General features: G+C 40.0%; 3 protein-coding genes and 1 pseudogene across 3 annotated transcripts in view; 3 read left to right on the plus strand and 1 right to left on the minus strand.

The window, feature by feature from the left end:
• The first annotated feature begins 4,498 nt into the window (after positions 1 to 4,498).
• LOC139922657 (5S ribosomal RNA) lies at positions 4,499 to 4,617 on the plus strand (annotated as a pseudogene).
• Positions 4,618 to 8,555: 3,938 nt separating this feature from the next.
• atg3 (autophagy related 3) lies at positions 8,556 to 29,017 on the plus strand. Its single transcript, XM_071913188.2, has 12 exons — positions 8,556 to 8,737; positions 9,051 to 9,092; positions 9,242 to 9,291; positions 11,942 to 12,012; positions 12,918 to 13,025; positions 18,985 to 19,034; positions 19,996 to 20,089; positions 20,929 to 20,963; positions 21,066 to 21,218; positions 22,809 to 22,936; positions 24,495 to 24,563; positions 26,570 to 29,017. The coding sequence occupies exons 1-12, from the start codon at positions 8,666 to 8,668 to the stop codon at positions 26,649 to 26,651; spliced, it is 954 nt and encodes a 317-aa protein (XP_071769289.1). The 5' UTR covers positions 8,556 to 8,665; the 3' UTR covers positions 26,652 to 29,017.
• Positions 29,018 to 30,016: 999 nt separating this feature from the next.
• Positions 30,017 to 41,063, plus strand: slc19a2 (solute carrier family 19 member 2). Its single transcript, XM_071913190.2, has 6 exons — positions 30,017 to 30,163; positions 30,745 to 31,305; positions 31,827 to 32,073; positions 32,908 to 33,100; positions 37,120 to 37,261; positions 40,590 to 41,063. Exons 1-6 carry the CDS (start codon positions 30,020 to 30,022, stop codon positions 40,743 to 40,745), a joined length of 1,443 nt encoding a protein of 480 aa, XP_071769291.1. The 5' UTR covers positions 30,017 to 30,019; the 3' UTR covers positions 40,746 to 41,063.
• A 28,345-nt stretch (positions 41,064 to 69,408) lies between these two features.
• Positions 69,409 to 72,089, minus strand: part of LOC139914729 (DDB1- and CUL4-associated factor 6-like) — an 8,940-nt gene continuing 6,259 nt past the window's right edge. The window contains exons 2-4 of the mRNA XM_071903113.1: positions 69,935 to 70,023; positions 69,618 to 69,718; positions 69,409 to 69,536 (exon numbers count right to left, since the gene is read on the minus strand). Of these exons, the coding sequence (XP_071759214.1) occupies position 69,536; positions 69,618 to 69,718; positions 69,935 to 70,023 (191 nt within the window). The 3' untranslated portion in view covers positions 69,409 to 69,535. The remainder of the gene's footprint in view (positions 69,537 to 69,617; positions 69,719 to 69,934; positions 70,024 to 72,089) is intronic.

Consider the following 72,089-nt stretch of genomic DNA (forward strand, 5'->3'; position numbering starts at 1 on the left):
ACTTATTTTGAGAGGATAGGTAGAATTTACCCAGAGTTCAACCCTCTGCCTGATCCTCTCAAACTGCCCTACCTGTGTGGGGAGAAAAGTCAGTGTGCAGCATTAGCTGCTAAATTTGTAGATTGCTGTCACACTTTAAGGGAAAAGGGACACACAGGTGAATGAGAAATGTGAAGAATAATATATGAATGTATGTGAAAAGTTCTGTTTTTAATTGGCTAAGGTGATATTTTGCAGGTTTATGTTTCCTCAGAAACACAAGTGACATAAACACAGAAACAATGATAGTCAGTAGACAGTGGAGGCACAGCAACACACACGCACACACACACACACACACACACACACACACACACACACACACAATAATACATGGGAGGGGATGGAATTATTTTTCTGTTACTTAATTTTTTTTGTTATTTAATAATTTAATTGATGATTAATCTCTTGTTACATGCCTTGGCAATATTGTTTGTTTGTGAACTGTCATGCCAATAAAGCACCTTGAATTGAATTGAGAGAGAGAGAAAGAGAGAGAGACAGAAGTGGTAGAAGAGAGAGAGAGAGAGAAGTGGTAGAAGAGAGAGAGAGAGAGAGAGAGAGAGAGAGAGAGAGATGGTAGAAGAGAGAGAGACAGAAGTGGTAGAAGAGAGAGAGACAGAAGTGGTAGAAGAGAGAGAGAGACAGAAGTGGTAGAAGAGAGAGAGACAGAAGTGGTAGGAGAGAGAGAAGTAGAGAGAGAGAAGTAGAGAAGTAGATAAGTAGAGAGAGGTAGAGAAGTAGAGAGAGAGAGAGAGAGAGAGAGAGAGAGAAAGAGAGAGACAGAAGTGGTAGAAGAGAGAGAGAGACAGAAGTGGTAGAAGAGAGAGAGGAGAGAGAGAGAGAGAGAGACAGAAGTGGTAGAAGAGAGAGAGAGACAGAAGTGGTAGAAGAGAGAGAGAAAGAGAGAAGTGGTAGAAGAGAGAGAGAAGTAGAGAGAGAGAGAAGTAGAGAGAGAGAGAGAGAGAGAGAGAGAGAAGACAGGCTGTGTCAGCTCTGTCCACAGAGAGAGGTGGAGACAGAGCAACACTTCCTGCTACAATGCAGCACATATGATCACATTAGAACAAAGTTTTTTACAAAAATTAAATGTAAATTCCAAGATTTTGATACACTCTCTGACCAGAGTAAAATGCAATATCTACTTGGAGAAAATAGTGTCAGCGCCATAGAAGCAGCAAGATATGTCAGAGCATGTCACAGCCTGAGAGACGACCAGCACAACAACACATGACAGCTGTAGTTAGTCTCCTCACAGCTCACACTCTGCCTTTTGATTTTACTTCTCCACTTCTTGTGTTTTTTTTTGTTTTGTTTTTTTGTTTGTTTTTTTTACATTTGACACGATTTTTTATTTTTTTATTATTAATATATTGCTGTTAATTGTTTCTTTATTGATCCTAAACAAACATTAATTGCTTTTATATACAGTAGACCTATGATACACACACACACACACATACACACACACACACACACACACACACACACACACATATATACAGAGTGGTCTAAGGACTAATTGGAAAGTTAGATCGGCCTGGCCAATCTTCAGTCATCAAACAATCTTTCACAAACACACACACACAAGCACGCATACACACACACACGCATACACTTAGCAGAGAAGTTGAACCAGGCTGTGCAGACATGGGGACTAGCTGGCAAAGTCTCAGCATGTGTCCACGACAACGCAAGGACTATAGTGGGAGCCAACAATCCCATTCGAGTTGACTGGCACTCGGTTCTGTGCTTCGTGCACACGTTGAATCTGACCATCAACGATGGCTTTGCACTTTATGTGCACCGGGTCATCATTGCAGCTGGGAAGCTGGTGAGCCACTTCAATCATAGCACCACTGCTACCAAGGCACTGGAGACCAAGCAGCAACAACTGAGACTACCAGCTCACCGACTAATACAGTCATGTAAAACCAGATGAAACTCAGTCTGTGAGATGTTTGACAAGCTCATGGAGCAGCGGTGGGCCGTGACCACTGTACTATCTGATCGCACAGTAACCAAACTCCAAGATGCCAGGGTTCTTGAGCTGCAGGATGAATACTGGCAGCTCATGGAGGATACGGCGCCTGTCTTGGCAGCACTGAAGTGTGCCACCACGATTATGTCTGCCGAGAAAGTGGTCTCAATCTCCAACACCTACCCAATCACCTTTAGTCTGACTAATTCTCATCTAATGAGAAGAGAAGCAGCAGCGGAGTCATCGAGTTCAAGCCCAAAGTGCGGGCCTCGCTTGGCCTACAAATGAAGGTAATTATACCCCCAAAATCGATATTATCATAATCCAAAAGCCATGCTGAGACTTGGAGTAGCCTGGCCTATCACTGTAACAGTAGGGCTATATTACACAGTCATTACCAAAACAATGTTTTATTTTTAGCCAACTTTTCTTTTATTTTAAATTGTAGGCTGTTCTTTTATTACTGATCTTTAACGCTTTGTTAGGCTAAACTATATTGTATGAAATATGTATGAAAAAAACATTGATTTAATATGCACTTAACTACACAAGGGGGTTACTTATTATTTACACAGGTTCAGTCCATTGACTTGCTGTCAACACCACCATTGATCGCATCGATGCTGGACCCTCGTCACAAGCACCTTGCATTTCTGCCACCAGAAAGGAGACTGATTGCAAATGCTAAACTGCTGGAACTGGCAGCAGCAGTGGATACCACCACCACAGATGAACCGAGCCATGCCACCGCCAGCGGAGACAAAGGAGGGGTACTGCCCAGTGATGCAGTCCAGGGAGCCGTGCACCAGCCAGCGAAAGGCACAGCTGCTGCTATGGTCCTACTCCTTGGAGACCAGTACTTTACCAAAACTTCCAGTGACGCCAAAGGAGAAGTCAAAAACTTTCTCAGTGACATACCGCCACCTCTGGATGTAAATCCCACAGACTGGTGGAAAGGGAATGCAGGGAGATTCCCTAGGCCGGCAAAGTTGGCGCAGCAATATTTATGCATCCCCGGGACATCTGTTCCATCGGAGCGAGTGTTTTCAGCGGCTGGACTCACTGTCAACAGGCTGTGCACTCGACTCACCCCTGACCACGTAGATATGCTCTTATTCTTAAAAAAAAACGAGTAGATTAAAATCCCGTCAGGAGTCGGGATTTTATTGTTCAAGTTGCAATAAGCCTCAGCTGTTGGACAGCCCTTTTCATTTTGTTTGCATGTTTAGTTTGCATGTTTTGCCTCAGGTTTAGTGGCATAAATTCCACAGAATTATTAAGATTAATCTATTCAATCTTGTTTGGTTGATAACTTGGTTAACTTGTTGAGTAGGCCTAAAGACAGGCAGAGCAGGAGCAGCAACGGCAGCGACGGTACCTTGGCAGTATTTCATTATTTTATTATGTTATTTTTGTCACAACCTCTGTCTCCTGTGGTCACTCTGACTCCACACCTGGCCCTGCTTCAGTTTCCCTCTCATCAGTCCCTTAGTCTGCCTTGTTTGGGGTTTTCCAGCAGATGGCGTCCCAGTATTTCCCACATGCCGTTCAGTGCCTCACCAGCTGTCCCTTGTTAGTTAATTTGCTAGTCCAGTATTTAAGTTCTCAGCCACCCACCTTTCTCTGTTTGTTTGTCAGGCAAAGAATACAGAACATAGGTCTAGACTCTAGACCTATGTTCTGTATTCTTTGCCTGCTGAGACTACCAGTAAAGCTTTTGTTGATTCTCAAGCCTGTCTCCTGCCTTGCTGTTCTGCTTTTGGGTCCACCTGATCTGCACATCTCTGACAATTTTACCTGGTATTAAAATACATATTGGGCATCATAATTCTGTTTTGTTGTGCTGTCAAAATAACATGAATGTTTAAGTAAAGCTTTCATTGAGGAAAAAATGCATTTTGTATTTTCTATGTCAAAAGCTGTTTTGCATATATATTGATTAATCGATTAATTGGTCATTAATGTGGCTGACTATCGATTAAGGAAATTCCTTAAAATGTACATCCCTAATACTTACCTGATATAGCTGTGAAAACAAAATCAGTACACACTTACCGGAGCTACTTACCTGATATAGTTATGAAAACAAAATCAGTACACACTTACCTGATACACTTACCTGATATAGCTGTGAAAACAAAATCAGTTTACACTTATCTGACACACTTACCTGATATAACTGTGAAAACAAAATCAGTATCCACTTACCTGACATACTTACCTGATATAGCTGTGAAAACAAAATCAGTTTACACTTATCTGACACACTTACCTGATATACCGGTAACTGTGAAAAAAACAGGACACGCTTACCTGACATACTTACCTGATATAGCTGTGAAAAAAGTAATCAGTTTACACTTAAGCTAACCCTAACCGGTTAGGGTTTCACCTTTCTAGGTTTTTGTTCACCTTTCTGCTTTTTGTTAAAGGTTGGTCTTGCCATCTATAAAAAGCCCTTCTGTTAGACATTCTGTTGCTTATGGCCACACCAACCTGTGCGTGCCTGACCTCATCAGATCTCAGAAGCTAAGCAAGTTTGGGCCTTGTTAGCACTTGGATGGGAGACCGCCTGAGAATACCAGGTGCTGTAAGCTTTTTCACCTTTCTAGGCACCGGGGGGGGGGGGGGGGGGGGGTGGCGCTACTTTTTCATCAATGGAGACAGGGCTTCAGATTGCAGAGCTGACAAGCGACAGCGCTTGTTAGCTGCAAGTTGTGGCAAGATGTTGCCTCCACTTGTTGTTTGGAAGCCTGGCCTTGCCTATGACATCAACATTCTAGTTAAATTGTGATGTGTTGTAGCTGCAACAGGCTCTGGCTGGTGAAGCTGACACAGAGCTCTGGGTTAGGGTTAGGGTTAGGGAAAGTTGGGCTTTATGGACAAATTTTGAATGGGAACCTATTGCCATTGCACCCAAAGTAGTCTCAATGGCATTGAGACGAAAAAAAGTGTACACTTCCAATAGTGATGTATGGGCAAGTGGACGCCGCTTGTGCCGACCTCACTTTTTCACTAGGGACCGCTAGCGATGCGTCAGGGTGTCCACTAGCCCTACCCTTGTCCACTTGTAATACCCTTAATGTTAATTTCACTTTACATTGTTGTGTATGGGGAAATTATACTGTAAGTGGGTGTATGTGTTTTTTTCTTCCCAAATCACCATTTTTTTCATGGAAACTCGCCAAATTTGGCCCAAAGGACCTAAATAAGACACTTTTGGTGGGGACATGGTCCAAAGGGGTCAAGATGACTTTTTTTTTTTTTTACTCATCCTATCGAGCTGATATTTGGGGGGCAGCATGGCGGACCTAAGGACAATCGCTGGTGTAAATTTCCAGCCAATCAGAGGGGTCAAAATTTTCCTTTTGTCCAATCGTCACCACCTCTGCTGACCTTAGAGGAAACCATTGTGCGCATGAAATCCTCTTCCTGCTCACTTGACATTATCCCTACTAGGTTCTTGAAAGAAGTATTCAAGACTGTCGGCCCTAATATTCTTTCGATTGTCAACAGCTCACTATCCACTGGCTCTTTCCCCTCCAGCCTGAAACATGCAGTAGTTCAGCCCTTACTAAAGAAATCATCCTTGGACCCTCTTGTTTTAAAAAAATTTAGACCAATTTCTAAGTTACCCTTTCTATCAAAAATTATTGAAAAGATTGTTTCCTCACAATTGATTACTTTTATGAATAAAAATGTCATTTTTAAGGAATTTCAATCAGGCTTCCGGGCCCTTCACAGCATAGAAACAGCTCTTGTAAAGGTCACTAATGACCTATTGCTTGCTGCTGATTCAGGTGCCTGTTCAGTTTTAATCCTCCTTGATTTGAGCTCGGCTTTTGATACGGTTGACCATAACATCTTACTCAACCGTTTAGAAAAATGGGTTGGCATTAGGGACTCGGCTCTGGATTGGCTTGGAAGTTTATCTTCCAACATTAAACATACCGCCAGTAATTTGGGAGTGCTTTTGGATTCTGACCTTTCCTTTGATGGTCAAGTGACGAGAGTTGTGCAATCATGTTTCCTTCAGCTGAGAAACATCGCTAAAATTAGATCATTTTTATCATACTCAGACCTTGAAAAGGTCATCCACGCTTTTATTTCTTCTCGGCTTGACTACTGTAATGCCCTTTACTCCGGGATTACCCAGAAAGCCATCTCTCGCCTCCAGCTAATACAGAATGCAGCTGCGAGGCTTTTAACCAATTCCAAAAGACGAGACCATATTACTCCCATCCTTGCCTCGCTTCACTGGTTGCCTGTGAGTTTTACAATTGATTTTAAGATTTTGCTGATAACTTTTAAAGCATTACGGGGCCTGGCTCCAAGCTACATCTCTGACTTGTTAGCCCCCTATGTGCCCGAACGCAGCCTGCGATCCTCAGGTATGGCCCTCCTCAGTGTTCCAAAGTCCTGCTTCATTACAAAAGGTGACCGAGCTTTTGCTGTCAGGGCCCCTCGATTGTGAAATTCCCTGCCTGAGGATCTCAGGCTAGCAAAGTCAGTATCATCTTTTAAATCTCTCCTTAAATCCTACTTTATGTAAAGGCTTTTTTTTTAGTGTGGCTGTTATCCCTTCTCTTTACTATTACTATTACTATTTACTATTTTATATCTTGTTTTATTATTTTATTTTCCCTTTTATCCCTGTCTTATACTTTCACTTCCTTTAAGCTGACTTTTTGGAGTTTGGAGCCATTGAGAGGTTTTAAGGTTTTTTGTTTTGGTTTTTTTGCTTTTGTCCGCCTGGGTGGCATTGAATTGGTCGGGAGGTGCAGCTGGGGCGTTGATGGTGTTGCGGACTGCTGTCTCTGTTTCGGATGGCTGTTCCGGATGGCTGTTCTGTTCTTCGGACTTTCTGTTCATCGGGGAGTCCTCCGTGTGCGGCGGTGGTGGCTTTGCGGACCTTGGGCGTTCTGGCTTTCGGGTTCTTGGGATGTTCGGGTGGGGGTTTGCCCCGTGCCTCCTGTGGTGCTTGCCGTGGGTGTGGTTGGCTTGTGGGGTGCTTCTCGCGGGCCTTGCAGTCGGGCTGTTCCCCCGGGTGCTCAATGGAGGTCGGATTGGATGGTTGGGCTGGCCGTCAGGTGCTGCAGGGGACATGGGGTGGGGCTTCGCCTGGATGTCTTGGGGGCTTGGCGGCTGGAGTGCCTGGGGTCTGCAGGGCTGTCATTGTTGTGCGGAGTGGAGTGGAGTGGAGCAGTTGTTTGGAGTGGAGGCAGTGGTTTGTGGCATTGTCGGTGTCTTGGCTGTGCCTTTTTTGATCGGTTTGGTGCTGCCTTGGCGGGCGGAGGCATCGGTTTCTTTCAGGGGCATGGGGATTTCTCAGGGGCTCCAATCTTTTGAACTTTTGAATGGCAGTGTACTTGAAGCCTATCTCCTTTTTAGCGTTTATTTTGTAATTGTGTTTGTTATTCATTACTTTTTTCACTCACTTTCTCTTATTAGTTGTAATGTAAGGACAATTTGTTTTGTCTGGGCTTTCATGTGGCTCGGCACACACTTTTATCTGTTTGCATCTGTTTTTAGTTGTTCGTTTTCTAGTTGTATCCATTTATCTCCTGTATTACCTTTTATTCCTATTTTTTGTTATTTTTTATTTATTTTATTATTCAACTGTTTTATTTATTTGATTGTGGTACTTCTTCATCATTGTCTCTGGGTTTTTATTGTATGTAAAGCACTTTGTAAACATTGCTTTTAGAAAAGTGCTATACAAATAAAGTTATTATGTAAATAAATAGAATCCATTGGATTTGTTAACTATTTATTTAAATTAAGTCTTTTATTCTGAATTTCCCCAATGGGATTAATAAAGTGCTGTCTTATTTTATGAAAGGTCAAATTTCAGTAAAAAAGTTATTTCCAGCCATGCAGGGACCATTTTAAATATTTTCTAAAATGCTGCAGTGAAAATGGAGGATTATTAGTGGAAGATTATTATTGTTAAAGACTTTATTGTTTTAATTATGTTCTTTTATAGGCTATAGCCTATATAGCCTATATGGTCATGGTATCAGATTGTGGTTTTCAAGCAAGCAAACAAGGAAGTAAGCGATATTTAACTGATTTAAAAATAATAATAATAATATATTCAGTCACGCTAATTAGGCTGTTTTAAAACCACAATCAAATGACATGCGATTTATAATCAGCTCTTATGAGCGGAGCCGCGAAGCTCCGCTCAGTTTGCCCCAAACGCTTTGTCAATAAAGTTATTTTGACTCGAGGCTGGGCGGGTTACCGTAAAGACGCCACTGAACGCGCAACAGAATACAAAGTGCGGCTGGCTAGACCGTGGTGTTTCAAGAGACGGCTCACTTGACCGCAGTTCTATATCCTGTGCAACGAATTGCACAAACCCGCTATGTTCCCACATGTGTGATTTCTTTGCTGCAAAATATCGACATAGTTTGCACACATAGCAACATAGATGGTGGATTCAAAATTAAAAGTCTCTGATGGCAACTTTATTTCTGCGCGATCACCTCGACTGTTCTCGTGAGAATTCGATACCGGAAGTATTGGTCGTCTGACATATCATGTGACTTGCTCTTGTGACACTGCATGAGTATGACAAAATAATTATAATTTTAGAAGTACGTGCGAGCCTTACACTTTATCCAGCTAGAGCTCTGCAAGATGCAGAACGTCATAAACTCAGTGAAAGGCACGGCCCTTGGAGTGGCCGAGTTTCTCACTCCAGTTTTGAAGGTAAACTACATTAGCTTGCTGATACGTTGTTAGCATTTAATGCTATAACTTAAACACAAACATGTTGATGTCGATGGTATATTGTAGCTAACGGTATAGCATTAATCGTCGCACGTAATTTCTTGTCGGTGTTAACTATAGCCCTAGATATTGAGTGATGAAGATCTTATGGAATGTCGTGACTTAATGAATACATTTGCACGTCTCCGTTAAAGCTCGAATTTAACTCTGTTAAAGTACCATCTGTAAAAATCATTTACAGATGGTATGATGTCCCTCTGAGATACTATGTTGCTTTTCTTATTGATTACAGGAATCGAAATTCAAAGAGACTGGAGTAATTACACCAGAAGAGGTGAGAACAATACCTGGCAAAAGTCCATCTACAAAAGTTGGGCTATGTTATTTTCAGCCTGCTTTATCATTAGCATAGCCATTCTCCATCCAGTAGCCTATTCTCAGAATTATCGCTCATTATTATCCCTGTCTTTTGTTTAATATTAGTTTGTAGCTGCTGGTGATCACTTGGTTCACCACTGCCCCACATGGAAATGGTGAGTACCTGCTTTGAGCTGTATCACAGATATTCCTCAGGTGTGTATCACAGATATTCCTCATTGTGATAGGATTCACAGCTGTCTGCAGTACCATTAGTGTTTCAGAGAGTGGTCAAATGAAGAAAGAGTTCACAGCTCAAAAATACTTTAAATTAGACCAGGGTCAACAGTACTCGCAAACAATGGGAAGTGTGTGTTTTAACCTATATGAAGTACCAGATAGGTGGGATTTACTCCATCAGGGTAGGGCTCTAGGTAAAATGGCCAAAAATGTTATTACAATAAAATTTTTGATATCGATAATTATCACAAAATACATCAACTTACTTACTTGGGCAATTTGTGCTATTACTCATTATGTCTGATAGTGGTCAAGCGTTACATCGGCTTGGCAGATATATCGGGCCGATATTTGCATTTCGTATCATATCAGAAAGTTTTATTTTTATTTTTACGCTTACTCTGGTCAAGCGTTACATCGGCTTGGCAGATATATCGGGCCGATATTTGCATTTCGTCTCGTATCACAAAGTTTTCTTTTTCTTTTTACGCCACTCTAGTGTCCACATATGGCTTCAGAAGACCTCTCTCTACAACAGGGATAGGTAACCATGTGCCGTGGCGGGCCGAGAGTCTGCAGGTTTTCATTCCAAACAAAGACGACACCAGCTGTTTCTGTTCCTCTGGTTGAAAGTGTGCTAATCAGTGAAATCCCCTAGTTGGAATGAAAACCTGCAGAATATTAACTTCCTGTAAATATGAAACTTGTATCGGCATCCACAACGCATCCTGGCAGCCTGCTAAGAGAGAGATGTTAGGCTAACCTAGTTACGGTTACCTCAGAACATGCTCCAAAACATAGCAAATAACCTCACCGCTGCTAAATGAATGTAGGGGAACAGTGTTTCCCACAGGTTGACAGTTTACATGTGGCGGTGGGTTGGGTTAGGGTTAGGGTTAGGGTTTAGGATAGGGTTACGGTTAGGGTTAGGTGGTTGTGTAGGATTAATGACTTGTCCTTACCGACAATGAGAGTGCGGTGTCCAATGGAACCCAACTGGTGATCAGACCAGGGCAATATACAATTAAGTCTCTGCACTGCACTGATGTTAACTTTCTGAGTCTTGACTGTGAGTTATAAATCTGTTGTAAAATATGTTGAGTGTTTTTATAAATATCCGATTAAAAAGTATCAAGTTACTGTTTACAAATATCGTTACTAACACATGCAAGTTTGGAGCAAATTGTGGAATTTTAAGTTTCACTTTCGTTTTCACAACGGGAGGATCTGTCAGATTGAGTACAATGCTGCTGGTCTACTGGTCTGTGCATCGCCAAATGACAAACATGACGTGATGTGCACATTAGGCACAGCATTAGTGATCGATTTAGATCAATTTCTATACATTGACCAACTTTTTATTTTGTGGCAGCTGTGCCGATATTGTGGCAGTGCACCACAGATGAGCCTATTATATGGGAAAAGCTGGGGGAAACACTGAATTTGGTGTAGAAACTTACTTCAAATTTTATCTTGCAGCAGCCAGGCCTGTGATCAGTACTGTGGTTACTGCTGGTAGTAATGTTAGTTGGTACTATGATTATTGCTAGTAGTAATGTTATTTGGTTGTATGGTAATCTCACGTAGCCAGACCTCCAGAGGAGAAATTCAAGCTGTCATCATGCTTCAAAGCACTTTAAACCGCTTCAAATTTTCTGTTGTCTTCACTACTAGCAACTAGTCCCGAAGACAACAGAACATTCCCCACTCCTTATATTTGTGTCTTTATATGCAGTGTCAGTCCCTTTGGCCTTTAGAATGACTATCTGTTCCACCATTATTGACATGAGAGGACAGACTGCTAAAACTATAGATTTCCCTCTCCCATGTATGCATCACAGCCTGTCGGTCAGGTTTGATAAATCTAACTTTTACCATAGCCTATTGGTAAACATGCTATTACATTCCTGTTTTGGGGCAGAGGCTAAAAGCTAAGAGACTGTAAAGGCTTCATCGACTCAATATGTCATCAAGAGCATACTTCTGACAAAAACAAAGCAAGTCTCAGAAGTTTCCATCCATTTTTATTGTTAGCATAGCTAAATTAAAAAAGGGAAATTGTTTCTACCCGGACAGAAAGACAAACCAGAGGTGCCGTTTCTGTGGTGTGTGTTTTCAAACTCGGAGCCAATTGAATGGCTGCCTCTGGCTCCCCAAGGTTTCCTTATCCAGCATTTCCTGACAAAAAGTTCTCCAGACCTCTGTGAGTTTGAGACAGAGGTGTGGCTACGTTGAGTAGTACTTACATTCATCATCCTGTCAAGGATGATGCTGTGTCAAATGATGAAATGGCTTCATAGTATTACCTGACTCTATGTGGATCTTCAACATGCTCTACAATGCACACTTCTCTGTTTCTTGTCGGATTTGATAATAACACAATATTCCACTCAACCAAAATGTATTTGTAAATACTAATTGACCCTGGTTGAGTTTCAATTAAGAAAGTTTTGGTTAAGTGATTGATTAATTTGTTTTGATTAAACTGATTAATTAAAAAAAAAAAAAAAAAAAAAAAAAAAAAAAAAAACTTAAGAGACAATGTAAAGTAATATGGCCTATGTTTCACATCCCTTCTCCCTTTAGGGCATCTGGGGAAGAGGCCAAGGTGAAGCCATATTTGCCCCAGGATAAACAGTTTCTCCTAACACGCAATGGTATGAGGTGGATTTATGTGTATAGCTTTTCATTTTATTTTGTTGTTTTCTCCAAATAGTTTTACTCACTGAGGATTGCAGATGGAAGCTGACTGAAATTGCTGTTACAGACCACTTAGTTTAATCACAGTTTACCAATTTGTATTTGTTATTCCTATGGTCTAGGACAGTCCCATTACTATTCGTGAACATAAACACCTCAAGCTCGAAACTACTATAGATAACAAAAGACTTGAACCTGTGATGTCTTCAAGATGTAAAATCTGGGTATGCTCCATAGAAAATGAGTTTGAGATGAATGGGAGAGCACCCAGGGGATCTTCTGGAGATAAAGGTACCTTCCGTGGTTCAGAGCTTACAGCACTACCGTAGAATAAAGCTTCTAGGTATAAAACATTCTGTGGGGCCACAAAATGAGTTTCCCATTAATTGTCTATGGAGCTCTAGATTTTACATCTCGGTGACACTGGAGATTTGTGTCTTAGTTCTCTGGTTTCTGGCTTTGGGAGAGAGTTGTTGGTGTTCGTGAACATTTATGCGACTGTCCTAGACCAGAGTAGTAATAACATACATACAATATTCTTAGTTTATGGTACTCTCTGTTGAATTGTATTGATGCACATGGGCCATCAGGGTACTTGTGGGGTGTAGTTATCTTGTAAGCAATGCTACCAGTTTCTTTATGCCTGTTAACATTACATCTTAACTGTTACCCTTTCATTTTATGCTCTGTTGATATACAGTATATAGGCTAACAAAAGTACAATGTAGCTGCTGAGATTTGGGTCATCAATGGATGAAATCTATGAGTATGCAAGTTTTTTTCCTTCCTGTTTTTTCTGCTTAGCCCAGCCTCTTTGTTGGTGTATCTGTGTTGACTTTCTGTTTTTGGTCCCTGCTTGCAGTTCCCTGTTACAAGCGCTGTAAACAGATGGAGTATTCAGATGAGCTGGAAGCCATCATAGAGGAGGATGATGGAGACGGGGGCTGGGTGGACACCTACCACAACTCAGGTTGGACACAGTGTTTCAGTATACAACAGTCTGCATAGATTTTGCATTGCTGTCCAGTGTGAATGGAACCCCCAACCCTTGCAGTGTTTATAGTGCCCCACTACCCATTGAGCTACACAGGACCACATATCTGCACGTATATGGAGTAATGAAACTCTAATTAACAGATACTTGTGCTTTCACCAGATCCTACTAATTGCCACAAAGTACCACAAACTACCATACAGAGCCACATAGAACCACAGATTACCACAAAGAACCACAAACTATCATACGGAGCCACAAAGAACCACAAACTACCATACAGAGCCACAAAGAACCACAAACTACCATACAGAACCACAAAGAACCACAAACTACCATACGGAGCCACCAAGAACCACAAACTATCATACAGAGCCACAAAGTAGGCTACCGCAAAGAAACAAAAACTACCATACAGAGCCACAAAGAACCACAGAGTATCGCAAAGAACCACAAAGTACCATCCAGAGCCACAAACTGCCACACTACATATTAGTATCCTATATGTTACATTTAAGTTCCTCACGGTACAACTCGATATATAGTATAGTAGTGTGTATATACACTCACCGGCCACTTCATTAGGTACATCTGTTCAACTGCTTGTTAACATAAATATCTAATCAGCCAATCACGTGGCAGCAACTCAATGCATTTAGGCATGTAGACATGGTCAAGACGATCTGCTGAAGTTCAAACCAAGCATCAGAATGGGGAAGAAAGGTGATTTAAGTGACTTTGAACGTGGCATGGTTGTTGGTGCCAGGCGGGCTGGTTTGAGTAATTCAGAAACTGCTGATCTACAGGGATTTTCACGCACAACCATCTCTAGGGTTTACAGAGAATGGTCCGAAAAAGAGAAAATATCCAGTTCTCTGGGCGAAAATGCCTTGTTGATGGCAGAGGTCAGAGGAGAATGGCCAGACTGGTTCGAGCTGATAGAAAGGCAACAGTAACTCAGATAACCTCTTTACAACTGTGGTGAGCAGAAAAGCGTCTCAGAATGCAACACGTCGAACCTTGAGGCAGATGTCACTTTGGTAGTCTGTTGACACTGAGCTGAAAGTTGATACCTACCCAGTATTAGTAAGGTGTACCTAATGAAGTGGCTGGTGAGTGTATATAACATATAATATATACCGTATATATAGTAATGTAAAGTGTATATATAAAAAGCCACTAGAAGTCGCCAGATAACATCATACGCTACTTTGCATATCAATATAACCTACAGTCCCCGCTCTCAGCGGAGGGAGGGCTACCTGTGTGTGGGAAGCGCTGTGATCATCAGATCTCTCTGGATTAGACAAGCGAGCAAACCGGCGTCAGCCGTACCAATTAATAGCCAAATGCTTTGGGATTCAACACATTAACATTGTTCCCCATGGTCAGAAAAAATCGCCAGATTTGTCACTAGTATAAAAGCCTTATTTTATATTTTAATTAATTTATCACGGTATCCACGGTATTGCAAAATCCATATCATGGCAGAACGTCATACCAGTGTTGACTATAACACTGGTTTACCGCCCACCCCTACCACAAACTAGGTAGGCTGCTTTATGGCATGTTTTGTGGTACTTGGTGGCATGCTTTGTGGGTTCTTTGTGGCATTCTTTGTGGTACTTTGTGACCTGCTTTGTGGGTTCTGTGTGGCATGCTTTGTGGTACTTTGTGGTAGTTTATGGAGATTAGTAGGACTCCACTCACTGTTATCGAAGAGCATTTGTAGAAGCGTTGTAGTTGGATATTGAATTATGCATTTCAGTGGGCATTAATCACCACCAAAATGTGTTAATTTATATTAGTAATCTCAAGACTATCAAACAACATTAGATATTTATCAGCAAATCCTGAGGTCATTCACAATTTGTGAGTTGTTTCTATATAGTTGAAATGTAGTGAGTTGAAATCTAAATCATCTTTTAGATTTCAAGGTCCCAAAACATCTACCTTGTATACCATTACATGGTCCCCATACACCTGCATTGTGGTCATAGAAGTATCCCACAGCTAGAGGTTATGGTCCAAATGTCACTGTAAACCCAGAAAGATAGATTCACCCTGTAGGTTGTCAGTTGACCATCACTGATGTACAATATCACAGCTGGTAGGTAACACATTATTGGGACTTTTTGGTAATTTCATGACTTACCAACTGACGATTAACTAGGTATGTCCTATGGTGGTAATTTTATTAGCTCCACTCCCCATTTCAGGTTTACCAACTCACCATGTTGTAGTTACAATCTCTGATAGTAAATACCCGACGTTATCAGTCGGTCATCAAATTACCATCTGGCGACATAGGCTAGGTGCTTAGGTTAACTAAAAATTATGAACAAATGCAATGAAACTGCAAAATATGGTATAATGGCAATCATTTTTTCATATGTTCTTGATTTACTAATTTACCTACTGTAGAAGAAGATGCAGATCACAATAGTTTTAATTTCCTAGTTAAAAATGTATGACTGGGCACCTGACTCGGTATTGTTTTTATTGTGGTTTTTAGCATTGTAGTAGACCTCCCAGGGTGGATTAGTGAATTACCTGTACTGTCACACCAGCGAGAATAAAAAATTAGCCTCCTGGTCTCAGTTTTCAAAATATAACCCTTACTGGTAAGCAGGGTGCGATTTACCGGGGGGGATGGGGTTTTCACGCACGGATTATAGAAGTTGCGTTCTTTCCAGCTCATAAATTTGCAGAGCTGTGGATAAAAGAAGGTCAACACTCCTATGCCTATGATCCATCTACAGGGAAAAGTGTAAAAACAGAAGGAGGTCCGTCATCAAGTCTAATTGTTTTGTTAAAAGAACGGTATGTGAGAACGGTATGTGAGAAATCTTTCTTCCTTTGTCAGCATCGCTGCTGTCCACAAACGCATGCTGACTAGCAAACCATAGCTGACATCACCTGGGCCAGACGCATAAGACTGTGTAGATTCAAGCCAAAGCAGCCACTGTATCCTTACGCACAGCCATTATGCACCGGCACTGCTATATATTGTGAGCCATAATGGCCTAAAAAAAGCAGAACAAGCTCTGATCTAGGACATAGGAGATAGCAGTCGGTCAGTAAGGGTTTTGAATCTTTGTTTCTGGGTTAGATTTGGATTTAGGCTGTTGTCAGGCTTTGTTGTGGCTGAGCACTTCCTGATTTCACTCTCTGAGTTTCGATAGGTGGGTCAGCTGACGTGGGTCACGCCCTCTATCTGTTGCTTTGTTGTGGAAATCTGAAAGGGGCGGGATTTTCACTAAACTCTTAAAAAGAGAGATTGAACTGAGCTCCAAATCAGAACAACCTCTGATCTAGGACATAGGAGATAGCAGTCGGTCTGTAAGGGTTTTGAATCTTTGTTTCTGGGTTAGATTTGGACTTAGGCTGTTGTCAGGCTTTGTTGTGGCTGAGCACTTCCTGGTTTCACTCTCTGAGTTTCGATAGGTGGGTCAGCTGATGCGGGTCATGCCCTCTATCTGTTGCTTTGTTGTGGAAATCTGAAAGGGGCGGGTTCAGCCGTGGTAACGAGCTGTGACTGGGCACAGCTGTGGCATTTCCTGGTATTTAAACACGTAAGCTGCACTATAGTGTCAACGGAAGCGTCAGTCCTTCTTGTGTGAAGACCTAATTGGGTAAAGATCTTCGAGTCTACCTGTGCGAGTCCACTGAGCAAGGACACTGATACTCTCTTATTTACTAACCTATCAAAGACTGAGCTCTTTGTCATCCCAGCCAGTCCCTCTGTACAACAACAGATCAGTATCTAACCCAAACCCTAACCCAACCAGCCCAAAACAGCACATGTCACTCCGCTGTTCATATCCCTCCACTGGCTCCCAGTTGCTGCCCACATCAAGTTCAAGTCCTTGATGCTCGCCTACAAAGCAGCAACCAAAACGGCTCCCACCTACCTGAACTCCCTCATTCAGGTCTACGCTCCCTCCCGCTCACTATGCTCTGCCAAGCAGCCGCGCCTGGTGCTGCCACCACAACAAGGTCCTAAGTCTCCATCCAGACTCTTCTCTTCTGTGGTTCCTCGGTGGTGGAATGAGTTACCAAAATCCATTCGATCCACAGAGTCCCTCTCAATCTTTAAGAAAAGGCTAAAGACCCAGCTCTTTAGCGAACACCTTCTCACCTGATGGACTGTGTAATCTATAAAAAAAAAATCTATCTGCCTCTATGCATTGCCTCTATGCACTGCCTCGTAGCACCTATGTCCTGTTGGACCAGAACTTAGCTTTATGGCACTTACTCTCATTGTTCTCTCCTGACTAGATCCTTGCTTGTGTTGTATTAAAATCTCATATGTACGTCGCTTTGGATAAAAGCGTCTGCCAAATGGGAAATTGTATTGTAAATTGTAATTGATCACACCAGTAGGTGTAATTTATTATCTGATGTGCGTTATTCCTATTCCCACATTACTGTATGATATGGTCACAATATGGAAACCTATTTACGCCACTAGAATAGAAATCAGGCTTGCAGAAAAAGGATGTTAACCCACACATCTATAAATATTTAACTCTGTTGAGACCTAATATGCTACTATGGCGCGCTGAAAAGATTAAGGCGCAAAATAAAATGTCGCACAAATTATCTCTTTGATATTATCCTTCTCTTTGCCACATAGCTATATCACACTCACCACAGCTGACTCAGAAAGTGTACGCATGCTTGCATGGAGGTACACACATTCCCACAGCATTCTCCTACTCAGAATCCCCCTCTCTCTCTCTCTCTCTCTCTCTCTCTCTCTGTCTCTGTCTCTGTCTCTGTCTCTGTCTCTGTCTCTGTGTGTGTCTCATGACATATATGGATAGAATTCTTTGGGGAACAATAATACATGTATGATAGGGGTTTGCACTTTTTCATTTTCACACCTCCATGTGTAAAATATCACCCAGCAAAAATGCATTCCAAAAATATCCCCCCCTCTGTTTTTTTTATAAATTGCACCTTTCTGATAAGCATATGTAGTTATTTGAGCAATACAAAGTACCAGATTGGAAAAAAAAAAGTATTACACAGATATACATATATTATACATAGAATCTGTAGTAAACAAACATATAACATATTTTCCAAAATAATATAACTGCCAGATAATGTATTAAGTTATTACATTATTGGGGAAAAAGCTATTACAATATTGGTATGGGGATTTTATTACATTATCTGGCAACAGTTTTTATTACATTTTCAACTTAGAGGGACATTTTGTTATGTTTTGACAAATTATTTAATTATCCGGCAGTTATTACATTATATGTTGCTACAGCGTTTTATTTTGTAGGCAGTCTGATCCTGGCTATCTGTGGCTGCTTGACTCAGCTGCTGACTGTGTTCCTGGAGGCGGTATGAGGCGGTTGTTCATGAATTGATGTAGAAATAAGTAAATGACTCATTTGGTTTCAGACTAGTTGACACTGTCTACAGTTAAGTTGATCTAAGTTATTTATAATTTAAAACAATTTATTTATGTTGTTTTGATATCAGGTAGAACTATAACGGTGTTGGCTAATCATACTTTACCCAGTAGATGTTAGTTTATTAAAATGAACAATATCATAATTTATGGCATTTGATTACATTTGAATGATTAAATACAATATTTCAATAAATCTTTAGACAAGCTCCTCCCCGGTTTCATTGCTACAATGTGTAGACTACCAACTGACGGATGAATTGCACTTTCTTTTCCAGTTGTGAAGACGGAAGTTGTTAAGTCTCTACAGTGAATCTTTGGTCATGTGGTTGCATTATCACATTGTGGCAAAGTTATTTAGTTAGCTGGGATGTTTGCTGACGTTTTTAATTTCTTTTTTTCTAACCCTGTTTAAAATATATGTCAGTTATGCTATACAGAGTCTAAAGATATTCCGGATATCCTGTCTCCACAACTTTTGATTCTAATGCTTTTTGGCAGGTGTGTTAGGAGTTACAGATGCTGTACAAGAAATCTCGTTGGACAATAAGGTATGCCTCATAACTTTCTTGGTTCCATCTTCGTCTAATTAAATGGAATGTAATTAATGGGTTTTCATTTCAGGCCTCAAGTTAATAGACTTTTCATATCCATTGTATTTTCTGGAAGAGTTTTCATAACTCAAAATAGAGGTGAAATAGCGAAATAGACACCTGCATAGAGCTTTTGTGTATTATTAAGCTGTACCACAATAAAAATAACATTGTAAAAGTAAGCCATTGTTACGAAAATAATTTTTTAAAAATTGCCTTATTCTACATTTGTAGCCTAGCGCACCGCCATCTTTGTTTTCATCAGCGCTTACGTCACGAGAATGGTTGTTTACTAGGAAGCGTGAGTACAGTACTGGACAAAAGTGGAACTTAACATTCTACAATTTGCTCCAAACTTGCCTGTGTTAGTAACGAGATTTGTAGACAGTAACACGTCTTCTGCTGCCCTATAAACTTTACGGTAGGTAACGTTATTACCTTGTGTTATTTAAGTAACGTTAGTGGAATTAGGTAATTTAAGCGTGTCGTACTTCAGTGCATAGAATTGAACACACCGTGGGTCTGTGCAGGATCTGTGCTTGTTCTCTGAATATTCAGCGGCGAAATAAGACAATATGGTTGTAGTGTGAATGCTTGAGCCACAGTGTATCTTTATAGTTAATTTTATAGTTGTCGCTGTAGGTGTGAATGGGCCTTATTCGCAAAATATGTTTCCAACGCTGTTTTTCTAATAATCTCTTTATTGACACGCCAAGAAATCTACCTCAAGTGAATGTAAAAACCTTTTGCGGTATTTGGGGATTTTTTTTTTTCTAAATTTGGTGTTTCCATTCAGCTTATTCCCATTCTAAACTTCAATTTTCGCATAAATGGCTTGATTGAAACCGCACTAGTGATTCAACAGTGGTTGTCATACTGCAGTTACACATGGGGCCTTTCAAATTTTTTCCTCTTCTAGGACAACATGAATTTGAATGCCAATTCTGCAGCATGTGGCACTGGCAATGGCGATGATGATGATGACGAAGATGCAGAGGCAGCAGATATGGAAGGTACTGTGTCCTCAGATCCTGACAAAAAGTTCTGAAAGGATAAGCTTGGCGATTTTGGACCTGTATGTAATTTGTCTCTTACATACCTGTAGTACTTTGACCCGCAGACAATATTGCCTCCTGAGTCAGCCGTCAGTTGAAACAGCAAGCTGCTGTTGCTAGGCACTTGCTGTTAACAATCAGTCCAAATGGGGTATGTCAAAATATCTCCAAAAAAGCCAGTCTGTGAAAACGATATGGTGACCAACCAACGTATTTATATTCACAGCCCAGAAAGCAGCAGCACTGCACCATTTCCACTCATTGGATAGTCTTCTTCCAAACTCTGGCTCCATGTGCAATTGTTTATAATCTGACTTGACAGTCCGCAAAACTAGATCACGCCACCAGTAACGCACGTTCACCCCACAGCAGTCTGTGCTGTGGTAGAACAAATAGTTAAGTGATTTCCTTATTAGTGAAAGTGTGGGTAATGGCAGAATTGTGTCATGAAATCAGAGCCAATTTTAATTTATGTACTTTGCAACTTTTTCGTTTAATCTCACCCCGTGGAGCCTATGAATGGCTTTTTTGGAGATATTTTGACTTGGACTAATTGTTAGCAATAAGATGCTAGCACCAAGAGCTCGCCATTTCAACTGACAGCTGACTTGGGAGCCAATATTGTCTGTGGGTCCAAGTACTACAAGTATATAAGAGACAAATTATATATAGCTCCTAAATTGCCAAACATATCTTTTAATACACCCTCACCAGTAACAAAAGCCATTGTTTGGTTTCCTCTTAATCAGTTTCATAACAGAATGCCTGTAGTGTGATGATGTCGTCTGTCCTTTCAGAATACGAGGAAAGTGGCCTATTGGAAACAGATGAGGTAAAATGCTCAGAGGGCTGTAACATAACACTCATATTGCATGATCTGATGTCAGTCATCATCAGTCGACACTCTTTCTTGGTGTTTTTATCCTCTCTTCAGGCAACCTTGGACACCAGTAAAATGGTAGAATCTAAAGCCAAAGCAGAGCCCGGGAGTGAAGATGCCATTCTTCAGACTAGAACATATGACCTGTACATTACATATGATAAATACTACCAGACCCCTCGACTCTGGCTGTTTGGATACGATGAGGTATTGTACCTGGGTACAGGACCTATGAAGACTGTCTTAAGCCTCGCTTATTTATCGTGAAATACTATACGCAAGGAATTCTCAGTGGTTGTTTAGATGTTGTGGAGTATTAGATGTAGTGGCATTTGCCACGTAGGGCAGTAGTTTCTGCAAGTTGAGACAATCCCAGGAGAGTATTTTAAAGTCAATTTAGTGTACTTCTTTGTGCTTGACAACTGACCCGAGCTAGGTAGTAGTAGCTCAGTCAGGGTGGAAAAGTAACACCCACCACCATTTTGGACAGTGGCTGGTAAATTTGTGAGGCCACTGTGGTGGGTGAGCAAACTTTGTCCACTCTGAGGGAAAAATCAGTCACAATTGAGTTACACCCTTTAAAAGCGTGTTCCCACCATGGATGTATTACACTCTGTTCCCACAGCAACTGTCCTCCCTGACTACGTCCTGTATGTTTTTTTTCTTCACATGACCACCTGGCCTTCACAACACAATTCGGAAGTTGATAGTTTTGACATGAAATCTTGAAAGTTGTGTATCGCGTTATCGCCACTACTCTTTATCGCCACCGATTACAGCCATTTTGTTGAGCTTTTATGAAATGTAAAGTAATGTAGGCTACGTAACGTAATTATGGGCGTTACAATACTACCGTTACTGACGTTGGCTTACGTTACACTGAAAGTCCAACTCTTAACACGGCTACTCTGTTGATTGTAAGTGACAGTTTTATCCCCTACCAGCTTTACGTTTCAGTAAGCAACTTGCCGCCAATTTACAATGGACTTTTACCTTGTCTTGATCATGCAGGATGGATGGTGATCTGGCAGATGTCTTGGCAAGTTAGATGAGTTTGAGCCACTTGCAGCTGCATTTCGTCGGCAGCTTTGTAAATTGGATAGGTCTTCTTCAATAAACCAAGGGCATTTTGTAGGAATCCAAAATGCTCCCACACTGCTGATTTAAGGCACTTTTTGGTGGATAAAAAGCTGGGATGTTGTGTCCTCTGTTTGATAATGTAGCATCCACACAAACTTAAACAGTGATTCGCTCTCTGAGAAGTTTTGACAGTCGCAGTCTTGTGCGAATGTGAGGCTGCATTCAAGAGCACAGAATCGCAGTCGGAGATACAGCAGCTTCTAAAATGCTTGAGGTTAGAAAACCGTTTTAAAATGTGGCTAAAAGTGACATTGGCACACTTTGAGTCTGATGAAAGGTTTTGATTCATGCATCCTCTACAATTTGGAAATTGCAGAACTTCATATTGCGATTTCGTTTTTTTGTTTTTTTTTGATGAATTGTTCAGCTCTAATTATATGCTTGAAACATTGTCATTGTCAACATACTTGAATAAATAATGAAGTATAGCCTATTAAGTGTGGCTTATGTTAAATTTTTATCATATTTAGCCGTTAATGTAGATTTTTTTAAAAGTGGCTGGTAAAAAGGGTGAGTGGCTGGTAGAATCTACCAGACACAGTGGCTACTGCATAAAAAAGTTAGTTTTCCACCCTGAGCTCAGTAAGCAAAAGACAATTGCAGGCTGGCATTTACCCAACACCTTGCGGCATTCATTCGTTCTCTTGTGTCTTCCAGGACAGGCAGCCATTGAGCGTAGAACAGATGTATGAGGACATCAGCCAGGACCATGTGAAGAAAACGGTCACCATCGAGAACCACCCCCACCTTCCTCCTCCGGCCATGTGCTCTGTGCACCCCTGCAGGTGAGAAAAAACAAAAACTCATTTACCTCCTTCATAAATGCACCTCCTTCCTAAATGCTCACACACAGGTGGGGCTAAGCAGGAAAAACACCGGATCTACTAAAGGATCTACCCGGATCTACTAAAGGTTTGCGCCAGTGTAAATCGCATTGCGGGTGCTAAAACCTTGTTTTCTGATCTACTAAGACATTTGCCCCTGAAATCATCGGTTGATCTGGGTGCGCCATTTTTTGCGGTTTGGTCTAATTGCATATGCATTTGTGGGTGTTCCAAGGCTGAGGCGCAAAATAAAGGGAGGGATTTATGGAAATTGGCAATGGACGTGATTTATCAAGAGGCGGTGGCTGAATTTAAGGAAAAGTATGTGCCTAGGAAAAGCATGTGTTATCATTTTGTGAGACTGTCTCTGGAACAGGCTCCAAGATCAAAGTGACACAGTCATCTACACAGCATGACATGCGCTCATTAGATCGCATCCCGATTATAATTCCAATTAGGTTTAAACGAGTATGCTGACTTAAAAATGTACAATTTAAGCCTCATTGGCAGAGTAGCAGAAAGTGCACTCAATATTCAGACTATACCTAAATATACATAAATGAAAAATCGCAGGCTCTTCTCTGGATTTGCTGACACTTATTATGAGCCAATGTCTCCGCGACATTGCCTTGATGAAAACAATGCAAAAACGTGTGCGTAACTGTCACAACAGTGGAGAGGTGTGTGCGCGGCTTCTCCAGCTATAGGGCTATGTAACCGTACCTTCACCTGACTTTTTATGCGCTGGTAAAACATCTCTTCTTTGCAGCTCTTTGGGGTTTTTTCTGGCACCAACACTTCCACCTCCACTGGGGAGAAATTTGCACTTCTTTTGCCCATCATTACGTTGCTACAAATGGGCTATTTATGCGCATTGTTTGGGCATATTATATTGGTGCAGTCGCAATTTTAATTCATTATTTGCACCTCCGCTCATTTGCGTGCCCTATTTTAGTAAATACCTTGCGCAATTTCACCCGCAATTGCTTTTGTGCTGCGCCTGGAATTGCGACATGTTAGTAGATCCAGGCCATACTCACCTCATAAAGTTCCCATCCAAAGCAGATTTTGAGATCATCTTTGAACTGAATCTAAAGATTTATTTTATATTTTTTCTTGACTGCCCATGTCATTGTCCTCTGTCAGAAGACTGTAAGTTGTTAAGGATTAATAGCTTTGTCATGCTAACAGGCATAATACGATACTGGTAGCATCGTTATCAATTTAGCTGTTCTCTACAAGTACCCGGATGGCTCATCTGTATCTATTTGTGTGTATTTAGAATATTTTTATATTACATTCTAACTTAAAGGGTGTCCATCACTGGTTAACATACAGCAAATTATTAATGAATATATTCTTTTTAGTCAGGGTAATGTCTTAAAGAATTAGTATAGGGTGTCCGATTCACCCACTGCTCTGGGGTAAGTGTTGATGATGTTATTATTACATTTCTCCCCCAAGTCACTGACCCTTTAATAAGAAACTTTGGCTGATGCATCCTTTCCTTTATTTCCAGACATGCTGAAGTCATGAAAAAGATTATTGAGACTGTGGCGGAGGGAGGAGGAGAACTGGGAGTGCATATGTATCCTTTTATATTAATTTATATAAACAGGTTGAATTAAATGTGTCTCACTGATTAACGCTGCTTCTTGACGTGTGCATGAATTACTTTGAGTTGTGATTAAATAGGGTGCACACGTAGTAAGGGTCTTTGGACCGTTTTTAAAACTCAAGAAAATCCCTACTGGTTGCTTGTGCATTGTACTCATCGTTGGTCTTGGTCACATAATAAGCAGGCACAATATCTCTTTTCATTGTTGCGCAGATGGAACGCAACTATACCTTCCTGTTAATCCTAGTGATGCTGTTAGACTGATTACTCTTAAGGACTGCCTTACTGAAATTAAGTGCTGGATGTCTCAAAACTTTCTCCAACTCAATGAGGATGAGACTGAGGTTATTTTATTTGTCCCCCACAATTGGACACTGGGGATTCACGAGAATCTTGGCATCAGGGAAACTAGTATCAAGTCCTCTGCCAGAAACTTGGGAATCATCTTTGATTCCAATCTGAATTCCAAAAATCAAGTACAAGGGATTATTTGGTCATGTTTTTATCAGCTAAGAAATATTTCCAAAATCAAATTATTTCTGGCTGCCCCTGACTTGGAGAAAGTTATTCATGCTTTTATTTAATCTGGTCTGGATTACTGTAACTCCGTATATTCTGCATTTAGTAAAAAAGCATGCTACACTTTTAACTGGAACAAAGAGAAGAGACCACATTACCCCCATTTTAGCGCCCCTCCATTGGTTTCTGATTGCTTTAGAATACATTTTAAGATTTTATTGATGACCTTTAAGGCAGTAAATGGTTTGGTCCCAGACTATGTCTCTGAACTCTTAACTCCTTATGTACAGGGGCATACCCTCAGGTCTTCAGAACAAGCTCTTCTTTCAGTTCCTAAGTCCAGGTTAGCAACAAAAGAGGACCAGGCATTTGCTGCTAGGGCACCTAAGTTGAGTTACCGCTCAAACTTTGTACAGTTACCTCCATATCTTCTGTTAAAGGATAAGGCTGGTGTTTTTAAATACATTTCTTATCGTCAACAAATCCTATGAAAATAACAAAATCAATAATGCGTTTGCTCTACTCCCATTACTTTCCGACTTCCCACGTTCCCTTTTTAGCCTTCAACCCGGAAGTCATTGGCTCCAATTGTAAGCTAAAAACCTTTAAATACAGCTCACAAACATAGTTTCTACTTAAAAAATCGCTAACTGTTACCATGAAAAGTCAGGCTATTGTAGTTATTACCAAATCAAATTCAAATGGGAACAAATTCTTCATTACGACGGGGACTATTTTCGGGGCTACGGAACTACTTTCCTGAGATGGAAAACGTGTTTACAATTGGCTTATTAAGTTGTTTGAGGAAAACGTCGGCTGGCCCGGTGCATCGCAATGATGAAATATGCTGCCAGAGCAACAGCATGGCTCTTTAATTTGTTTTTAATAGTTTTTTTAATACAATGCAGTTCTATGGCTACTGAGACATGGCTTTATTGGGCACCGGCTACATGGACGAGACTTGTTAGCAAAACAAATTCATTGCTGATTTTGTTATTTTCATAGGATTTGTTGACGGTAAGAAATGCATTAAAAAACACCAGCCTTATCCTTTAAACGTCATCTAAAAACAAATTTTTAAACAAGCCTTTGAATTCATATTTATTCTATTTTATTTTTTATTTATTTTATCAGCTATTTTACATGGTTTCCTTGTTGCCACTGTCCAAGCACTTTGTAACCATGTTAAGAAAAGTGCTATATAATAAAAGTATTATTATTATTGTTATTGTTATCATCATCATCATCATCATCATCATCATCATCATCATCATCATCATCATTTGATCATCAGTGTGCAAGGTCTTCATTAAATCTACAAATATGCTTAGTCCAACAACATTGTGCTTGTCATGTTGTGCTATTGTATTTCAACTTTTAACTTCAGCAGAAGTTAAACAAGATTTGTAAGTGATTGCCTGCCAAGCATAAGCACTTTCCTTAACTGAAGTTTCCAGGTATCTTTTGATTTTCTTGAAGTTTGTCCAGGCTGTCATTCCCACAATAGAATACGACTACACAAGGCACTTCACCATGTAGCTTCATCCATGCAAATGTGCTTCTGCAGATATCTTTAAAGAGGAAAGGAACAGGAATTTTGCCCATGTCTCACAGCAACTAGAGTCAGCGAGTTGAGGTTGTATCTGTTAAAGGAATAGTTCACCCAAAAATGAAAATTCAGTCATTATCTACTCGCCCCCATGCCAGTAGAAAATCGGGTAAAGTTTGTTAGTCCATACAACACTACTGGAGATCCCTGGAAGAAGTACATTACAACATTCTCCAAAACAACTGAAGTTGCCAGAGACCTGTCTTCAGACTTCAAAAAATAATGGAAAATAACCATAAAATGGCTCCATGCAGCTCTTCCAGGATGATCCAAGTCTCTTGAAGCCAACAGATCCCTAAGTGACTTGAAAAGGCCGACATTTACACCATTATTTAGCTGAAATCGCCACTCTAGCTGTAAGGTAAGACTAGCTTGAATTAGCAGAAACAAGGCTATCGGTTTGGCCGTTTAGCCCTCAAAATAAAAGCGCAAGATTTGAAAATAGGTAGAAATACTGTTTTAAACCAATTACTTTGTATTTAATCGTCAAATTCAATAAGTGAGCACCCATATTAATGTGTGATGTCATAATAATAATAATGAAGTTAGTTAGCTAGTCTTACCTATCGAGGCCGGGGTGACGTATTTTCAAATTTAGCGATTTCAGCTAAAGGTGTAAATGTCGGTCTTTTCAAGTCACTTTGGGATCTGTTGGCTTCAAGAGACTTGGATTATCCTGCAAGAGCTGCATGGAGTCATTTTATGGTTATTTTCCGTTATTTTTTTAACTCTGAAGACAGGTCACCGGCAACTTCAGTTGTTTTGGAGAATGCTGCAATGTACTTCTTCCGGGGATCTCCAGTAGTGTTACCCGACTTTCTACTGGCATGGGGGTGAGTAGATAATGACAATGAATAAGAATAATGAATTTTCATTTTTGGGTGAACTATTCCTTTAATGGGTTTCTGGAATGTTTGTGTTACTCTGAGACACTTTGCATGGGGATAGGACCATTGGGAATGTTGGAGGAATGTAACAAGGCTATCAGTTAATGTCTCCCAATAATACAGGCTTTATGTGGTGACCAATCTCAGTGTTTTTGTCCAGAAGGTTTTGATGCTATCAGTGGCACTCACCCCATTCCACACTGCTTCACTTCAAATCTAAAAGAGACCATCTTCAGAAAGAACTCAGGCCCAGTTAGTGTCAAGTCTGCGTCAGGTTAATAAGAAGTAGATGGATTCATGGAAGATAACAGGCCTGTTCCAGATTGTTCCCATTGCATTTATTCAGAACACCAGCAGTCATCAGTAGTTGTCTGCCATGTCTTCAATATCAGTGGCACATTAGTGTTCTGCCTGTTCTGCTTGGCTGCAGTTTATTCACCCTAGAATCTTCCCAGTGGCCCAAATTGCCTTTGGTCAGCATAGTCTTGCTTATTAAATTCTTGCTCAACTCCAAATAATAATGAAGGAAAAAAATTGCAAAACTCTGAATTTGGACTTTGTTACCATTACTGTCAGGCAATTTAGTTTTACCTGCTCACATCATCGGTCAACATCTCCATTGTCAATAGTCTCTGAACTACTGTACCAAATAGCATCATTATAAGCTTCTTTGATATTAACAGTTTTGTCCTCATGCCTCACTGCTGGGTTTCTGTGGTAATTCACTTTGCAGGAACTCATTATTCTGAATCAGATCTATATGCCAGTTTGTCTTAATACTTTGTTCTCTGAATGTGTTTACAGTCAGGCGAAATCATTGGTCCCTGTGGTTGGGTAACATGTTTTCTTTGTGTTTTCCTTTTTTTCTTGGACTTTTGCAATGTATTTTCTTTCCCCTGCCGGTTTGTGTTGTAACCTTTGAAATTGGCAAGAAATGTCTTTTTAGCAACACTGCTTCCTCAGTCTTGTCTCTTTTTAAGGTGTGTTCCAATGGGCTGTATCATTCTTCCTTTGCATAAGGAATCTCTCAGAAAGGTTGCCTGAAATCACTGTTGTGCAGCATTTTCACAACACAAATGCAGCATTCTTTTACTGTCTCAAGCCACTTACACTGTTCCATACATCCTTACAATGAATTTCTGGATATTTGGGGTGTTAAGAAGAATGTGGATAATGAGTAGTTAAATATATTCGGCTCATTATAGCAGCATGTTGCTGACAGTACTTCTACAACTAAAGTACCTGGTTCAATAAACTGCTACTTTCCTTCTCTGTCTCTTTGTTGGACAACCTATTCACGCTGTACTGCCTGTTGATCCAGTGTCTCCTGATGTAACTGTTCAGTGGTAGCACTGAACATTTTAAAGTAATGTACATTTATCAATAAAGATTTTCCCAAATATTGCAAACAGACTACCTGTAATTTATGTTCAAATTCAGGCTGTAATTGGTAATAAGAGCTTGGGCTGATTTGTATTTTGTTTTGGTTTTTTTCTTCACAAAAAGGTCAATGCAGAGCCTTAACAGAAACATAGTTTTATACAACAGTTAGTTCCGGTCGAGCAATTTGATTGGACAAGAGGCATTCCATGAGTGCTGATATACAGGTCGTGCCTACGACCGAATCACAGCCGTGCTGATATACAGTACAACAGCACTCCCTCTCATGTGATATTGCTTAAATGAATTTTTGTGATAAGGTAAAGCCAAATATGTCTTAAAAATCCTCTCTGGCTAACATCTACCAAAAATGTTGCATGTCCTAATGGACCTAAAGGGTTAGGACCATAGACTGTAAAAAAAAAATATGGACACAGTGAGTGTGACGTCACCCATAGGTTTCTGAAGGGCCGTTTTGAAGCCAAAAGTTATTAATGTAAACTGTTAATTCTGTGATGTATACCCAGAAACACTTCTTCATCTGTTTTGGCACTGTGCCCACTCAAAAAAGTTCTGGACTTATGCAGGTTTATTATTGATAATATTGACTCTGATTTCACTCTATGCTTAGAAAATGTATTGTTTAGCATCAATAAATATAATATTCATAAAGTCAGAGAATGTTATCTTATAAGCCTAATTATTATTTTGGCAAAATACCATATCCACAAATCAAAATTTTATCCAAATTCTAAACCCTCATTTGTTGCTTTCAATGGCTCTGGTTTGGACCACAGTGGTTAGGACGCACCAGAGCCATATAGAGAGATATGGCGAAATATAGACAAAGAGATATCTCTCTATATGGCTCTGGGACGCACCAGAGCCATTTCTCTCAATGGCTCTGGGACGCACCCCTTCATTCTTTGTATTTGATAGGCCAGAATGTGTGTCGTCATTTTTATGCGTCAAATGGTTAGCACGTCGCTGTAAGCTGTCAGTTGGGGCTAAAGCAGCGGTATGTGGAGGTCATGCGGTCTGGATGCTGCAATATGTCTGTCTTCTACCCAACCATTCTTCTTTGCGTGTACGGATTCTTTTCAAACCTCAGGCCGTCTGAACCTTTCCTGACCGCCTTCCTGATGGGACCAGACAAAAACCTGACGGAAACACAGGTTAGCTTGGCTAACGGCTATAGGACGCTAACAGGCAACGACTTGTATAGTCGGATAAACTTGTCAATCAGTATAAGTAATGCCAACATACATCGTTAATGTCGCAGAAGATAGGGTTGCCTTCTGCTGTCTTCAGCCTAGTTCTTACTAGCTAAATTAAGTTGGCTGACTAGCTTAGTTAAGTTCGCAGTTGTGATTAAACCATGCTAGATGTGTCACGAATTGCTTCCTTATACCATGACGGAGTTTGTTATAAACAGACTAGTCTGTTTCGGGGTTTTTTTCCATTTTAAACAGTTACCAACACTTTTGGACAGCTCACACAAATGATCTAGAATCAGGCTACGTTAGCTACCCAAAATAATCCATTATGGAATGTGGTCAGATGCTTAGAAACTCACCACTTGTTAATCTGAAAATAACTGCCTTCTTCATCAAGTTATAGCCAGCCTAGAGAAATAATTAAGTAGGCTACCTAAAGTGAATAGCTGTAATAATTAAGCTGTTATTCCCCTGAATGCCTGATATTAAAGTTTATTATTTATGTCTTAATCTCAGTGCTATGTCCTTTTTATCTTCAGGTTGTCAATGAAATCTACCCAATATGGACGTATTCCTACCTGGTGTTGCTTTTCCCCATCTTTCTGGCCACAGACTACCTCTGTTACAAGCCTGTACTGATTTTGCAGGCTGCTAGCTTTATAGTTACCTATTCCATGCTGGTGAAGGCCCAGGGAATGCTGGCCATGCAGCTTCTAGAGTTTTTTTATGGGCTGGCCACGGCCACTGAGGTGGCCTACTACTCCTACATCTACAGTGTAGTGGAGCCAGCCCAGTACCAGAGAGTGACAGGCCTCTGTCGGAGTGTCACCCTGTTTGGCTCGGCGGCTGGCTCTCTGGTCGGTCAGGTCCTACTTTCTGTGGTCCAAGTCCCTCTGCTCTACCTTGTGGTCATCACACTTTCATCGGCCATTGTGGCTTTTGTTGCCCCCTGGTTTCTGCCCATGCCCAATAGGAGCTTGTTTTTCCATAAGAGTCCTGAGGTGGAGGAGGAAACGTCGCACCACAACAGCAGATCCCCCACAGACAAGATGGAGGACTCGGAGAGTAAAATGCCTCTAAACATTGAAGATGGAATCACAGTGAGTGGCACATTGCTTTGTGTAGGTCAGACCGGGGTTTCCTGCTCCCTCCACACCACCCTGAAACTATGTTTCTCTCTCACTCTCACTACAATACATTGTCAGTAAACGGATTGACACACCATCAAGTGGCAATTTTAGCACTCTTGCAAAATCCTAACTGCTTGTAACCTTGCTCCATTACTTTTCAGGAAATTGTTCTTCCTTAGCTGCAGAGAAAATGCATTTACCTGTATTTTTTTACTTATGGGCCACAGTGGAAATACGCCATAGGTCTTTCTAGTGTTATCCTTTTATTGATGATCATCAATATCATGTGTGGAGAGGCCACATGAATTTATTTTAAACTGTCAGTTAATCAGCCAATGATGCCGCATGCTTTTAACATTTTTCATAGAACCTGCTAAGAAACCATCCTAACTAGTTCTGCAACATGTTAATCTGTACCACAATCTACCACACTGTTTTAACTTATTTTACTTGACAACACATCGTTTTGTCAACCCTCCCTCACCTTGTAGGTGTCCAGGGCTGATGAGACTGGAAGTGGTAGAAGCGGGTTAGTGGCGGTGTTGTGGATGCTGTGGGAGGACTTCCTCCAGTGTTACTCATGCCGCCCCCTGCTGGCCTGGTCAGTGTGGTGGGCACTGTCCACCTGTGGCTACTTCCAAGTGGTCAACTACGCTCAAGCCCTGTGGGAGAAAGTACGGCCCTCCCAGGACTTTGACATCTACAATGGCTATGTGGAGACACTCTCCACACTGCTAGGTGAGGGTGGAGGACTTGCAGCGCTCCACCAGGCCGCCAAGTGCAAGCAGACATGTCCTTTCATTGAAATGAATGGAGCTCAGAATTTCTCCCTAGTGGTGCCTCTCTGTGTAAACGGCCCCTTAGGTGTCTTAGAATGTGCATTTTTAGAGACATATTTTCAAGTTCTAAACATCTCGTACAATATTATGGTGTTTTCCACCAAGTTTTATAATCACTCAATTAGTACACACCGTGTGATAAGATTAAAAAAAAAAAAGCTTGATTTATTCACTCCCTTCCCCTCAAAAGTTAGGGCTTTTTTTTTTATAGATGTGCACATATTTTTTATTTTGTGTTGTCTTTGAGGGATGGAATTAATTGCTGTCTGTGAAATTGTTCATGATTGAGATGCCCATCCACCACTTTTACAATCAAGTGTTCCAAATGCATCTCCTCGCGTCTCTTGTCCCATTTAACAACATAAAACTTCACATCTGCTATGACTGAACATTTCAACATTGAATCAGCTATATTTTGACTATCTGGGATAGTTATGAATGCCAAAATCCTGGGGGACCTTCACCCATCTAACGCTTTGTTAGTAACAAAATGCATGCTGACAGGTGCTGTGTAGAAATTCTGTTGGGCCCTGATTAGTCTTGGTTAAACCGGCATTGCCTTTTGGAGGATTTTCAATTAGCAAAAAATGTTTAATCCATGGCCAGGATTTATCCATATTCCTGGAACCAGACTGTAGTATAATTCATGTATCTAACAATGAAAGTTACCACACCTAGTTACAGCTGAGTAACAGTAAGGCAACAGTAACAGTATTTGCTCGCTGTCCTACAGGAGCGTTGGCGGCGCTGGTGGTGGGCTACCTGCCGGTGCGTTGGGCGTTGTGGGGGGAGCTCGCTCTCTGTGTCTTTTCCATGCTGATGGCAGTGTGTGTTTACATCATGGACACGCTGAGGAACATTTGGCTGTGTTATGGCTCCTATGTCCTCTTCAGAGCCACCTACATGCTGCTCATCACTGTTGCTACGTGAGTATTAAGGGTGGACTTTGTGATTTTTGATTATTATTTTTTTTGGTTCTGCCACAAGGCCTGGGATTCCCAAACTCACTACACATTTATTTTGATTCTGTGAAGAACTGAAAAGTGAAAGTGCCATTTTTATTCGTTGTATTCAGGGTCCAAAATTAACTTTTTAGCTTACCTGCCAAGGTGGCTGGTAGATGAAAAATTTACCAGCCAGACAGATTTTTCACCAGCCAAAAATAATAAATTGATTTTTACTATTGCAATTTGCTATTATTACTATTAGGCATGTCATCTTGGTCTCATATGCGATTCTCAATCAATATTATAGTAGTGTGCAGTAATAATAGTCGTAACATTAACTGTATGCAGAAATATTAATTCAACTGTTTCAACACTAAAGTGTAACACATTTGAATTAATAAATTCAGTGGTATTCGCCTTTAAGTGCAAGAAGGATTATTTATTAAGGAGTTTGAGAATATAACAATTATAGAGGAATTAACAGTAAAGTAAAAATAAGTAAAGGCCCATTCACATCTAGAACAATAACTATAAAGATAAGTATAACTATAAAAATATTTAAATCGTTATAAGTAAATAGAATGTCTGTGTTCACACTACAACTGTAACTAATAAAAACATCCAAAACGACAACTGTAACTATATTCTTGGTTCCATCTCAGAGCGATTTTTCTGGCGGTAGAGAAAACGATAAAACATTTTCAACCAATCAAACTAAAGTTCTACAAAGAAGGGGTGGGAGAATTCAGTAGTTCACTGCAGTGATGGAGCTGCTGCTGAGGAACTGATTACAGAAGTCCAGAGGAACCCGGCACTGTTTATTTATGTTATAATTCTGTTTACATTGTGTGCTCCGTTTTCTAAAGAGCCTACTACTGAGGATGTATGATTTGCCATATATTGTTGTACAATTTATACTCAAATAAAAAAATTTAAATAAATTTTTAAAAAAGGAACCCGGCGCTGTTTGACAAAGACCATCGCCTCTAAAAATGTTGAAAAGAAACGTGACATACCGGTCGGGATCGGAACAGCTCTTGGGATTAGCGGTAAGGCTGTTTACTGACCTGGAAGCTAGTTAAATCGCTACCTTTTGCTAGCATGATGCAAAGAAAATAGCATAATCTCTTGGCCAAACTGGCTGCAAATGCGCTATTATCCTATGTTTTCAATATGACTGGGAGGTAACAACAGAGCCCTCCAGTATCCTGTTGAAACCCGTTTAGCCAAGGTGACGTTACAGGTGTTTCTCTCAACATGGGCTACAGGAGACTTTACTCTTTGATCCACAGTAGATGTGGTATGCAGAGTCTCCTACTGGTGAAGAAATGAATAGCTTCACTTGGTGACCATTAGTACCATTAGCTCTCATATAAACAAAGCACAATAATGTTATGAAGGCGCCATAAAAGAGCATTATTATCTGCCATCTCCTCTCTCTTTTGCGGCAATGCATGAACCCAAATCCTTCGGCTATGTCGTTATTTACTTTAGCAAGCGAATAAAATAAAAGCACGTCAGTAAAGTAATCGTGCTCCATTTTTTCTCGGAATATTCGGCGCCGATATCACTGTAGTGTGAACGGCCTGAAGTTCGCCTGTTTTCCTTCTCTTTCCTGGGGGCTCCACTCCCGCAATAAATCTCCACATGGCTGGGTTTGTAGGGCCTCATGTACTGTAACAAAAAAATTGCGCGGTTTGATGACTGACACAATTACGTACTACGCACAACACACGCAGCACGGCAGATCTAGCAGATTGAAGTGACAGCAAACCAGCAGCTTTCTCCAGCGCGTGTAGGAAATTCATTTTTTTCTACCGCCCAGAGTGGCGGGTGGTCTCCATAATTTACTCGCCAAAGACTAAATTTACCCGCATTTGGCGACTGGCGAGTGTTAATTTTGGACCCTGGTTGTATTGTATGTATATTGTTCACATTCATATAGTTCCACACATTAACACTGGGAGCTGCCCAGTACATCCACAGTCTTGTACTGGGGAGCTGCCCAGTACAACCAGTCTCCTGGTGGCCACTGAGCAGCTGCACTGTTGCTTTTTATTAAAAAATAAAAGGAATGAACAGAAAAAGTCACAGTTAAGTTGAGGTAGAATCCACTTTGTGAAGGCTGAAGTCAGCAGTTTGCTCACCACAGTATTCATTTAGAACTGGGTTTTGTTTTTTTTCATATGGTATAGCAGTGTTAGCTCTATAATTGATTTATTTTTGTCACAGTGGTTGGTCAAAGTAATTTTGGTTTTAGCGTGACCACTGCTAATCTGTTTCATCTATCAAACTCTTTATTGTTGTAGTGGTTATTATATATGTATTCTTTGTTTTAAGAGTATTTCTCTCACTCCCTAGTGTTTTTTTTGTCTGGGTGAAATTTTATCGCAGGCCAGCAGAGGTACATGTGGTTCAAGAAGCAGGGCTTCTATGGAGTCAGAATTGTCTTAAAAAGAAATAAGAAAAAAAGAAATTGTCTTAAAAAGAAATAAATAAAAAAAAGTCTATATCACGACGAAGTATGATCACAAATGTATTTTCCTGTCCACAAACAAATGCCACTCAATTTGAATAAATGTCAAACAATTCTACAAATAAATACTCCTGCCACCGGCCCTCCCTCCCCAGCGAAGAGGGTAATCGATGTGTCCCCTTGAAGAGACAGACGAGAGGCAGTCTCCAGTCTGTCTTTGCCCAGGTGTCGTCCAGCTGCTAAGCTATTCCTGTCTGCTCTCTGCCTCCTCTCTGCCTGAGAGAGAAACATTAGCGGTTGGCTAGCTGTCGCTGGGCTCCACTCCAGCTGGTCCAGCTGAGAGCGGAGCTAGCAAGCATTAGCAATTGACTAGCTTTCTCCCTAAAGGCCTGGATATGCTTCCTCAGAACTGCTTCTGAGAACCTCCCAAAACGAACCTCCAGAAGTCCTGAACCTTCATGGTTCTTCAGAACAATAGGGTTTGTAGGAGGAGCTGCAGGCTGTCTGTCAAACAAGGGGGAGGGGTGGTAAACAGGAACTAGTCATAGGTCAGACACCTCTTTACATCTGGCCAATCACTGCGAAGGGGGGCGGGGTGTTCGGACATTTCTGTTAGTGACTTTTCCGACCTGCATCGACCCCTCCGACCTCCAGAACACGTCTGAAACCCTTTAAGAACCGCGTATAAATCACACTTAAAGCCCTCTCCGCTGGCCACATGGGTAGAGTAATGAGAGCAGCCCGCTCTCTCGTTAGGCTCCAGGTCGTTCGCAATCAAGGGGCAAAGCTCCGATGCATCTACTGACCCGCCCAGCTGAGAGCAGAGCTCGCCCTACAAGTCACCGCTGGCCAGGCTTGTTTCTAAGTCCTCCCCAGACATGAACGGCCTCAACAGCCAACTTGGAAGTCCCAGATATCCAACGTTTTCACTAGCATGTGACCACACCGCACATTTGTGGATCAGAAGACCACACCTCTGTCATATTTGTCAGAAAAATCCACAAATAAATGCGACCGAATCCACATGTCTGGTGATTTGTGAATGCAGATTTGACAACCTGTAAATAAATGCAAAAAAAAACCTCACGTGTTTTGGAAAAATACACATTCAAACTTATATACTATATATGTGAAATTGTTGGACATTTATTCAAATTGAGTGCCATTTGTTTGTGGGCAGGAAAATGCATCTGTGATCATCCTTGTATATTTACGAGTCGTGATATACATTTGTGAAACTTGTTGTGTGTTGTGTTCTTTTTAAGACAATTCTGACTCCATAGGCTTCTAACCACTACACTATTACAAGCATAATAATTCTGACCACAGGCCGTAACCTTGCATGTGTTTTAGGGGGGAAATCAGGCTGGATTATATTATTTATTTTCACATTTCTTTTAGGATGGTGTCCATTTCCAAACTTTGGTAGGCCACCACTGTTGAATAAATCTAGGAGAAACACTGTGGTGTTGAGATAAGCTCTCATTACATTTCACTGTACTCTGCCCCCTGAACCCTCCAGATATCAGATAGCCGCTAGCCTGAGCATGCAACGCTATGCCTTGGTATTTGGAGTGAACACCTTCATGGCTTTACTGCTACAGTCTCTGCTCACTGTGGTGGTGGTGGACTCGAATGGCCTGGGCCTCGATGTCTTCCCACAGGTAAGGCAGTGCAACATTATAGTTTGATTACACTTTAGTGCCTAATTACGCTCATGTAGCTCTTAAAGGAATAGTTCACCCCTAAATGAAAATTCTGTCCTTATCTACTCACCCTCATGCCAGTTGAAACATGGGTGAAGTTTGTTAGTCCATATAACACACAGCCAGCACAACTCTGTAGCACCCTTTTCCTTTTTTTTTCTTTTTTTTCTTTTGTTTTTGCAGATAATACAGGAAGACGATACAGTAATGTACAAAACAACATCAGTACAGCGATGCATCATTCCTTATAAATGCATAATAACATATAGAGGGGGTACAACAGGACACATATAACAAGACAGAAAAGATAAGACAAACAAAACTAAATATACCGAGCTGGAGTGGTGATGGGCTGCACATTGCTTGGTTAATTGATGTCTGTTGTTGTGAGGGTATGTTAGTGTTTAGTATTGTGGACCAGTTGTGAAAAGAGGAATCAGCGCTGGAGGTCTTGTAGAAAGGGGGACCAGGTATCTTCAAAAGATTTGATGTTATTTTTAAGGGATGTTGTGAGTTTCTCCAGGTTTGAGTGGTCTGTAAGCAAGTTAAGCCAATGGTTTATGGATAGTTTTTTTCTGTCTTTCCAGTTTAATAATATGGTCTTCTTGGCAATGGTTAATGATTGATTAATTGATTGATTGATTAATATGAAGGGTTTGAGATGTTTGGGAGGTTGTAATGTGGAGGTGTCACCCAATAATGCAATGGTGCGGCATAGGGGGATGTCGAGGTAGCACCTTTTTCCAATACAACTGAAGTCCGTTCAGTTGTCATATCTAAATCCAATCACACAGTGAGTTGAAAAGACCTATATTTAGACCATTATTTAGCGCAAATCTTCACTACAGCTCTGCAAAAAACGGTCACATGTACATACACCTAGACTTTGCACGTTCATGTGAATCTCCCTGACTTCTGTGTTTACACTCCCAGGCATAGGTCTGTCACACAAACGGAGAGAGAGCTCTGCTCAAAGTGTCTTAGGTGGCTTTCACATCAGCATCGTTTGGTCCGGACTTTAGGACCTTTTTGCTAAGTGTGGATCATTTTGACTGGTGTGAACACAGCATGCGGACTTAAAACTATACAGTGTGAAAACGGCCTTATAATTCGGAAACTCTTTTTGCTGTAATTTGGCTAAAAACAACCCAAGCAACCCACCGTGAAAGAGCAAGTCATTGCGCACATATCGACATTTCCTCTCGGTGGGTTGGACTTCATCAAAGTTGCGTTCGCACCAAAATGATCCGCACCGCGGTCCAAATGGAAGTGGACTGAGACCGCTGATTTTTGGCAAACCTTTTGCAAGATTTTGGTCCGCACCCAAATCTGCATGGCGTGTTCACACCTGTCAAAATGATCCGAACTTAGCAAAAAGGTCGATGCTGGTGTGAAAGCCACCTTACTTATCAGACCGACAGGAACAACAGTTCTTTGCCCAACCTTATCTGTTTGAACCAGAATACACAAACGAGGAACTCAGACAGATGGATGAACCAGCGATAATAGCAGCTCAACCAAATCAAACCACAGGCCCTGTCCAGACAGCATTAGTGATACTAGAGTCTGGTAATGTAGTTTTTCCCTTAGCGATTCAGTGATTTTAATCTTGTTCCCTATCAACTGTATTTGTGATTATTACAGAGCATGCATCCCCGCAGGAGTAGCCTACTGTTACCAAGCAAAACACTTATACAGTTTTTCAGTAAACTCCCACGTGTGTGACGTAGCCTATGCATAGCAGTGTAAACATGGGAATGGAGGAGATTCACATGAACGCAGGAGGTCGGGTGCACGTATGACCGTTTTTTGAAAAACAATGGCTGTAGTGAACATTTGCGCTAAATAATGGTGTAAATATCGGTCTTTTCCACTCACTGTGCAATGGTTTGGCTCCAGAAGACTTGGATTTTGCTGCACAAGCTGTATGGAGTAATTTTATGGTTATTTTTTGCTCTTTTTGGAACTCTAAAGAACCAGACCCTACTGACTTTAGTTGTTTTGGAGAAGGCTGCTACGGAATTGTGCTGGCAACCTCCATGTGTGTTAGATGAACTAACAAACTTCACCCATGTTTCAACTGGCATGAGGCTGAGTAGATAATGATAATCATTTTTGGGTGAACTATTCCTTTAAGATAATTTCTATGCAAGCGTAATTACAATAGAAGGGTTAGACAGCAACAAACACTAAGTAAAAAAAAAATTAAAAAATGTTGGGACTTGTTTAGTCTTAGTAGTAGGGATGTTCTTGAATAATCGTTCTATAAATGTTTGTCGTTGTCATCACGTCGATCAAGCTTGTTGAATTAAATATACATCAGTATATGGTGTGGTATGAACTCGTCTCTAGCGGACCATACTGAGAGGAAAATACGACCTGGGGTTGTAGGTCTACATCAACACAAAAGAATAGACACGGGAAAATGAAGCGAACAAGCACAAGTTCTGTCTGGATGTTTACATGTGCAACATCAACCGGTATGGTCAGTGTCATGTTCTTCCTTGTAATAGGTTTGAAAATATCAGCAATATACAAAAAGAATCAACTTTTATACTGGTTTTTGTCTGTTTAAAATCATAGGGCTACACAGCCATGCAGGGGAAATCTTTTTTTTAATTTTTTTTATAGTAAAGCAGATGCCTTTGTTTTCTATCTTTTTCACTTAAAGGTCCCATATTGTGGAAAACAGCATTTCCCTTGCTTCTTTGATTATGAAGGAGTTGGATGTGCTATCTAAACATTGTGAAAGTTTCAAAACGCACAGTCGCCAGCTAAATCCACACAGTCCATATTAGAAAACGGAGCCTGAATATACACAGTCAGTAAAGGCATTTGTTTGGGTATTGATTTAATTTGAATTTAGATGGAGGCATCTATATGTGTCACATCGCTTGCAAATTTATAGTTTCCTAACAGATTTGGGTCCAGTGAATATTGATAATTTGTTCGTCAACTTGAGCGAGTCACATGTAAACCCCTTTTTGAGGCAAGCATCATATATTCTGCATTCTGCCCCCGTTGAGCCGTTTCAGCAAGAAATTAGTCCGTTTGGTGTGTCTGTCTGCATTTGTGCCTGTGTGTGGGTAAATGTATGGGTGAGTAGATGGCCGTGTGTGGGTGCTAGTGGGACATAAGGTGTAATTGCGAGTGTTGTCAAGGTTCAGGGTTGGGGAAAGGATAAATTCTTGTCCTATGACACAAAGTGCAAAATAATTCAATTCTGAAAAGGTGCAATAAGCTCTTTAATAAGCAGTGAATAATTGTCTTGCTTTCTTCCTTCCAGTTCCTCATTTATGGCAGCTACTTTGCTGTTATTTCTGTGGTCTTCCTCCTCGCTGGTCTTTACAAGTTGGCCTCCAGGAGGCGATCTGAGCCAGAGGTCCTGGCCGACAGCGGTGGAGAAACGGAGTCAGACTCTCCTCCAATCAGTGACACATGAGCTCTACCAGATGGTTCATATGTGACCACACTGTCTAATGATGCACAGTAGCCTCTTATCTGCAGCAGCGCTAACGCCCAGTGACCACAGACAGGGTAGTTTTATGCCTGCTGAGTGTCCAACACAAAGACTATAGGCTGCTTATGTCTTTGCCTTTGCTTAGTAAAGCACATAACAGACTGCACTGGTCTCAAACTCTCACCAGGAGACATCTTATAGATATGCCATTACATGGATTATTGTATTATGTAGTTTGCCTATATTTAGGCACATCTATGATTGTAATATTGCAGGTCACACATAAAGGCTTCATTTGAGATATATGTTGCACAATGTTAGAAATAGACAGAAATATCTAATGATTTCCCTGCCTACTTGAACTTGCTGCCTTAAACATTATTTTAAACGCCAAGTAAATCAACTGCTTGAAATGTTACACCATTCAACTCCATGTTACATTTGAAATTCTATGCCTGCTTACATTGGGACAAGCCAATTATTTTTGCTCTAACCCTAACTTCAAAAGCTGTTATCAAGTTCATTATTGTTGAGTGATCAGTTACAGAATTTAGAAGTGCCTAAAGTGGCCAAAAAAAAGAAAAAGAAAAACTTGAGCCACTTTTACAAATTCATAAACTTATAGGCTTACTCATTATTTAAGGGATATATAAAGTATAATGTAAAAGAGATGACCAAATTGACATAAATCAACCAAATTAATATCAAAGTACTATCAAAAATGCTTTTTTTTTTTTTTTTTAATTTGACCAAATGAATAGATCAAAAGCTAGAAATGAAAGGATAATTTCCAAGATATGATATTGAATCATCTGTTGCTGTGTAGAATATAGCAATACTACTGAAAACTGTTGAACGGTTCAAGTAATGCCTTTTTTTTTTCTACTGGGCAAATATTATAACACACTGATTTATTTTTTTTATTTTTTTTACTTATTACTTTTATTACTACTTAATTTTAGGGCATGAAAACTCCACTACCAAGAACTTTCTTGAACATTTTGACACAACTAGTGTGTGTTGGTAGCTATGCACTGTGCTAGCCCCATTTGTTTTATTGACATCATAAACAAAGAAAGTCCATGTGTCACTGTAAAATATATATTACAATACAAACCTGTCTTCAGTATTTTATTAGCAACTTTGGAACCGTCGTTACAAAAATTATCCATTAGTTTCTCCAATACAATGACAAGAAGTATGTATTCTGTTACCTCTGCCTTTCACATACAAAGAAACATAGTATTAGGAGATTCACAATTTGATGTTTGATTAGTTGGTGTAATAGAATGCAGGCATATCAGCATTAATGATAAGCTGGATGAAGTGCATCTGACTTCTCCACACTTTCACACTTGTTGCATATTGAGGACTAGGCTTTTTCTTTTCCAGATGTGTGTGGATGGGTCCGTTCTAAGGATTGACTTGACAAGCTTTTGATTCTTTGCACTGATTTTAGACTTAGGCTCAATCCCAATGTCCCCCCTACGGACTGAGCCCTGAGCCCTCACGGACTTAATTGACGTCACCTGTGTGCGCAGCTGTAGTGCCTGAGGGCTCGAAATGGTATAGGAGGAATGGGACAGCACTTTGTGGCATCACGTGTTGCCTTGACGATGTCAGACGTTACTATCCCCTGTCAATTAATCCATTTGTAATTTACTCTTTCTTTGTGCTTTTGTCTAAACAGCATTATTAAGCTAAAATGAAAAAAATGTTGATGAATAATGTTTAATAGGCCTACGTATATGTTTTGCAACATTGCACAGTTTATACTGTGCTAATGGATATAGAAAATACACTTCATTCTACTAGAAGTTAATCTGCACTACATCATTACAATATGAAAAATATGTCCAAAAAAAAAGAAGATAAAAAAGAAACAGTAGGAGGTACATTGAAAACAAAAGATCCGTTTAATAAAGCTTAAGAAAGAAAATAAAACATAATTAAGGAAAAACCACAAAAAACAATTAACAAGAACTTAGAGAGAAACAGAATGAAACGGTTGAAACTATTAACTGTATCTTGCATGTAGCAAGATACAGTTAATAGAGAAAACATTGCAACATTAAAACAGAATAAACAGATCATTTGAGAAAAAAGAAAATTAAGTTTTCCTAAATGTTTAAGAAGGATGTTAGATGCCGCTAATATAAGCAGCATGTAATATAGCCTTTTGCTTTCTTATGTGCTTATTTGTGCTCATTAAGCTTTATTAAAAGTACCTTTTGTTTTCAATGTACCTCCTATACTGTTTCTTTTTTGTTATCTTTTTTTTTGACATATTTTTCATATTGTAATGATGTAGTGCAGATTAACCTCTAGTAGAATGAAGTGTATTTTCTATATCCATTAGCACAGTATAAACTGTGCAATGTTGCAAAACATATACGTAGGCCTATTTAACATTATTCATCAACATTTTTTTCATTTTAGCTTAATAATGCTGTTTAGACAAAAGCACAAAGAAAGAGTAAATTACAAATGGATTAATTGACGGGGGATAGTAACATCTGACGTCGTCAAGGCAACACGTGATTCCACAAAGTGCTGTCCCATTCCTCCTATACCATTTCGAGCCCTCATGACTTCTCGCACTCAGGCACTACAGCTGCACACACAGGTGACGTCAATTAAGTCTGTGAGGGCTCAGGGCTCAGTCCGTAGGGGGGACATTGGGATTGGGCCTGGGATTGGGCCTTAGTCATACATGTAAGCCTGCATACCGGTACTAAGGAAGTACCGGTATGCAAAACTGAGTTAATACTGTGAAGGTACTGTAAACACATGAACTAGGTAAATGTCTGGCACTTATAAATTATATGCTGCTGTCTCTGTATGCAAAAACTATCACAAAGAAATCAGTGTTTCATTGCCTAATAATCATGGTTCTTGTTTATGTATCAAGTGTTTTATTGTATAATCACTGTCCTCACTGTTTCGTCTGTTTATGTATTTCATAGCTATATATCTTTAGATTACCAATTTTATTTTTTCAGGAAAGTAATAAATATAATAAACTATCCCATATTTTGTCATATTTTTAGAGAGAAGGAAGTTTTAAAGGGCAAGTAAGTTGCATTTAAGTCTTTTTTTTTTTTTTTTTTAAACAAATTAGAACTGCAATGGAAAAATCCCTCCACAATAAAGTGCCATATATACTGTATCTTTTTATACCTACATCCTCCACTGATTGCAAGTAATAGAAATTAATAGTTTCAATTTAAAGAGAAACGTATACCTTGACCTGCCTTGATTCACAGATGAAGGGGAAGTAAGTGTGATTTATTCCTCAGGATTTAAAAATTATTAGTAGAGATAGATGGGAAAGATTAGAGGGAGAGGGGGATAACATGCGACAAATGTCCTGGGCCGGGTTTGAACCCAGGATGTCGCAATTACATGGTATGTCCCGTAGACCACTGAGCCACTAGGAAGCCCCAAGGATTTTACATTGGATTTCAGGATTGGACAAGGCGACAAAAAAATCATCTTTGCCAAACACAAAGCTCTTGTGTCCAATCAAATATCATTCTGCTCTGTTTTCTTTAGTAGCGTGTGTGTCATTAAAAGAGGATGGAACAATGAGAGGCCATTTTATAAGCCCACAGGTACCCAATCAGGTTAACCAGAGTGGCACTCAGTCAAATGAGATGACTGAGACAGGATTACTTACAAAAAAGTACAAGTAACATATACATTCACATGCACAATTTGCTACCTATTTAATCCTATCATCCTATCATCCATGTCGTAGTTCACAAATATATATAATAAAGTCAAAAAAGCAGCATATATAAATATATAGATGTACATATACAGGAGGACACATAAGCAAGGAGGCCTACACATGTACACATACATAAATATCCAGATCTGTCAGGAGCTGAAGGTCATCTCAGGTTAATTTCTGGCAAAAGGGGAGAGAAAGGCAACAGAATGACCTTTTTCAGAAGCACACCATGAATTCTATGCATGAACTGTTACATCTCTACAAGTGAAATCACAAAAAGACATTTAAAAGGAGTTCATATTAAGACCCATGGGAGCCAGTGCTGGATCCAGTAGACCTCACGCTGTTTCAGGAGATCATGGTCACCGCCCCTTGATGGCAGGTTGACACACTCAATACCACAGAAACGTAGCGACAAAGTATGAGGTTGAGCATCATTGGAAGCGCACAGCCACAGGATAGTCTGATTGTTTCTGCGTATATTGCTCTTATGTTCACTGATACGTTGTTTCAGTTTTCTCGTGGGCTTTCAGTCAGTCTGTCATCAACGCTTAGTGAGATGGCCTCTGGCCTCGTGAGACCCCTACTTCTATTTTGTGTGCATTTTTTATTTCTCCTTGCTATTTGGAACTAGTAGCACTAGCACCTGTTAACTATGGAAACTAGAAGGGCACTCGGAGAGCGCAGACCTCCGCCAAGGTTCGTGCTATTATTGCTTGTTCGTGAGTCGGATCCGGATCCGCTCCAAAATTGAATGGGTTCTTCCTTGGCCCATGCTACACCCTTCCACGAAGTTTCATGAAAATCGGGCCAGTAGTTTTTCCGTAATCCTGCTGACAGACAAAAACAAACAGACAAACAAATAAACGGCACCGAAAACATAACCTCCTTGGCGGAGGTAACTAAGCAATGTCTTTGAACAGTAAGTAGTTTGTGAAAACAAGGATGCTGTCGGACGCCAACAGCAAGGGTATATCTCCGAAATTCCCCGAAAGGCTCCATTAAGTCAAATGTAATAAAAAGCCATTCAATAATCACACAATAAGACTCCAGGGTTAATCTTCCCAATTATATTGGTTGGATGTCCCAACTATTTTTATTTTGCCAAATAACATTTTTCCTTCTGGGCTAATCTTCATAATAATAAAGCTTGCATGGCGTAACTATTTTTATATCACAAATTAAGATATTAAGATATTATTATTACCCCTAAACACTCCAAAATGAATGGATATAATCCTCTCTCAATAATAAATTAACTCAATAACAAATTAACTATTTTATTAATAATTATCATCAAAAGTTCAAACTTAATACAAATCTCCCCAATGGCCTGAACAATTCTCTTGACAAATTTCAATACAATATAAGGCACCATTGGTGAGATATGGGTCCAAATAGCATGGACATGAATTTAATCAGTTAATAATAGTTATAATAATCATAAACACATCAACATCAATACAGTTCTTCCTCTAGGGGTCATCAATGTCCATATCAAATTTGAAAAGATTCTTATAAAAACTGTTCAAGTTATCGTGGATGCGGGGGCGGTCGGGGTGAATCCATAATTTTGGGGATATAAAAATGATGTCCTCATATGAGGACAATGGGTTTACATTGCAACATTAAATGTAACATTTTAATATGACCTTCTATCACATAGCACAAGAATAAACAAATAACAACATAAACTAGGATGCTGTCGGGGGCCGACATCAAGGGTATATCCCCGAAATTCCCCAATCCTCGAAGGCCCCATTAAGTCAAATGTAATAAAAAGCCATTCAATAATCACACAATAAGACTCCAGGGTTAATCTTCGCAATTATATTGGATGTATGTCCCAACTATTTTTATTTCACCAAATAATAAAATTTTTCCTTCTGGGCTAATCTTCATAATAATAAAGCTTGCATGCCGTAACTATTTTTATATCACAAATTAATAAAGTTAACCAGTGGATTATATAATTATTACTTCTAAACACTCCAAAATGAATGGATATTATCCTCTTGGGATTGTAGACTCAATAACACATTTTACTAATTAAATATAGCCGCTAGCGGCGATGGCTGGGTTCATGCCAGTACAGCAGCCAGAGCTGAAACGTGGAAGTTTGCATTAAGATTACTGTCAGTTTTGTCATATTAGGCTGTTGAGCCATCAGGCCTCAAGCTATCAAGTTCTGATACTGAATAATGTAATAGCAAGTTAAAAGGTGTCAATATCCAACTTCGTATTGGCTTTACTGTGTTTAGCTGTACACTCAAAGTGCTGCTGTTGGGCAAAATCTGGTTGGATCGGTATGGAAATTGGTGTGCATGTTCCACATAAAGTTTGGAACATGATTGCCAAGTTTCATAGCGATTGGTGAAATTCTGTTTGAGTTCTAAGCCAAAATGTCATAGGCCACGCCCACTTTCACTAATGATGACCAAACTTCAGATTTTGACTAGGACATGGTCCTAGAGCATGTGTACCGAATTTCGTGCAATTTCACCCATTGGATTAGGAGATACAGTTTTCTGTCCTTTGTGGCGCCCCCTATTGGTCAATATTTGAATGGCTTTGTACACATGTTCATTCATTATATGTAAACATGTTATCCAAGTTTCATGATGATTGGACCATCTAACACAAAGTTATAACAATTTAGCTTATAGGCCATGCCTCCTGCACAACTTTAAGAGTTAATATCTTCAAAACTACAGTAGATATCAACAATCTATGATCAAAATTTAAAGAGCGTAGGACCATAGATGCTACTGACCGATTTTGGTGGTAATCGATCAAACGGTGTAGGAGGAGATGTTAAAAATGTTTTTTTCAAATAATTCAAAATATTTCAAAAATTTTCCAGGTGAACCTTGAGGGTCCTTATGGTAAATTTGTCGAGTACGGTTAGGTGGACATGTGTACCAAGTTTCATGTAAATCAGACAAACGGTGTGGGAGATACAGCCCTTCAACTTTTTAGTTTTTGACCTTTAATTATAGCGCCACCATCCGGCCGATGGGGGTCATATTTCTTGTGGGTCTAAGTGAAGTCATACTAGACCAGTGGTTCTCAACGTGGGGTCCGGGGGCCACCAGGGGTCCTTGAGGGAGTTCCAGGGGGTCCCCAGGAAATGTATGAATTGTTAAACTCATTTACAAGAAGCACAATTAGAGAATGTAGAACAAATATAGACTATTTTGATCATAGTTTCACTGTTATCTCTCTACCTACAATACAGATTGTCATGGGATTCTGGACAAAATCATATCTAACAATAAAAATCTTCTGAGATTTGGGTCCGAGACAAAATCTCATCAATTTGGGGGTCCATGGCCCTAATGTGGACTAAGTTAGGGGTCCTTGATATGGAAAAGGTTGAGAATCACTGTACTAGACCATGGTGCAAAGTTCCATGGCTCTAGCATTTACCATCTCACGGGAAATTGAGCCCAAAGAGAAAAACAGTAATAATAAAAAAAAAAGTAACAGTACAAAAATTAATTGATTAATTTATTAATAATAATCACATGAAGTGCAAACTTCATACAAATCTCCATAATTGCCTGAACAATTCTCTGCGGATGTCCCAGGTATCCTGAATGTGCCTGAATCCTGAAGGGGTGAACGTAACCGCTGTTACGATCATCGCTGTCCGCGAATGTGTCATCCTATCGCTGCTCACCTGTTCTCCTTTATAATCCCCTCTCTGTCATTCCAGCCCTGCGTCAGGGTATCTTTGAGTTAGCCGGCTTTACTAAACCTAACATTGGCGATCCTGGATAACCGGTCTCACGTAGCTGGTTATCAACTGGCTCTGTCAACCCGGGATTTACCTATCCAGCTATGAGCGCGTTCACATGAAAGAGGCGGGGTTTGTAACAAATAGCCAATCACTTGCAACATGGACAGATCCAGATCAGACAATTTGGATAAGATAAGATGAAACTATTGATCCCCGTGGGGAAATTAGATTGTTGCACAGCAAAAGTAATATGATTCAGCAGGGAAAAGGACATAGAATATAAGCGCAAAACTATAAAAAAAAGTAGCCTAATAGCTTAAAAAAAGGCGAAAATAATAAAATAGTCTAATCAAACAATAAAAGCCATAGACAATAGACCTAATTATAGGATGATATAAGCCCTAATATTTCCTGCTGACATTTTCAACACATGGGTATCGGAAAGAAATGGATAGCTACTAACATTGGGTTCTCTCAAGAAGAACAAATTCTTATAGCCCAACTGTCAGCATTACATAACATAACATAACATTAGAGAGGATTACTGGAGGAACTGCCCCGTCATTAGGACACAGTGGGCATATTTTTCATTGATAAAATAGTTTGTGGACACATTGAGGCTGTAAAAAGATTTTCTATTCATAAAGTCAGCCTCATGTTCTTCGGGGCTGCGGTAATGGAATATGCAATCGCCTACATTGAACCAAACACTTAAATAAAGTCAGCGCAATTAATATATGCAACAGTACCTTTAATCCATTAATAATGTGGTCAATTAAGTAGCCTACCTGCTATATCTCCGATATAATAAGTTATCATGGAAAACAACGTGATTCTACTGGTCTGTAAACACGTCGCCCTGCGAACAGCACTACTTACTGTCTGTTAATTCAAAAATAGCCTAACAGTTTTCAGTTTTTTATTGTGATTTTCATTTGTATATTTGTCCATATCGGGATCCTGTAGGAATGGTGACTCCCTGTTTCCAGAGAGCTGATTGGTCAGAAGGCCTTTCATACGTTTTGATCCGATACCCTGAACTTAACCTGCTCCGGAGCAGGTTAGCCGTGCAGCATAAGTTACCATGGTGATCTACCCTGGTTAAAAGTGAACCACCTTCGTGGGACCGAAAAGCCAGGGTTAAACCCAAACAGGGTTCCCACTCTTTTTAAGAAATCATTTTCCAGGACCTTTCCAGGACATTTTCCAGGAGTTTTTCTTGACAATACAGGACAGTACTTGTTCACAAACGGTCATAGAATTTATCGGTAGGCCTAGTATTTAACCCCAGTTTTATTCCTCCTTTTTTAATGATGCAGGGTTCATGATGAAGTGTCTCAGGTTCATTACAGGTGACGGCTACACCCATCATCTTTTTGTTAGACGTGATCAGCACTGGTATGTGTTTTTTTTTTACTTACAAAGCTCTCCTCAACAAACAAACACCAACATGTTCTGTGTTACACTTACTTGAATTGTGGCAGTTACAATACTCACTCCAAACACTGGCTTATACTCCAGGTCCCTCATATGAACTTCAAACTTTGACTATGTTCTACCTCTGTAACAATTTCAAAATGTAATAAAGTAGTAAAGACATTCTGCCCTGCCTCACTCACTTCTGTAATTATAAATAAATAATCTGAATTAACCATTATGATATCATATATTTTCTACTACATTTTCTATTGCCATGGCAAAGTTTCACATAGAATTAAGTGCAAAAATCTAAATTTGAAGAAACTGAATTGCATAATCTGTACATTTTCAGTACACACACACACACGCACACAGTTTTATTAAGCCTACATCTATCCAAGTTACACCTATGTCCAGTCTTAAGTGAAAGAACATAACAATATATTGAAAAAAAAAATGATTCTAATATTCAAGTGTCATACTTTTCTATCGTCTTTCAGTTGGTTAGAAAGTGTCTCAAGGCGGCAAACCTATATCGCGTGCAGGACTCGATTGCGCCTTTGACAGCTCTGGGAGCCTAGACTGGAGTTGAGACGGCTGAAACTCAAACTTGTGCTACCGGCTAGCTGACATTAAAATATGTCATCAAGTCATTTTAAGTCAAAAGATCCAGTGTTTTAGTTACCCGCTAACGGAAATTAGCATCGCGATCATGATAATATTATCTTAACAAACGATCCATTTTACTTCACATGCTTAACATAAAACGACATGTGTGCTCATACTTACAGGCATATATTTCTTTTGCTCTGTGGAAACGAACTAATAGCTGCTGACTTCACATTGCTAACACAATCTGCTGCGGCTTCAACACTCCACACTACTGCACAGCTTATCCTACCAACAGTCGAGTTTCAAACAAAATACGCACCTAGGTTTCGGTAGGCGATCTGAGTGAGGGGCTAAAATACAATTAAAATTTTCCAGGACAACATAGATTATTTCCAGGATATTTGGTCATTTTAATCAATTTCCAGGTGTTTCCATGACTGGAAAACTAGTCTCTAAATTTCCAGGTTTTCCAGATTTTCCAGGACGCGTGGGAACCCTGCCAAAGTTAGCTCGCTAACCCACTAATCTCGCTTCGTGATACAGGCCTCTTGGTCTCATATCGCCAATCTTCTGCGTCCAGTTCTCAGCTCCACGTCATCACAAGTTTGTGTAATCAGGTAGTATAGCGCTCTAGACACAGTTAGTGATAGGTAAGTGTCAGTTTGTTTGTTATTTTTACTGTCAACCATCACGGCAGTTAGAGATAGGTAAGTTTACAGGGTTAGATTAGTTTTTGTTAGTATAGGTAGGTATTCTACTCCCTGCCTGTTCCAGTATTTCCTGTGGTTCAAAATAAAACTGTTGAACCGTTCCACTGCCTCTTCTCTGCACTTGGGTCCAATACTGAAAAGCCTGTCACATAAGTACACTGCCCGTCAAAAGTTTGGGGGCACCTTGCCTTTTAAAGTTTTTCAAAGTACTATTTGATTTTCTCTTTTATTTTTCAATGAAGTAAGGAAAAAATTATTTTGTTAACAACCCTATGGATACATTTCTTCAACATTCAGATTCATGTTCATCAAAGTGTCTTCTTTGGTATGAAGAGGTTTTGCCTACCAACCCGCTCCTCAAACCTCTGGGAAGTCCTGCAGAGGCAGGCAGAGCATCTCTGAGGAACGCCTGGAAAAAACTGACTGTTCACATAAAGAAAGTGTGCGCAGCAGTTACAGCTGCTACAGAGGTTATTTTTGATGAACATATAGTTTAATTGTTTTAGTGTTATCACAAATACTTGCTTGTATGATTTAGTCAGTCTTTAATGGGGTTCAGAACAGCGTCATCAGTGGCATACATGCGCACAATAATGCAACTATTGAGTAAATCTGATTAAGTAGTACATGATTGCATAAACTGACAACTCCCCAGAATAATCCTCTTTACATGACTGAAGTATTTATTTTGATTATCTAGAGAGAACTGTGGAAATGGGATGTATACATTTTTTTTTTTTTTTTTTAAATAAAGTGTTTCCTGTCCCGCCACATTCAAATTTAACCAAAACTACAGCCATAATTCTGCTCTACCACGTCATGTTGTTCATTGCAGCCTTATGCCTATCTCTATTACAATTACAAAATGGCATGCTTCAGGCTCTACTATTGGGAAACCTGTTGGAAGGAAGAGGTGACGCATGTAGTTGTTGCTCCTCCGGCAACCCGGTGTGTTTGGATGGAGCTTTGTGAACCGCTGTGTCCAGCATGTCTCCAGGATGTTACCATCCGTCTTCTGTATTCCTGATGATTTGCACTGTAGAAACTTGGAAGCTGTGTGGAATAGCCTACCAGTTTGGTGTGCACAAGAACACAGAAGTTTGTCTACCTATTTTGCAAGAGCCTGATACTGGTTGTGCAATATTTAATAAAGGTACCCACATTGGTTGAGGTGTGCGTAATTGCGCAGCGCTTTTGGATGGATATAGCGATTTCATCAACAGAAATATATCCTACAAGCTGTTGTGGATGACAGATATTGATAAGAATAACCCCCTAATCTAGCCCAGTACAAACTATAATTACCTTTTACCTTCACATGGTGAGCTGGATACATGAGCAAATTGGTCACAGTTCAAGAAATGCGACTAAGGTGTATACATGTCCTATTAATGCGATTAAGACTATGAGCATAATCGCAGTAACATAATCAGAGTATGGCGTTTACATGGGTTGTGTCTTACTCGCATTATTGCCTTAATCGCATTATAATCACATTATTGGTGTGCATGTGAACGGTCATGCGCAGTGTAGTTGGAGTAGCTAGAAGCCTCACTATGTCAGAGTGAGTAGGAGCAGTGTAATGTAATGTAACTCTTTTGCTGTAATTTGATTTTTGTTGTGATTTGTGTTAATCACTAATTGTTCATTTGGTTTGCAGTGAGCTTTGATTTTTTTTTTTAATTTCCAGTGTGTGACATAGGCTTACCTGTACCTGTGTGACCAGGCCAGAGGGAGATGAGGAGGGAGAGATTATGGCAAGCTGTTTTAACATTTATTAGCACGACCAGATTCACATTACAGATATCTATAATTCAGTAACTAGTTAAAATGCTACTTTAAGATATTTCTAATTACATAGGAATGACATACTTGTCTTTGGCAAGAAAATTAATATGAATCAGTGAGAGCAGGTGTTTCAGTACAGTTTACTTGTTTTTTACATTACAGAGAACATTATGACATGAAGCCCCTGGTAGACGTTTTCTGTACCGGCATACACTTATTTGAATTTCTTAACTATCCCGCTACTACTACACTTATTACTAGTAAGAATGTTATAATGCTATATGGATTCCTTCATCAGAATATTGGGTTGAAGTATTTAATTTGGCATAATCTATATAGCTAATTACTTTAGTGAGGCAGTAACGAGAGGGGGAAATTGAATAAATCTGAGAGGATATATATATTATATCTACACATCTTTCTTTGTTTGTTCATTCATAAATGTAAGTTCAAGATCTTTACCACGTTTAGAAAAAAAGGAACTGTTTTGTGTCACTAATATACATGTTATGTATACAACTGAATACACAAGCAATATAAATGTAATGAAAACTGATAACTTAAAAAAAGTTTCAAAATCAGGTCAAGGTAGATGTGAATGGTATGAAGAAAGGGAGGCGTAATTCCTTGATGTGCCTTCTTGTCAGCCACTTGTAACTGGTCTTGTTCTGTCTTAGCCTTCAAGCTGTGACCTGTATAACCTTTTATTTTATGTACAGAGCCATAAATACTGAAACAGTGACCTGTATCACTACTTACTTACTTATAGAGCCATAATGCTGGAGGTGTAACCAATTAAGTTGCATCATTAATGCTGTTATTAAGAACATAGTGTGTTACGCTGTGCACATAAATACATTAGAATACTAATATAGATCAATGCAAAGGGATAATGAATGAATGAATGAATGAATTAACAACTTTATTAATTTATAAACAAAGTATGAAAAGTTTGGTAAAAGTGCAAAAAGTGAATAAAAATATAAAGAGAAATTAATTTAAGACAACTGGGTATAGCAGGGCCATTCAGTATTAATACAAGGATAAAAACATTGACAAAACACCTTAGACACTGTTATGTACTTGTTTTATTTATAAATTACCAATGTACCAAATTACCAGTGTCACATTCTTTGGCCCATGTTATGTTACCTCAAAAAGTTTAGTCACCCCTGGAGAAATGGTACAAAAAAATTAGCAGAGGCGGAATACGTACCAAAATATAGTATAAGTATTATGACTTTGACTTCCTCTTCCTGTAGAGCTGCGTGGTGGTGTTTGGTGTTTGCGTTGGAGTTTGAATCACTGGAGGCTGTCTGCCTTTGATTTTGGCCAGTCCAGCAGTGTTTGGCAGCAGGCTGAAAATGTATGGCTCAGCCAAACTCTCAGAGGACAGACTGGTTTGCTTCTGCAGGCCAGAGGGAAGCCTCACAGGTCCAGCCACAGGGTCCTGAATAACATGAACACCAAATGTCCTGCTCCTGAGACCTGGCCCACCTGCCTATAACCTAAACAATTAAGCTTAAATTGAATATTCTTTGTTTACTCACCACTGTGTTAGTCACACAGATTGTGGCTGCCGGTCTCTTACAAAAGCTCCATCTATACAGAACAGAATAAGAAATATCAGTCCCCTCTTGCTATAGTAAAATAACAAGCACAGATCCTGTACAGACCCACGGCATGTGTGAACAATTCTATGCAGTGAAGCAAATTGTGGAATGTTAAGTTTCATTTTTGTTGTTCAAGCTGTTCCCAAAAAAGCAAAGCCCAGCTTTCCAGCTGACTACCGTCAAATTTAATTAGTCAGCTGTGTTGGCAAATTGTATGAAGGGGTCCTAAGGGATGCCCTTCTGGAGGACACAAATTCCAAAATTGCCCCATCACAACATGGGTTTATGGCTAATAGATCAACGGTCACTGCTCTGATTCAGATCCTGCAATGCTGGCACGAAGCACTCAATAACAACCCCAAAATGGACATTCATGCTGTTTTTGTTGATTTCTCCTGTGCTTTTGACACAATAAAGCACTGTCAATTGCTTCATGCACTGGCTGACATGTCTGTCAGACGCCCCCTTTGGCTCATTGTTAGGAGCTATCTGAGCGACAGAGAGCAAAGGGTGCAGTGGGGTTCCTGTGTGTCTGATCCCTGTGCAATACCAGCCGGTGTCCCCCAGGGGGGGCTATTATCCCCATTGCTCTTTGTCATTTGCATCAACAGCCTGGATACACGTCTGCCTCCTTCTGTTATCCCTGTGAAATATGCAGATGACCTTACAATCACGGAGCTCCTGATGGGGTCTCTACCTGGCCTGTCTCAGAAGGCCTTGGATTCTGTGGTTGAATGGGGACAGGAGTTTTCACTGGCAATGAATGGGATAGCTCATCCCCCCTGCATGTTTTTCTGCTTGCAGCCTCAACACCCACTTACTTGCTTCGTCAGCGCAGGGAATATGTAGTGCCCACGAGCAGAACCAAAAGACATGAACTCTCTTTTATTCCTCGTGCTCTTAAATTGTTTTTTAAATGACCTATTTAAATGACCTATTTATTTTAGGGTTTATGTTCTTAAATTTATGCTTCTGCTTATGATGTTGATTGCTGTAATGTCTGACACATTTCAGGATTCACTGTTTAAAAACTGTGTTTTTATGCTGTTGTACCCTGCCTTGTCAAACTTTAATATATGAAACTGAAACTGAAACACCCAGCTAAGCTACTGTAAATGAGTTTATAACTTAAATGTGGGGGTAAGCGGTGTAAGTTCTCTTTTAGTTATCTTGTATTTACAGAATAATTCAACTGCAATGCACATAATGTAGTGAACAAAACACAATTGTTGCATACATATATATTATAAATCCCTCATAAATTAAAAAACTACCCATACGAAAATCTGATATATGGCTATATATGAACATATATATTAAATACTGGGACATATAACTTTATATATGTGGACATATTTGAGATTCAGATATTTGTTTCACACATATATTTAAAGTTATATGTTCAAACATGCAGCAAAAATATTTGAAGTCTCTCATATAAGGTGACATATATGTGCATATACTAGATTCCATTATTTATTTTCCACATATATGGAGAACTTTAAGTGTGAATATGTGGCAGACATATTTGTTTTGGACATATATAATGTAATGTATGTAAACATACATGCATTTTAGATCTATGTTTAAAATAAGCTGTGCAATATATAGCCAATTATTTAATTCAAAAATATGTAGTTAACTGTAATTGTTTATGCAAAAACTGTTTTTTTTGTTTGTTTTTTTACATAAGCACACTATAAACAGTTTCCAAAGGTTGTGTAATAATTTTTAGAATGAAATTAAAATTTTTGGTCTAACATACAGATTTATTTATGTCTTTATTGTATATTTTAATAATGGTAAGACACTTCTTTGTTAGGATATTATGCATTTAAACGAAAAAGTGTGCAAAAGAAATCACCTCATTTTATCTGCAAACTTTTTAATTTCATCCAAATCAACCAATGTAAATACAGTTATAATTTCATGCATACAGGAGGATCATATATACACACATACACCTCAAAAACATTGACATTCTGTTATAGTGGTACTGTAATGTCTCATTTTGCAGTCTCACTTTAAGTCAATGGACCATTCACAATGTATTTCATTTTGCAAAACAATTATTTCAATAATGACTTGTATATTTACATTTCACATTTTTACATTTCACATTCTCAATATATTTTTGACATTAAAACTCACGCTGGGAGTGCTTATTATTCCATTGTGGGTATATGGACATTTCCAGGTCAGTTTACTCCTGTGCCCCAGCTCTCAGTTTAGATACCTGGGAATTTCAGGAACCTACGGAAGCCTAGAACGGCCGTGCTTGCAATTATTTTTTAATGCCGTTATCTCGAGATCACGAGTTAATTATTTCGTTATCTTGAGATAACAAAGCTTGTTTTCTTGAGATAATGGGTTAATTTATCTCGTTATCTCGAGAAAACAAGACGCAATGCAATTTCTGCCTGTGCTAGACCTTGATTGAAGTACAGTCTGATGCGTTAATCAGTAATGGGTACTCCTTGATCTGACATTTTCAGCTTAAATCAATTACTACAGTTGTCAAGACGCCATCTATGCATGCTGGCATGGCACTCCTGATCTCTGATAAATATTATTATTAAATTAAGTAATAAGAGGTAACAACATTTCGTTTTCTTGTGATAACGGGTTGATTATCTCGTTATCTCGAGATAACAAAGCTCGTTTTCACGAGATAACGAGATAATTAACTTGTGATCTCGAGATAACGGCATAAAAAAAAAAAAATTGCAAGCACGGCCGTTCTCGGCTTCCGTAGGAACCAGAAATGTCCACACACTTTGTACGGCAGATTGACGATATTTGGAATGGAATGTAGCCGATCCACGGCAAAGCCCCCCAAAAATGTGTTCAAAACAGGAACCGTGACGTTTCAAACAGGTCACGCCCACAACGTGCGGTACAACATCGACATTTTCTGTTGCTGCTTTTTCTGTATTCTGATAATTTATGTGAAATGTATACGGTGTAAATGTGTCGTTACCTTTTCACGGTTATCAAAGACCTGCATCATCATTAAAATGTTTATTTTCTGGAAGTCACAAAACGCTAACAAGCTAGCAAACTTCCGTGCAAACTTCCGTTCAAGAGAGGGTTCATGCTAGCATTTTGAGACTTCAAGAAAAACATTTTAATGATCTTGCTGTTGTTTGACAGTCATGAAAAGGTAACGTCAAATTATTTACACCATATACATTTAACAAAAATTATTAGAACACAGAAAAAGCAACCACTGAAAATGTCAATTTATTGGCCTTTTTACCACATCATCGCCATTCTGATAAGCAGTGCAGCGCAGACGGTGGGACTGTTTTGAAGGGAGCATCTGCTGGGGAGGCAGAATGGGGCAGAACATCCGAGAAGGCCACTGAAGCGTGCCCGATCGGTCGCCGAAAGTTGCGGCAAGTCACCGGTAAGTCAGTAGGCCAAGGTTACCTTGTTTGTACAGCTACCTTATCAACTTTATTCGTTTAAAAATCTGTTAATTTAGTTGCTGCGTGCGCTAGCCAAACTCCTACCACTAAAAGGCTAGCTTAACAGTAGCACCAGCCAAGCTTATGCAGAACTAACCCCAACCTGCTTGTCCATATACATTTTATACAGCAACTAAAGCAGATTAATTAATTAGTTGATAGAATGTTATTTACTACAAATCTTTCGGGTCGAGTTGTGAATAATCAGATTTATGTATGGGTAACAACGACAAAGGAAGCCGTTTCAGTGGAGTTCAGCGTAACGTTACAGTTTTCCGCTATACAATGTGTGTGCTATTTGGCTTGCAGAAAACCGTTTGCTCTGGCGAGCCGCAACCGTTTTTGATGGCATTATTTAAATAGATAAAGCTTATTTAAAAAGGGAAAGCTAAGGTATGTTTTGCATCGGCCATCTACAGCTACTCTGGCATGTAAAACGTGACACTAACAATTGTAAAACACGGACGGCGTTTATGGAATATGATTTGGCCATATTATAGTGATTTGACCGTGGGCCGTTAGAGAGAGAGAGAGAGAGAGAAGGTAGAGACTGCTATTGTAACCTCATGGCTATGATTTGACCACTGGACACATGGCCTCAAGTGTAAATTTGTTTTTGTACAACAGTGTATAGAATAGCTATGACTTATGATTTTATAATTTAATCATATCTTGAATGTTACAGGACATGGTGAGGCGCCTCCATAATTCAGAGGAAAATCAAAGGTGTTTTAATCCATCTGAGAGGTATGGAATATTATAGGAAGTCAAGAAGCTGGTTCTTGTACATTTTTATTGTACATGAGGGGCATCCCCAGATAATTTATTTCCATGCCAATGTCCTTTTCAGCTTCAGATCCCCACACAATGTGGCAGTTACAGCATCATTGGAGATGTCAAAAAGAGCCTGGATGTTCCTGAGGTGCTCATAAAATGTAAGCTAGGTTCATAATTTGGGAATAGAAGTACATTTTGATGTTATTATAATTGTCCACTCTGGATGATAATGCACTACTTAAATTTAATGAAAGCAGATGGAGTTGTATGGTTTGGAGTGGTGAATCAATAGGCGTTATGCCCAACTTACTTCCGCATTTTGTTAAAACAGACTACTAGTTTCCGGTTCAGTTTTACCGAAAGCTTGTTGTTGTAGCAGCTACATGTGGATATGGCGTTGTTTTATTCACGGCGTCTTCGGGAGCTGCCAAAGATGAGCATTTCCAATGTACATCATATATGCAGTTTGACCTCCAAGACTCCAAAACTGGATAAAGAGTTTAAGCTTATGAATTGGCCATACATTTTCTACAGTAATCCATTCTACAGTAATCCATTCCAGCAGGGCTGGGTGGGCTTTAGTTCCCCTTGTAGGGTAATGATATTGTAGTGAACCTGGTCAGACCAACTGTAGTGAAAATATCCAAATTTGTAGGCCATGCCTCTGGCTCACAAATCATATTCTCCAGACAGAAGAATGACAGAATGTTTGTTGGTACAGACCCGAGCACATCAGCATGATTTTTTTCAGTGAAATGAAAAGTATGATCCAAAAATTATTCCCACTAAAATCTTCTGCCAAAATAATCGCATTATGATTCTTTTTTTTTACCATATTGTTCAGCCCTACACATCATGGACCTTTAAGTCTTTTCTCAATTTTGTAACGTGATTACATGATAACAAAGTGCATTAAAATGTCTATCACTAAATGGTAGTAAATGTAAAAATGTAATAATACATGGATTACTTTCGTTTGATTGAATATAAAATATTGTGTTTGTGTGTTCCAGTAACAGAAATCACAAGGAAATACATGTGTAATTCTTTTTTCGCCTCTTTGCAGAGCTCCCAAAAATAAAACAGATGCTGCAGAGCTTGGAAGGAGGAAATGCCAGTGCTGCGGTTCTACCAAACAGCCCCTCATCTGTGCAATCTGTGAGCTCTATTTTATTTATTAGACCACTGACTAGGGTAGAACACTTGACAAGAAATTACTGTTTTACTGTGGCTCCTTTTCACCTGAAGGTGGTGCTGTTTTTTTTTTTGCTGCTTGTCTTAGAGAAACCTATGGAGCCCCTCTGGGGTCACATGGTAGAAAAAAAAACTTGATGTGTAAATCCATGCGAACGGATTTGTAAACTGTGCGCACGAATTTCTAAACCGTGCCCTCGGATTCACAATCCGTGCGAACGGATTTGTAAACTGTGTGAACGGATTTCTAAACCGTGCCCTCAGATTCACAATCTGTGCGAACGGATTTGTAAACTGTGCTAACGGATTTAGTTTACAAATCCGTTTGCAGTTTACCTATATAACTTACTAGCTACCTATATAACTTAGCAGCAGCACATTGAGCTAGCAGCACAGTGATTTTGGAACAGGCATGGTAGCCTACAGGTGTGTTCAATTGTGACATCATGTTTAGATTTACAGTTTTTGTCGATTTAGTAAGTTTATTCCGTTTCTGTTTCTTTAGTAGTTATTATTTTTTAGGCTGTAACACCATTAGGCAGTCACCAAACCTACCTTTATTGATTTATTATACCACTAAACAGAGAATATGAGAGAGAATACAATGCTTTTTTTGTCTCATTCCCCGTTACAATAGGCTGTTTTCGAGTGTTTCAATGTTTATGTAGCCTAACATTATTAAACAGGCTAAATATTCCTGTGAATTTTGAATAGCCTCGCCATAGCCTACATGACAGCTAGACTGAAAAGGGAATAATTGAATGAGCCTGTCAACAAGGACTGTCCCTTTTTAATACAAACCAAGTTTCATGAGAATGAGTGCCTTGGAGGTTATTTTGTTAGGGAGTCTCTGTCCATTCACTTGCAGTGGTTCAGACATGGAACTTGTCAGTTCCAAAATGCATGTCTGTGTGGATTTAGCACATTCATGCTGTCATAATACCACACCATATAAACCTGGTCATGAACTTGGTGTGTGTGCGTACTATTTTTCATGGTTTTGTGATGCTGCAGTGTTATGAGATTGTTCAACATGTTTAAAACTGTTATGAACAATAATTTCTCTTTCAAGAAATAAATACTGGTTTAGAGATTCATTGATAGGTGTTCAGTTAGTTGACGCAAGAGATTTAACCTCTAAAATGAAACAGATTGCATAGTTATACTTGTGCAGAGCTGAGCTCAATGCTGCATTGCAGTTTGTGTTAACACAGTAAAAATGAAATGTTGCATTTACCAGTAGTTCATTTTCTTTTATTTTACAGGAATCTGGCTGAGAAGACTCAAAATCAACGGGCAGTTCTACTTCTATTAATGAGTCACCCATGCCACAGACATCCACTCCTGTGAAAGGATGTCCTGCAAAGTACACAACCCCTGAAAAGGTTGTGAAGTTATCCTTCCCAGAATATGTATTGCACACCGACACTGAACTTGAGCAAGTCCGAAAACAATACCTTGAGTTGGCGAAGAAAGGTGAAGAGCGTAACTGCCAAATGTCGAAGGACCTCAGATGCCGGCTCATCCAAAACACCATGACCAGTATGATCGCAATCCTGAGGGCAACGGGGGATGGAGAATCGCACAGATACCCATCAAAACCAGAAATCACAGCTAAGGCAAAGAGAATAGTACTGTACTACCCCATGCTGCAGGACCGAGGCATGAACAACAAGAATACATGGGTAAGTGAAATGCATCCAGTTGATGACCAAAGAGTTTCATGTTTGGCATTTTTACTAGAGATTTGAAGGATTTACTTAAATTTGTCTTGTGCAGTTCACTGTGTACGCACAGCTATACAAAAGATTGCAAAATGTGAGATCCCCCAAAAGACCATTCCAGATGGGAGACATTCAAAGAGGTAGGGCTGCAACTAACAATTATTTTCATTATCGATTAATCTGTCGATCATTTTCTCGATTAATCGATTAGTTGTTTGGTCCATAAAATGTTGATAACTGTTTCCCAAAGCCCAAGGTGACATCCTCAAATGTCTTTTTTTTTTGTCCACAACCCAAAGATATTCAGTTTACTGTCATAGAGGACTAAAGAAACCAGAAAATATTCGCATTGGAGAAGCTGAAATCATAGAATTTGGACATTTTTTCTTAAAAAATAACTCAAAACGATTAATCGAGTATCAAAATAGTTTAATTATGATTAGTTTAATAGTTGACAACTAATCGATTAATCGACTAATCGTTGCAGCTCTACAAAGAGGCGCCGTCTTGAGCAGCCAAGTGACACAGAAGAAATTGATTCAAGTGACTCGACAATCATTCTAGATCGCTCTTCAGAAGGGAGTAGCACCCCAGACTCGGGCAGTAATGAAAGAGGTGAGTTCCAACTTTGCATTTACAAATTTACCCTTGTGTGGTGTTCATATTTCTGTTACACTTGTGATGTTCACGAGTCTAATAAACCCACATTATTGGGTCTTTAAACAGTTCTTGATATTTCACATTTTAAACATTTTGGTTTCCTTGCACTCATAAAATAAGATGTACCAAGTGTCAGTCAATGTGATATTGGCATATGTGCCTGGGGCGTCAAAACAGAATGAAGCTGAACCTGAAGCACTCAAAATCTAGTGTGCGGCAACCTTTTCTACTTCCTATAATCACTCATTCATATCAAATAATGTCATGTGTTTAACCCTTGTGCCTCACTAGGGACATTTTTGGCTTTTTATAATTTTAATTTTTCAATCATTTTGGCTGTGTTAATGCATACGGCATAAATGAAGGGTGTGATTTATTTTTTTTATTGATTTTTTTTTTTTTTTAATTTTGGAAGTTCAACCTCAGCTCCTATAATAAGTCTATAATAAACTGTGTAGCCAAAGTACAGACACTCAGATCCTTACGGACAAAAATGTCCCCATTGAAACCCATTAAAACTGTAATTTTTGATCCCACGGCCATTACACCATAAAATCATGCATTCTATTATATCAGGCTGTCAATCTAAAGCCCTGGCTTCAAAACTGTAGTTTTTACTATTTTCCACCAGATCGAGCCATTTTCTCATGTTTGGCCTATGGGGCAAATACATGTTATTTTCCTGGTTTCTACAGTTACAGTATAGGCTATTGAGCTTTGAAGATGTGTGTGTGTTTGCTTTGGAAAGTTATATTTGATTGTAAACAACCTTCTAAAATGGCTTAGGTTCCAAAATACTGAAATGATCCTTGAAACAAAAGTGCATTATCCTCATAGAAGGATGTCTGTGTTATGTGTTTAAGGAAAAAGAAGACCCCAAAGCCTACTTGAAGAAGCGCCCTCTCTCCTGTCCAGTCCTGATTGTGAGTTCGTCCAACTGCCTCCTGGCTGTAGGAGATGTGCCGATAACTACGTTCCCAAAAGACAAGGTTACCGAGGGTGCTTTATACCTTATGGCCTACTATTATGCCCTACACCTTACGTACCCCAAGTGTGTAGCCACTCTGCTTTCAGTCATACAAACGGAGGTTCTCTTGGACACAATCCATGAGTGAGATCTCACACCATCTTACAAGAAGGGCATGGCAGATTGGAAAGCTTTTGCTGGCCAATAAAGCCAATGGTCAGATGTGGACTATAGGATAGAGCTCTCGCTCTCTCTCTCTCTGAGATTCTATTCTAGGCTACTACAATCCACGGTCATTGCCATTGATTCTTGGTTGGAATTTAGCCAAGTTAGCCCAACGTTAATATTAGCCCAAAACCCTTAATTTGAATGTTACAATAATGAGCAATTTGTAGGTGTATTGAGGGACACATTGGTCAGATGTTCGGGTCCGACCTTAACCCACACACATATTTGGCATGATCTGCTATGTTTTCATTATTTTATTACAGTTCCATACACACCGTGAGCCAAAACATATTGAAAAAAACTAATGCCAGTGCAAAATTGTATTCATTCTATGCAAATGTTGTGTTGGTTTGGATTTCTTCCCAACTCGTCTCTCCCTAACATTTTTGCAAATGTATTGTCTTTTTCAGATACCTGGTAGAACTGCCAGACCGGTGAAGCCATTTTAGCGGCGCATAGAGAAATTGACTTGCGTGTTTTGCGTCATCTGATCGGCGCTTCTGATCGGCGCTTCTGATCGGCCTTTATAGAGACCACCAATCAAACTATTTAGAACGAATATTGGCCGATAACGGTAAGAGATGACATGAACGGTAAAAAAACAAAAAGCTACTTTTGAGGGAAAAAATACTACTTCTGAGCATTACAGGCTTATTATGAGACACAACACTTCCTAATACTAGTAAAATATAGCTAAAAATGAGTTTTCCCAGCTAATTTCAAGCCCAGCTAATTTCAAGATCTCTTTCATCTTGAAAGGCCTAAATATCAAATCTTATTTCAAGAAATCTTAACAAGTGAATTTTCACTTGTTCCATTGGCAGATTTTTTTACTTATTACAAGCAAAAAACATCTTGTTTTAATCTTTTTTTAACTTATTTTTGAAGTGGCCTTTTTTCCAGTGTGGCCCCGGTTAACTCTGGTCTGACCCTGTGCTTTGTCTCCTTCTTAGCTCTTTTAGCCTCTCGTGCTCTGCGCCGATGGGTCCGTGGGGCTCCTGGGGTCTGGTGACCGGGGGCTCCGGGCTGCTGTTTCCAGGGGGCCAGGGAACCTGAACTTCAATCCCCTCCCTCTCCTTCTTAGGCCACATCCACACTAATACGTTTTCATTTGAAAACGGCGTTTTAAAACGAAAACGATCACCGTCCACACGAGCGTTTCAGAAATAATCTGTGTCCATACTAACACGCCTGAAAACGCATATCACATGACCATTCACGTACACTGGGCATGCGCGTGCCGGTGTAAACAGGAAGCAGATTGTCTACTCTGCGGTTGGTTGCTTAGTTGCAGAAAATACTACGGAGGAAGAACAGCAATGGCGAAAAGTACGACCAGAGATTTCTTTGCTTGGACTGACGACGAGGTGGAACTGTTACTGAAAGCGTTACATGATAGGGGCGTGACGAATCAGGGAAGGACACGTCGTGACTGATAAGACCTAATCAGGAAGCGAACGTGGGTGTCTGTGTCATCGTTTTCAAAAGTCTCCGTTTCCGCCCGTCCAGACTAAAACGCAATCCTGGAGTTTTTGAACTAAAACGGGGTCTGCAGCGTTTTCAAAAGTCTCTGTTTTAGGGGTCCGAAAACGCCGGAGTAGTGTGGTTTTAAAACAAAAACGTATCAGTGTGGATGTGGCCTTAGCTCTTTTAGTCTCTTCTGTAACAGGCTTCTTCTTTTGTTTTGTTGCAGAGGGTCCAGCAGTTAGAGTCCTGTCTTCCATGTTACCACCATCTGCCATATTGATTAGCTTCACGTTGTTCAATCTAAGCAACTAGCCTGCATTCAAACTGCGGCTGTTGTCTTCCTGGTTTTATTGGGATGCCTGTTTTCTGCCGTAAGTCAGTACGGCCACTTTACGCACCAGTTACCCATGGGTAGATTTAACTGACTGAAAGCCACATCGATTAAATCAATTGTCTCAGATGGTCTCATTTTTCTACTGACAAACTTTTATGGTATCAAAATGAATTGGAGGATGATATAATCAGATACAAAATCTACACGTAGGGGCTTTAAGTATGTCAAAAGTTTTGACATCTGTGCAGTTAGTAGAAGTGGTTATAGTTGAATTAATCTGTTTCAGCCGATATCCGTTACCTATATCCGTTATAGCTATAATATTGTAGCGAGCGGTAGATCGTTATGTAGAAAAATAGACGGAGAGAAGTCTTTCTCATTCAAACGTGTGTTTATTGGCGAGTAACACACAAATCACCATCAGAACAGTTTCTCCCTCCCCCTCACACTGAGGGGCAGGTCACTAAATGCACACATAACCCTCGTCATGGTTTAACACTGTGTGAAATATAACGTAAAGGTCTCTACCACAAGAGAAGGAACAAGGAATAACTAGCAACACTACAGTAACGTGGAAATAACATGTAACACCAACCACGTGACTAACAAACAAACATCTAATGCCCCGGGGCATGCTGGGAGGGTTCTCCCCGCCCCTATCCCCCGGGACACTACAATATGCTGATTTTGATGAGAAGAGTTAGCGAGAGAAGCGCAATCTTTGATAATGCTATGTTACCTCGTTGCTAACATCAGCTTTCCATTGAGTTTTGACAATTTGCTAAGCACTCATGCAACAGACACATCTGCACAGTTCTCAAGCAAGTGTGACACACTTTAAGGCCTGAATGCTTGCTTGCTTTGTCACCATAACAACTAACCCTTAAAATGGCATAATCGCCATTTTATGGTGTACCACACAAATTACCATAGCAAACAGTGGAAGGGCCGTTCTATCCATTCAAGTTCTGTGGGTGAAACAAAATAAAGAGACAAGTTGCGTGATAGTCCCACTTATGTTGAAAGCCTCAGAGAGAACGTAACAATGGTATTAGTGCCCTCCATTAATCAATTTAAAGGCTTTACAGACATCATGTTAAGAGTACAGACATAATTTGTCTTTAGTTTGATGAAGACTGACATTGTGTCACATATTGTCAATTCATAAAACTGTTTGCAGCTAGACAGAAAAGCAGAAATATTACACATTTATTGGATTTATTGTTCTTGGCAAACCACTTTGTGATAGCTGATCTGACAACAAGTTCTTATTGTTTCAGTCCAGCATACAACCACAAAAAAGTGAAAACAGATATAAAGAGCAAGAAATAGGCATGAAACATGTCAAACATCCGTTTAACTAGTGGTATCAGTAACCCTACATAAATTCCATTCAAAACTAAGACCAAAATTGCTCACTCCTCGTACTTATTGCGATAAAATTACATTATTCTCCACAAATGATATATATTTATGAAATATTCAAACTTATAATTTAATTCAAAACCTACATTTTTAAATAACCACAACAAAAGAAATTTGAAAATGAAAGTAACACTAAATTCAGCCCTGTTTCCCTGAGTGAGAATCAAAAATGGGACTGGGATGGGGAACCTAGCCAAAATTACACTCAACCACCACTGCTACAAACACTGTTCTACATCTGACAGCTTTAGGGCTGGATATATAAATCCTCAGCCTGGGTTGTTGCTGACAATTACAGTAGCAAAGAGTTGCTTTACTCATGTAAACCAAGGCAAACAGTGTCCTGGCTGCCAATTGGTCAGTCCAGTCAGAGTGCTCAACATCTGCAGATTCATTCTGCCTTCTCACAGGAAACCACTGCCAGGAAGAACGGAAATCATCAATTCATGGGATATAGGTCAGTATGGAGGTGAGGGGACCACATCCCTTTAATAATGACTAGAGGTCATCTTCATTCTCTACTTGATGGGAAAAATGATCCAAAACAACCAACTTTGGGAATTTAAAAAAAGTATATATATACACACACATATACATATATATATATATATATATATATATATATATATATATATATATATTAGGGCTGCAGCTATCGATTATTTTAGTAATCGAGTATTCTACCGATTATTCCATCGATTAATCGAGTAATCGGATAAGAAATACTTTTGCTTTATTAAAGAGCAATAGTAAATATACAAAAGAGAAAAGCTGTCCGCACGAAGCTGTCCATACGACACTGTGATTTACTGAAAACGAGGTGAAATAATAATTATTATTGATATTTATTACTAGGCCTAAATATCATACAAGTTCATAAGACTGGCTAATGTACATTTATTTGCTATGTTGAAGGGTTGCCCTACACCTGCTGACCCTACTCACTGCAATCAAACTAAACTGAATATACCTGCTGTATTGGACTGGTGCATTTTAGGCTCCAATTGCTACTTACACCACCTGATATTTTGCTTTCTGGGGTATTTTATGCATCACTGTGAGGGGAGTAGGTGTGTGTGTGTGTGTGTGTGTGTGTGTGTGTGTGTGTGTGTGTGTATGTGTGTGACTATCATAATAATAACATGAATGAAGCTCAGGCTTTCACAAATTGACTGCAGCATTTTATTTTCTGTGGTTATTTTCTTGAGCAAAACTTAGCTAACTTAGGGACATCCTAACTAGCCACCATATTGATTTACGTTCTTAACTAGCCATTACATATAGCCATAATTAACGTGCATTCTTTACTAGCCTTCATCTCATCCCGTTTTAATATTAAGTGCTGACTCCGCCCACCCGGCCAGTTTCGGCGTACGCCGGTAGCAATTACAAGTGGACCCTATCCTACAGTCCCTGCTCTCAGCGGAGGGAGGGAGCTACGCTGTGATCGTCAGACCTCTCTGGATTAGACAAGCAAGTAGAGAAAACCGGCATCAGCCGAACCAATTTATTGCCAAATGCTTTGGGATTCAACACATTAACATTGCTTCCCATGGTCAGAAAAAGTCGGCAGATTTGTCGCTAGTCGCTTTTGAGAAATAAAGTCGCCAGGGGGGTCTGAAAAGTCGCTAAGTCTAGTGACAAAGTCCCCAAGTTGGCAACACTGGAGCCGAAACTTTGGACACTTTCTGTCGTTTTCTCTGGCCTGTCTCTTCTCTCCGCCCCTCGCTATTTTCTCTCTCTTTCTCCAGCGCGTTGTGCAACAGTAATAATCATCCGTGCGAAACACTGAGTGTGTATATAGTTATATGGATTAAACGAAGCTTCGATGCAAAGAATTTGCATCGATGATTTTTAGTAATCGAGTTACTCGAGTTTCTCGAGGAATCGTTTCAGCCCTTATATATATATATATATATATATATATATATATATATATATATATATATATATATATATATTCAATATGCCAAACAATAACGTAATGATAACTTGAGAAAATTATGAATCAATCAATAATTCAAAGCAAACAATCAATAATATGGCTACAATGATAAAAGGGAAATGGTCTCATGAAGATGAGCCAAATCTGCTTCACCTCAGCAATAAAAACATCACTTCTACATCTGTAGACTAAAATCGAGATCTGAGAAAAATATAAAAAATGAAGCAAACAACAATAATCAATACCACGAATTAGTAATGCAAAAATGTCAATGAGAATCCAAATTACAAAATTCGAACATTCATAAACACACAAGTCATACTGAATCCTCTAAGACAGTTAAAGATGAATAAGAGAATAGAAAAGATACGACAAAGTCTTTGATCACGCTATCAGAGTGACAGAGGGTCGCCCAGCAATCTGTCAGAGGCCCCAAATTCTGCAAACTTCAGGGGTTTTTAGCCCCGCGACAGCAGGGGCTCTATGGATCGCACTGTCAGTCACCACTTTATGGGTCACGTGGGCGAAAGTGCACTGCAGGGAGTTAGACTGCAGACTCTCAATCGGGAGACCGGAGTTCGATTCCCGGCAGGAATGAACATTCAATGTCGTGGGGCTGTTAGACTCTTAGTCTTGTTGTACCATAAAACCACAATGCCTACGTGACCACAGTCCATGCTTTGTCTCACTCTGTCTGCTGGAAACTTAACCCCCCTGCTTGTATCACTCTCAGTGCAGCCCATTGGCCAAACCACCTGGGTGACTATTGCGCATCCCCCCAGTGGTAGTATAGACTTTACCCCTTTAAGGATAAGCACTGAAGACAATGTTTGTGTGGTCGAGGAGTTCATGTCTGTGTTGATATGATAAACAAGTCTGAACATGTAGCTGGAAAGCAACAGGTCTTAAATCTGGTCACAACACTGCTCCTGAGCCTTCAGAGCGGCCTGCCTCAGAATGATCTGGAAAAGAAAGGAAAAAATACTTCAACAGCCATAAACCCGAACCCTAACCCAAAGCCAAAAAAAGGCGTAGACTCATACCAGGTGTGATTAAGAGAGGCCAGCATGCGCAGCATGAAAGATGCTGGGACAGTGATGGTGTTCTTGGTCTCCTCCAACATCAGCTCATTACGGCAGATCACCTGGACCAGTATAAGTAACAACATTTACCTTTACATGGGAGAATGTGTGGAAGTTTGGACCATGACATGAAATTTGTTAGACAGCAGTAGATCTGGACTTGGATACCAATGGACCAAAAATCAAAATACTTGTTTTTGAGTTAATTTCAGGCTGTGTGTCGGCTACACCACCATATAAACATGGTCATAATTCTTCACTTGTGTAAACTATCTCACCTCTTCAGCCAGCTTTCTGTCAAACGATGGCACCTCTTCCATAGGGGACCACATCTTGATGTTGTAATCTATTCCAGAAGTGGCAAGAACTAAAAATGGAACAGAAATAGGTAAAGTCAGCCTGCAATGAAAATAACCAACATTGCCAATGATAAATGAAATGTGATCTGTTGTAGATAATAGCCTATGGATTTGTCCGCAATGAGGCATCTAAATCAAGGCAGAAACGGGCCCATCAACCAGATTTAACCCTGCCCATATTAATAATTAAGGTTCCGGAGATATGTACTGTGACAGGGGGGACAAAGCCCCCTGCCACTCGGACATGAGAGCTCTGCTGCTCCACCGACATAGAACCTGTATCACAGCCAGCACTCGCCCCACCCAGCGCCGGTTCAGCACCATGGCCAGCATCTGCTTCACCAGGCCTCCCAGGAGAGAGAGGCAGAGTCCTGCCAACACTCCCACCTGTGAGCCAGGTCATGCAGCTGTGGCGTATCAGCGATCATTATGGTGGCCAACAAGAGGAGCTGCAGGGCCAGATTAGGGAGAGCCATAGACAAGTCTGCACTGCTCCGCTTTACCAACCTTCTTTTTATCTCATTACAGACGTACTTATATAACCCTGAGGAACATTAAGGCTGCCACAGGAAGACTGTGCAGCCCGTTCCACCTCCCTCTTCCCCGCTCATCTCTTCTCTGGCCTGGCTCCCTCGCACAGCCCTACACTGACACACAGAACTTCCCCGGTTCCCTCCGCTCACCTCCACACACCGCAAACCCTTGGTTCTGTGTTGCTAAATAAAGTACCGCAGTGAGGGTTTTGTGTTTAAAGGCCTGTGTCCCTGTGAGTGTGTTTTCCGCAGGTACTATCCCCACGTCACAGTATGCATATATAAAGATACACACATTATAACATCTCTTAGTAAAAGAAATGTATAACTTAAAACTTAACACCACAACTGACTAATTCGGGATGCACTTTCAAAACAGACAACCGTGAACAGAGTAACTTTTTTTTTTTAACATACCAAAGGGACAACCCCCTACACTAATGCTCCAAAGTTTTTATTGGCCACAATACAATAATGACACACACAGAAAACAAATCAAATTCAAGCCACAGGTAGGCCTGGGACTACCCAGACTCATAGAACAGAGCTTTGGGCAGCCGGGAGGAAATGGAGAAAACGATCTCGCATCATGACCTTCTCTTCTCCAACTTCACCTCTGCTGTGTCAGCAGCAAAGACTTCCTTCTTCATTACTGAAATCCACTCATCCGCCTCCAACCCCAGTGAACTGTTTTCCACTTTCTCCTCCCTCCTCAACCCACCCTCCCCTCCCCCTGCCTCTTCCCTCTCAGCTGATGATTTTGTCACCTACTTTGCTAAGAAGGTGGATGACATCAGCTGTTCTTTCCATCACACTAAAAGTAGTATTTCTTACTCCAGACTATTTCTTTCTCTGCCCCTTGTCTCCGGGCTTGCTTCCTTCTCTCCCCTCTCCCCAGAAGATGTCCTCACATTTGTCAGGTCCAACCAAGCCACCACCTGCCCCCCCCCGATCGTATCCCTTCAACTTTTCTCCAAACCATCTGTACCGACATCATTCCTTTCCTCACTACCTTTATCAATTCTTCCATGTCCTCAGAGCTTGTTCAGGTTGCTCTAAAGACTGCCAGAGTCAAGCCTCTACTTAAGAAATCTTCCTGCTGCTATCCATAACTACAGACATGTATCTCTTCTCTCCTTTCTATCCGAAACCCTTGAGCGAGCAGTTTCCAATCAACTCTCTCTCTATCTCTCCCAGAATGACCTCCTGGACCTACTTCAATCCGGTTTCAAGGCTTCTCACTCTACCGTGACTGCTCTCCTTGCTGTCACAGAGGCTCTTCACACTGTCACCATCCTATCTAATCTGGGCATTACTGGATCTGCACACTCCTGGTTCGCATCCTATATGGCCAACTGCTCATACCAGGTCTCATGAGCCCCTTTCACACATGAAACCTGCAAAAGTGCCAGATTAAGTTTTCCGATAAAGGTAGCAGTTTCTGTTGTTCACACAAGACATGCCTTTCCACTTTTTTAACATAATGCTACTATTCACACAATACTGGCAATACCATTAAATTCCACTGTTGTTATATCCTG

Source organism: Centroberyx gerrardi, chromosome 21, assembly GCF_048128805.1.
Source record: "Centroberyx gerrardi isolate f3 chromosome 21, fCenGer3.hap1.cur.20231027, whole genome shotgun sequence".
In the NCBI taxonomy this organism is placed as follows: Eukaryota; Metazoa; Chordata; class Actinopteri; order Beryciformes; family Berycidae; genus Centroberyx; species Centroberyx gerrardi.

Coding starts and splice junctions, on each gene's coding strand:
- atg3 (XM_071913188.2), top strand. CDS start 8,666: ATGCAGAACGTCATAAACTCAGTGAAAGGCACGGCCCTTGGAGTGGCC. Junction 9,093..9,241: donor GAGTAATTACACCAGAAGAG/GTGAGAACAATA, acceptor GTTTAATATTAG/TTTGTAGCTGCTGGTGATCA. Junction 12,013..12,917: donor GTTTCTCCTAACACGCAATG/GTATGAGGTGGA, acceptor CCCTGCTTGCAG/TTCCCTGTTACAAGCGCTGT.
- slc19a2 (XM_071913190.2), top strand. CDS start 30,020: ATGCGGTCTGGATGCTGCAATATGTCTGTCTTCTACCCAACCATTCTT. Junction 30,164..30,744: donor AAAACCTGACGGAAACACAG/GTTAGCTTGGCT, acceptor TTTTATCTTCAG/GTTGTCAATGAAATCTACCC. Junction 32,074..32,907: donor GACACTCTCCACACTGCTAG/GTGAGGGTGGAG, acceptor GCTGTCCTACAG/GAGCGTTGGCGGCGCTGGTG.